The sequence below is a fragment of the Bradysia coprophila genome, unplaced genomic scaffold, assembly GCF_014529535.1.
Source record: "Bradysia coprophila strain Holo2 unplaced genomic scaffold, BU_Bcop_v1 contig_350, whole genome shotgun sequence".
Taxonomy (NCBI): domain Eukaryota; kingdom Metazoa; phylum Arthropoda; class Insecta; order Diptera; family Sciaridae; genus Bradysia; species Bradysia coprophila.
Genome location: NW_023503608.1, coordinates 8,028,757 through 8,100,845, shown reverse-complemented (window position 1 = coordinate 8,100,845; position 72,089 = coordinate 8,028,757). Strand labels below are relative to the sequence as shown.

The 72,089-nt window shown below is 34.4% G+C and overlaps 4 protein-coding genes and 2 long non-coding RNA genes across 6 annotated transcripts; 5 read left to right on the top strand and 1 right to left on the bottom strand.

Moving 5' to 3' along the window:
• The first annotated feature begins 15,097 nt into the window (after window positions 1-15,097).
• Window positions 15,098-17,128, top strand: LOC119080732 (zinc carboxypeptidase-like). The gene is made up of 8 exons (XM_037189272.1): window positions 15,098-15,116; window positions 15,191-15,481; window positions 15,557-15,746; window positions 15,809-15,997; window positions 16,063-16,150; window positions 16,445-16,650; window positions 16,703-16,787; window positions 16,845-17,128. The coding sequence occupies exons 2-8, from the start codon at window positions 15,192-15,194 to the stop codon at window positions 17,045-17,047; spliced, it is 1,251 nt and encodes a 416-aa protein (XP_037045167.1). The 5' UTR covers window positions 15,098-15,116; window position 15,191; the 3' UTR covers window positions 17,048-17,128.
• A 1,764-nt stretch (window positions 17,129-18,892) lies between these two features.
• On the top strand, window positions 18,893-19,816 carry LOC119080775 (trypsin-7-like). The gene is made up of 3 exons (XM_037189343.1): window positions 18,893-18,940; window positions 18,995-19,603; window positions 19,667-19,816. Exons 1-3 carry the CDS (start codon window positions 18,895-18,897, stop codon window positions 19,795-19,797), a joined length of 786 nt encoding a protein of 261 aa, XP_037045238.1. The 5' UTR covers window positions 18,893-18,894; the 3' UTR covers window positions 19,798-19,816.
• A 531-nt stretch (window positions 19,817-20,347) lies between these two features.
• On the top strand, window positions 20,348-21,299 carry LOC119081118 (trypsin-1-like). The gene is made up of 3 exons (XM_037189862.1): window positions 20,348-20,393; window positions 20,447-21,052; window positions 21,136-21,299. The coding sequence occupies exons 1-3, from the start codon at window positions 20,348-20,350 to the stop codon at window positions 21,264-21,266; spliced, it is 783 nt and encodes a 260-aa protein (XP_037045757.1). The 3' UTR covers window positions 21,267-21,299.
• A 1,155-nt stretch (window positions 21,300-22,454) lies between these two features.
• LOC119080740 (mannan endo-1,4-beta-mannosidase-like) lies at window positions 22,455-23,917 on the top strand. Its single transcript, XM_037189287.1, has 5 exons — window positions 22,455-22,720; window positions 22,784-23,025; window positions 23,082-23,364; window positions 23,425-23,546; window positions 23,611-23,917. Exons 1-5 carry the CDS (start codon window positions 22,489-22,491, stop codon window positions 23,857-23,859), a joined length of 1,128 nt encoding a protein of 375 aa, XP_037045182.1. The 5' UTR covers window positions 22,455-22,488; the 3' UTR covers window positions 23,860-23,917.
• Window positions 23,918-28,413: 4,496 nt separating this feature from the next.
• LOC119080826 lies at window positions 28,414-51,157 on the bottom strand. The gene is made up of 4 exons (XR_005088385.1): window positions 51,147-51,157; window positions 48,673-48,684; window positions 32,774-32,780; window positions 28,414-28,563 (listed from the first exon to the last, which is right to left on the bottom strand). It is a non-coding gene; the product is annotated as an uncharacterized LOC119080826 (long non-coding RNA).
• On the top strand, window positions 28,704-30,779 carry LOC119080813. Its single transcript, XR_005088372.1, has 3 exons — window positions 28,704-28,755; window positions 29,400-29,401; window positions 30,675-30,779. It is a non-coding gene; the product is annotated as an uncharacterized LOC119080813 (long non-coding RNA).
• Window positions 51,158-72,089: the final 20,932 nt, after the last annotated feature.

Here is a 72,089-nt window from a genome sequence, read left to right as displayed (position 1 = left end):
CGTGCTTTTCGATATTCAGCACCAACAGTCGACATAAAATTAAATTTTTAATCTATTGTAACTGGATAGTCAAACGTGTAATTGAGAGATTAAATATTTAAAAAAAAACGAAAAACCAAATGTGGAATGATGAATTTAATTAAACTAAAAATAAAATATCAGAATTAAATTAAAATTTGAAATAAATTCAATTACGGTTTAATTTTGTCAACAGCATTACAAAACTGTAAAACAAAAATTTGATTGACCGAATCCGGATGAGATAAATTCAGGGACTATTTTTGGGAAAATATTTTTCCAAGTTTTCCTACTTTTTTCAAATTATTCCCAAAACATTTTTTCTTAGAAAATTAGAAAAACATGGGAAAATTTCGGAAATTTCAAGAAAATGTTTTCCCGAAAATAGTCCATGGATAAATTCCAGATAAATCAATATTTCAATATATATCAATATATATCAAAACTTTTTTCGACTGGATTTTTGTCATCTGGATTTGGACGCTGTCTACCGATAAAAGGAAAATAACACAAAGACGAGAGCAAGGCGCAGATATTGGAAGGATCAAAAACGAACGAAGAAAAAACTAGTTTTAAAGATGTCTTCTAACGAATTCTGGTCTAGGAACGATCAATCAACCCACCCAAAAAAATGTGGATTGATTTTTCGCCTTCATTTTAACGAAAGTGTCGAATATCTAAATTAATAAATTGTTTGTCCTCCACTACAGTCATCCACATCATGTTTATTGTGACACTGTTGGAGTTCATTAACGGTTTATTCACCGAACTATGAATGGAAAATTATTATGTGTGATGTTTGTTCTATGTATAAACACACTCTCGGATTTCCACTGTACACACATAACGTTTTGATACAAATAAATGGTGTGTTATGCGCTACTCAATCTATAGTTGTACGTTATAAACATACCCACTTTTCGTTTCATATAAAATAGAGGATAGCAACGACGTGCTTTAATTAAGCTTGGCGTTGAAATTTATATGTAAATCGATTGTATAATTGCATTTTGCGAAACGGAATTAGATTTATTATTTATGTGTACATAGCACATATGTAGCTGGGATAACTGTGCATGGATGTATTATGATACACATTCGTGCAACATTCAACATCCGAGCTATTGATACCAAAAACAATATTTGAATTTGGACAAACAACCAAATAATATTGTGTGAATGCGTGTAATACCTTTCTGTCCGGCGCGACATGGGTGAATGCATTTTATTTTTGAAAAAAGACGCTTTTTAAAATGGCCCTTAAACAAGACGATATTAGGTGGGGAAAATATCAATTTTTTCACCGATGAATATGATTAATAAGTATTAAGTATGCGGTATATTTGTGTAGTGATCAGTTATCAATTGTATTAGTTATCCAGCTTCCAGTAGTAGTGATAACATTACGAACTTACAAAAATATACAGAGCATCTTCAGAAGAATTTTACTGACTATTTTCTTGCAATAGCAAAGTAACTAACTTCCAAACGCTAATCAAATTACATAAACCAACACCCCGCTTAATTTACATAAGCCAAAGATTCCGATTCGTTGACTATTTTCGATAAAATTTGAAAATTCTGTGCTGACTGAACATTCCATTTCCGAATTCTATATTCTGATTTCAATTCCATTTCGTTACACTTCTATTTCTGTTTCCATTTCCTTCCACTTCCATGCGGTCTATTTCGTCTACCGCGACCGATTCTTTGCAGTCAGTTCCTTCTATCACTTCCAATTCTCTGTGGTAATTCCTTCTACCACTTTAAATTCTCTGTGGTCAATCCTTCTACAACTTAAAATTCTTTAAGGTCACTTCCTTTCTTCCAATTCCAGTTTTGTGGTCGATTGCTTCTACCACTTCAAATTCCTGCTTTGTGGTCACTACCTCTTCAGATTACCGCGCGCTATGTGGTCAATTCCTTCTACCACTTGCGATTCCATTTTCCACATGAATGTCAGCTGGGCTATGGCTTTTATTCCGTCGAATTATTCCAATTGTCCATCAAATTCCAATTGTTTCCCAAGTTCCAATCGTGCAGATTCCTATCCAATTTACTTTCCCCTTCAGTGCTGCTCCGAAGGTGGTAAACAAACTTTCGTAATTTTACTTCCATTTCATGAACCTTCTTTTTATAACTCCATCCACTGTGTGCTCTGGGCCCATAACCTGTTATTAACAAATTTTTTTCAACGCAACAATAAATAAATGTGTGCACCAAGTCTTGCTTTGTGCGTATTTTATATTGGGCGAATCTTTGATGTTTCATCAGTCAATGAAAATTTAAAAAATACAAAGAAACATGAGTCAAGTTGTATCCCTTTAGTCCCTTTATAACTTATAACACATGTCCTGTTTGAATTGTTATTTATATGATATGCGTACACTATACGCGAATTACGTGGATCCTCGTACAAGATATCGATTCTAACAAGATGAACACTGATGTGCAATGCTGTTGGATGTTGAATAATGTACAGAATGTGCACAAAACGTACATTATCTACGGGCTACTCAATACTCAATGTGTACAATATAGGTACATGCATATTACATTGTAATATTATTACAAGCTTACCAAGAACAATATTAATACGGTACCACTGTGCCTGTAGGGCGATCCAAACAAAGGCAAAACCTTTTAAAGAACGTAACAAGAGTGAAAACTGAATTCTTTTTCATTATCGAGAAAAAACTATCCGTGACGGTCATAATATCAATATTGAACGGATTGACGAGAATAATTAAAGTTTCAGAAGGACAGATTATACGAAAATGTTGCTTGATACGATCCGGAATAGAAAATATGTTTTTTTTTCTATACTCATCACGATGTCCTTGTATCAAAGGTAAATGGTGAATGGTAGATGTATTTCTAAAAAAAATGATTTATTGAAAAATCCCTTCCTGATGTTCATTGATAATATGAAATTTGATTTAAAATCGTCCTTTTTCTCTGTGGCAAACGGCAGGAGTATACGAAAAAAAAACGAAATTCGAGAACTCCGGTGTATGAATAGGTGAATAAATTAAATTCAATAATGTACAACAAGAGACCATAATTTAAAAACGAATATTGTTATGATGGCTTTATTCGCAAAAAAGATCTAAAATATAGGAAGGATATACTAACCCACCCATATTATAACTTTTAAATCCTTGATTTTTCATCCTTTTTTATACATATACCCGTCTTATACGAGTACAAAGACTTTTTTGCCGAGCAAATCATGTTTTGTCGTCGGTTTTTATAATACAATATATATCGGCTCAAAAAGGAAAATGGTTTTATGATTTCAATTTAATTTTAAGAATTTTGCTCTCAATCAAAAACTGAAGAGGAGCCAAGGGCGCATTTTTTATGAAATTAACAACAATGTAAAGTAGTACATGGAGTGGTGTATATCAAAATGGGAACGTTAAGTTGGCTTTTAAGAAGTAGAAGAATATTTTTTTCTTTATTTTCGCTTATATACATGAAGCAATCAACAATTTGAATAATATTAATTTGCGATTATAAAATTTCAATTATGTGAGGGAGCTCATTTATAATCTTTTCGAGTTTTGAACATAAAATTTCCATCGACTCTTCAGTATAGTACTGGCTATCGACTAGGTAATATTAATTTAATGGTTCAAGTATGAAAATAGAAGTTTTCGCTTCTGACAGAAACGGTCACAATTTGTCTATACACTTCGGGCAGACAACTCGAGTGAAATTATTATTTGTTTACACAGGGACAAAAATATGAAATTTCAAGAAGAGATAAGTTCTGCGACCAGAGCGGATCGAGCGAATTTCCTATTTTGCCGTTTTTCTCCACGAAACAAAAACAATTTGTTACACATTTTTTTAAAACAAAAACAAAGGTGACAGTTTGGTGGAGAAAATATCTATTTCATACCTTGGACCCGAAAAGTGCGAATTCATCGCACTTTTTCCTCCGTCGAATATGAAAAATATTATTCGTACCACGGACTAAATAAAAAGTCCTTTCAGAAAGACTTTTAGTGCTAGGTACGAAATATACTATTTCTTCCCCAGAAGGGAGAAAGTTGACATTTTTCACCTGAAATTTTATCAGACGAAGCGTCAACAATCACACTGTACATATGAAATAGAAATTTCTTCAACAAGGGGAAAATGTAGGAAATTACAGCAAGAGCGAATCTTTGCGACCAGATTACAGTTGAAATTTCCAATTATTCCCCGATTTGAATCCCCAATTTTTACTGCGAAACGAGAAAACGATTATTTTTCTACGAATTTCGATTACAACCACCTTTATTTGAATTACAACTGAATTGATCATAGTATACGTTCTATCAGCAAACAATTCGGGATGAATAAGTCAATTATCCTAGTTACGCAGGTAAACAAAGTTATTTTACATGCTTTTGTTTTCCCTAGGGTCGAAAGTGGCTTATTACACACCCAGGAACAGGGCCTATTTTTCAAAAATGTTTGAGAAATTTGAGAAATTTTTTAGTAATTTTGGAAATTTCATACTCGTCATGATAAAGAAAATATTTACGTAATTTCAAAGGTACTTTCTAAAAAATATTTACATGCCAGGACGCGGTAACGTACACTTTACTTCATTGTGAAAATGTGCTTACAGGACGCTTACATGCAACATGACTTAATTTAAAAAAGGTATTTTACTCCCTTGCACCCCTGGGAAATGATTCATTACCTGACGACATTTGTCAGTAAAATAGCATACGTGCATCTTTCCGAATGGCTATTTTGACTAGCGTGGTTCAAATTATATGAGTCAATAGGATATAGGATAGTTAGAAGTGATGGCTTTGTATTTGGGATCGTCAGTTAGATTCGGATATGTGAATTATTTTTAGAATCTCCAGTTTTATTTCTTACAATATTTCGAGAAATTAAATTTTTGAATTTTGAATTTTGAATTTTTTTTTCCACTTACGAAATTATATTGTATGTCAGTTCGGTTAAAAATGCCACAAGTCTGGGTATTAAGCTCCATTTTAAGAAGTGATTCATACTTTTAAGCAATTTACCTATCAAATTAATTCAAGTATAAATCTAATCGCCCGCATAATACAGAGTTCTGTAGAGTACAAATATTTCTCCGACAGAAAATTTTGTCAAATATCTGCATAGTATAGGTTACTCTGGATACTGAGGTAACAATTTTGTGATAAAGCAAACTCTCAAGTGTGTTTTTGAGCAACTTGTTCTTGTAACTGTCTTTTTGACAAATGTAGAGTCTTTATATCCGAAATGAAGTCGATGTATACCTTAGAGTAATTACACCTAGAGAGGAAATTACGAACAGAATTACGTAAAATTTGTGGTCCCAACATGAAAAACGTAATATTTGATAGTGTGAGTTTTTCCCTACTAAATTGGTGGGCAAATAAGCTCCATTTTAAGAAGTGATTCATACTTTTAAGCAATTTACCTATCAAATTAATTCAAGTATAAATCTAATCGCCCGCTAATACAGAGTTCTGTAGAGTACAAATATTTCTCCGACAGAAAATTTTGTCAAATATCTGAATAGTATAGGTTACTCTGGATGCTGAGGTAACAATTTTGTGATAAAGCAAACTCTCAAGTGTGTTTTTGAGCAACTTGTTCCTGTAACTGTCTTTTTGACAAATGTAGAGTCTTTATATCCGAAATGAAGTCGATGTATTGTATACCTTAGAGTAATTACTCTAAGATGTATACATTTACACTTGTCGAAAAACATTTACCGACGCAAGTTGCTCAAAAAGCCACAAATGAGTTTGCGAGTATCACAAAGTAGTTTCCGGGTTAATGAAGTACGTAGCAGCTTCCAATGTATTCTGGTTTACTACCTGCCCCATGCGAAAGTTGATTTCCACATAGGGAAAGGGAAAGGAAAAAAATTAACCCAATAGTCCACATTTTCAAATGGAAGTAATTTTTATCTAGAATAGTGATACCCTACTGAACTTTTTCATCCTGGAGTACATAACATCTTGTTGCTAAGACATTGGTGTTCTCATCTCTTGCGCAAAACTATTCCGGTGAAGTTTCAACTGAAAATCGGTCGATTCAAATTTGTTCGATTCTACAAAATGAAAATAAAAAATCTTTCACAAATCGACCATAATCACAAAACTTTCAATTTTTAAGCACTAGTTAAGGGCTCCCCATAAATAGAGTGTGCACTATTAGAATGGTCCCTAACGAGTGCTTAAAAATGGCAAGTGGTGGAAATGAGGAAAAAGGAAATGTGGGTCTGAAAATCAACTTTTTTACCTTGCGCACTACTCCGAGGTCAAGATTTAAAAATCAATAATGACCTCTTTTTTCAAGTCAATTCCAAAAAAAGTTTGAAGACTCGTTTTTATAAGTGTTTTTGTAAGTATTTACTATTTTTTAGTGAATTTCAGGATGACAAAGTAATAAAGTATGCAAATTTAACTAATTTGACAATAAAAAATCGAAATTGACGCTTTAGATTCAGAATTTCTCAAATTTCTCAAATTTTAGAAATTTGAGAAATATTTCAGAAATTTAAGAAATTTGAGAAATTTTAGAAATGGCATTTTTGAAAAATAGGCCCTGCCTAGGGAAAACAAAATAATTGGTTTAAGTTTCAAAGGCATGTAAAATCCATTACATAACTCGGGATAAAAATAAAAATTCTCGTTTTCGTGTGTTTATTGACCTCAGCCTCACCTCGGATCAACCAAATTCACACTAGAACTCTAATTATCAACTTCTTATCTCTTCTATGTAAATAACTGTTGATCAACGGAGGCGATAATTATTTTCTCACTCCAGCGAAAACTTCGGATGCCTTTGTTGGGAAAAACGTTGTGTGTGTAAACCTCGGGAAAAGAGAGGAAAATTTCATTTTGTCAGCTCTGACACAAACAACTACCTCGAAATTAAATTTCCAACTTTTTTTCCCTAGGGTAACAAATAACTATCATTCAACGGTATGTTTCGCTCAGCAGATAAATAGGACTTTATTACATGTTATCAAAATTTGTTTTGCTTTGTTGTTGAGTAAAATTTGGTTCGATTTCGTCCATTCGCTTTTGTTGTCTTTGTTTCGAAACATGGATCGAAAATAGCTATATTCTGTACGTGTATCAATACACGACATTAACAGAAGCTTTAAGCTAATGACTGGTCTGTAGAAAAATATTTGCTGACGGTCTTTTTTTAATTAAGTTAAATCTTTCTTAAAACATGAAAAACTCCTTCATACCAATTAATCCCTTGTAGATTCAGAAAATCAAATATTTAAAGATAAAGAAAAAAAAAACTAACATGAAGCATACACCAACGTAACCATCCTAAAACAAACTTTAAATTATTAAAAACTTCAGTCATTATCCCTTAAAAAATACTTTCTCAACAAAATTAAAATAAACAACATCAAAGGACCGTAAATCTCTTTTTAGGCTATTGCTTTTACTTAATCCAAATTGGTTCCATTAATTTCAATTAAATCGTTTCATTTTCTTCTTCTTTTTTTATTTTATTTTAACATTTCCCAAAATGGTTTTTTCTCGTTCTAACGATTCTCATAAATAACACACATAAATAAATTGTGTTTGCCGTTACATTATACATATATGAAAATGTGTACATATGAGGAGGGGTTGATTTAGTTAAATTTTGAACAATTTTCAGTTCAGTTGTTGAATTTGCAGTTTAGTTTTCATATTACGAAACAATATAAAATAGAGGAAAAGTTTCAGGCGGTATTGCGGGAGACCCGTACGTACGACATATAAAAACAGGTTTTCTATTCTAGAAGCGTTGCGCATTTGGCCACACTCAAAACGTTTTCCAGTCACACTCATGGCTACATGGTTTTACTCACTAACCCCCGGAAAATGAGTCATTACTTCATTGACAAGAGCGTTAAAACTCATTTCCCGAAAGCTTATTGAGTAAAATAACTTACGTAATTGAGTAGAGCTTTGGTATTTTCCTTGTGTTTGTGTATTCCTCGTCTTCAACTCGAGCTGCAAACACCACTATTGGCAAAACAAAAAGTTGTAAACAAGGACGAAATCTACTGTTATCACTGTCAAGCGCGTATTACATCCTTCTAAGAATTTGTAGGAATAAGTATCAGATGGGGTGTATGGTGTAAACCTCAGTACAAAGTTGGATGCCGCTCACTGTATTATACCAATATCTTTTTGTTAAAAACGAGGTTGAAAATGTACGCGAAAGTCATCTTTACTTAAGATCCATCATTTATTCTCTTCAATTTGTCAAAGAAAGGATTTCAAGATTGTTAGCTTTAAATATCGAAAGATGACCGTGGCATGACGAATTTAAAATTTAACCCTTAATTAGACCAAATTCGTACTGAGGACTTGTAGTCGGGTGCGAGTTGTCTAAAAAAGCCGTTTCGCTCATATTGAATGTGAAAAGCGATTTTATGGTTGATTATAGTCGACCAGTAACTCGAATCGCGATGTTGGCAAGTTGGGATCGGCCTGGTTTGGTCTAGGGAGCCGACGCTGCCTAACACTTCTTCTCGCTCTACGAAATTTAGATTTTTGAAAATTTATTAAAAAATATAAAATGAAATATTTTTGACATGGTGTCTATTTTACACACTTTTTTGTATTGATGGGCGCCATCTTAAATTACAGCGCCACCTGCATACTTTTTCAATCATTTTTATTTTTCTCGTATGCAGAAAGGTTTAAAGGAACACAGGATTTTTTTCCCACTTAATTCGGATCAAAATTCAATTTTATAGAGCCGAAAGAAGTTCTAGCTAACGGCGGCTCCCAGCCCCAAACCAGGCCGATCCCAGCTTGCATTGCGATTCGAGTTCGTGGCCGACCCACCTACGATAATCAGCCATAAAATCGCTTTTGACGTTCAATATGAGCGAAACGACAACGCGCACCCGATTATTGTGTTTCGTTTAAGAAATTGGTTGCGTGACAAAGCTGTTTATCTGGACGACCAAAAGAAGTGGCTATGATTCAGAGGCCAAATCCTTTATACCACGAAATGCAGTGCAATAAAATCGAAAATATTTTCAGACACTCTAATCAATAAAAAATAAACTTCTGATGATCGTTTTCGAACGAATCTTAAAACCAGACATATTTTTATGACTTAAACCTAATGATGAAAAACAGTTAAAGCAATAATGGAACCGAAAACTCGTAAACTGAACTCAATTAAGAAACCCTTCAATAACATATTATATTCTCTGGGAAAATCTATTTTCTATATGACAATTTTACTTTGTTGAAATTTCGTTCATGACACAAACTTTACAGCATAATACAAAAATATATATAAATACACACCATCCACCATCTCAATACATAAAATATCCTCAGTCATAAGAGACTATAATATTCCAACCCAAGTCTTCCACTTAAACTATACTCAAGTCTCAAACTATGTTGTTGTGTAAGCCTTTGGGGAGTTTTGAAGAGTGTATACGGCTTATGTATGAGTTGTAACAGCAGTGGCTTGTCTATGTTATGTTGTTCATAAAAGAGGATATCTTATAGGTCGGAGTTTATCATTAAGATGATAAGGCCGATGTTAAGTGGATCAAGGGAATTATTGTATGAAACATCACGCTAATGATTTATTAGATTATCAGTGTTATCATCCACCAAGATTCTTAACCTTTTATTTCAGATAAAACTATATATACAAGTTGAGGTGTAGTTACACATGTATATGCCGGGTATAATGGCAACCACTATATTTGGCCGCCGAGAAAATCTGCTGTGTAATAATGAAATTCGTCATATAACTTTCGAAATAAATGATTATCATTACGTGTAGGCACAAGAAAAAAGAATAAGAAGAAATAAACAGGAAAAGGATACACGATGGAAGGAAAGTTTATGAAAGGTGAACTATTTTCTGTTGTCCGTATAGTACTAAACCTATTTTTGTCAGTGTATCTGTTGGCTTGCTTTCATGTTGTTCTTGTGTAATACGAGCCATGAAAATGATTAATTGGAATTATGGATTGTCGATATTTGAGATAACCGACTAATTGAATATTTTCCCAGCTTGAAGGTTATGGTAACCCGAAAAGGTTCATGACCGAACCGGATTATGTTCGGTTTAGATGAGAAAATAAATGAATTTGAATTTTGTATTACTTACTCGTAGTATTCGGTCTGTGTAATCCGTTCCCCGAGTTGTTGATTGAAAGCTAAAACGAGCAGACTACAGACAGGCCACATTATTAATCATGATCTTCCGTCAAATATAGTATTTCAAGGCCAATTCATTTTAAGTGCTTTAGGGGTTAAAAATAGTACATTACTGTCTCGCTGGGATATTTGTTGTTGAGACGTGTGGGAAGTTTGTGCTTCAAGCGGAAGACGAGGATTAAATCCCACACGTCTCAACAGCAAAGATCCCAGCGAGACAGTACGGTGCTTTGTTTGCTTGCGGCCCGAAAATGCGAAAAACGGAACTTGGACGATACAGCAATAAAACGTTCTCTAGCCGCAAGCAAACAAAAGAATTATCGAATCAGGAAATTAGCTGTGAAAGATACAAAGCAAATGACGGAAGAGCATTGACTAGAAAGTTTGGTATTTCTTTTTCCTACCATTAGTTGATCAAAGGCGAGGTTGAGGTTTGTGTTACAGTGGTTTTCGGGCTAAAGTCGAAATGTGAAATAGGTATTTAGCTAAAAACGCATTTAGCACTGAGTTGCATACAACGTTTTTCTCAAAAAACAACAGAAGTTTCACTTTTCATCACTGAGTTGAGAAAATAGGTATTTATACCTCCGAGTGGCAATAGTTATTTTCACAACTCAGTGACGAAAAGTAGGAATTTCAGTGCTAGAGCGCAGGTCAATAAGAAAAGCATTTTTTTGTCAATGTAATGGCATAGTGACGAAAAGCAAAATCTTCGTTGAATTTTTTTTGTGAAATGTTTTTTAGACACACGATGTGTATTTTCACACTTGGCCTACGGCCACCCATCTAGTGCATATGTTCACTCTGTGGTATATATAGCTATTATCTCATACCGATATAGTCTTATAAAACGACTACAGAAAACGTGTGTTAGCAATGACTACTCCAACGCGTCAATGCATACGCTCCCACATAAGAAAAAGATCTTAAGATAATTGCAAATCTCTTTCAATTTCCTAGATGAGAATTGTTAATTCTGCAAACAGAAATTTGTTCACAGTAAATGCCTCCCATGGCGCTATTTAGAATATGCTAGACAATTCATTGTACATGTCTACGTGTGTATAGAAGTACCTATTACACAACAGCATCAAGTACATTTATACGGAGAGAAGATAAGTGAAACGAATATTATTTGGACCTTCGTGACTTACCACATGTTTTACAATTGTAAATTACATTTATATGGCCATACACAATCATTAAAATGGAATGTGGGACCTGTTGAATAGTACAATTCACCAGGTGCGCAAAGCCGTACATGTGTTTGTGCCGAATGAGAAACATCTATCTGTGGGTGTTGAAAAATTGATTGCTTTCATTGTCACTTTTCATTAGAATTTTGTACATAAGGATGTACATATAGGTATGTACTTACAGATCTACCAATGGCATCGCTGTAACCGTAAAGTTAGACAATAACAAATATCTCAGAATCCATTTGACAAGTTCTAAATGCTCTATAGGTTTTTTAGGCACAGAATTAAAAACAGATGGCGTTGCTTCCGCGGTTGGAAACAAGGCCATCTGTTATTACCTCTTTGCTTCTACTGTTTTCTTCTATCAGTTATACGAAAGTCTACTTTAGAGGCAGTTTCTAAAGACGATAGTATTAGGTCTAAAGTTCTATTTAAAGTTCACCAGAATCACCAGACCAGATATGTCTTCTCAACCTTCACTAACCACTTGGGGATTGACTGATTTCTCAACATATTTACATTTTCCTATAAAGTAAGCCAGATGACTCGACCACCTAACGTACCAACAGTTTTTTAAACCTGATAGCGCTAGAAAACTTGTTGTGACATAAACGACATACAGGTAAGTAAAAGAAACGTAAAATTTTGATTGTTTCTTTATTATCGTGAAAATCGTGAAAATCGATAGTCATAACGCGACATCGAATTCTAATGACAACAATAATGATGAAGAAGACTAACATCACTGACAGAACTCGAAACTAATTCAATCAATCGAAATTTCTCTTTCACACACAGCGTAAAAGAATCTTTTAAAAGTAATGTAAGTAACAATACACATTAGGTAGGTACCTTCAAGCGAACATTTTCATGTACATGCTGTCGATTCAATCTTCGCAATATAAACTTATTGATCTCATTTAATTAAATTTACTAGTGGCTTTTGTATTCACGGTGAATTTAACATTCTGTTGCCATTTTATAGAAATTGCGATTGGAATGGATAATGGGATCGTTGCTGTGTATACATATATAGCACAGAACTACCTTTCGTTTTTGCTCAAAGCTCTATACCTTAAATTCCTATACACCTTTCATTCCAATAAAACCCTATCTCCATCTATGTATAGGGTTCTTATAAACCATAAAATATAAAGAAGATTTTCGCATTTCCATTGTATAACACACATTGCAAAACATACAAAAACGTATGAATGGAGCAAAATTACAGTCGGTAAATAACAAATTGGCTTATATGAGATTTACCACCCAATAAATCTTTTTCGGGGAAAATTTACATTAAAACAAAAGATTAGTCGTTCGTTTCTTATTGCATGCATTGCTATATAGATGGGTGTTCAAAAAAAAAATTGTTTTCAAAATGAAAACCGAAATATTGAGGTGTTAAACCAGTTGTTGTGAATATGAAATTGCTAATTAAATTTAAGGATTATTTATGGTTGTTAATTTGCGGTCGAAAATCAATTTATCAGAACGACGTGTGTTCTTGAGGGAATGTGCGATAATATCAATAATAATAATTCAATAACTTTGTAAGAGGATTTCGATTGTATCACAGTCACAAAGATTGATTGGTAATTTGTTTGGTGAGCATTTCTATTGTCTCTGGAAAATGATAATTTTAAGAAGGATGCCGGCACAAGAACTAAACTCAAGCTTAAATTAAGACAATGGCTAAAGCTTCTGTAACTTGAAATGTCTCGAGATTTGTGGATGCTTATACTTGTATCCTGTTTACTCTAATGAAATTGAATTATGGTTGTCCCGTCCAACTCTAATTTATGGTAATTTAAAGGGTACTGAGTGAAGTAAGTATGAAAGATTACGCTTCCACTTAAAATTGTAGCGACTTCCTCATTATCGTCAGCAACGAAAAGAATAAGCGAGGAAATTGAAATATTGAAGTAATAGATTTTGAATCAAACAGCAGAAAAAGTACATAACTTTAACCAGTTCCACTACTTTGACCGTATTCTTTCCTTCTATCTGAACAGACAAAGAAGGTAATTCTGTCAAAGTGGTGTAGCTAGCCAAAGATCATTACTATACTAACTTTCTTAAACCAAAACAACGCAATTTGACACACCTTTACCATAACTTGTTTTCTAAAATAAAAGTATTTTTCGTTGTCTTAACTATAGATTAGATCCCAATTTTCAATAGATTACATGTTAAAAAGCTTCAGTCTATATAAAAATTGTGTTTCATTGTTGAAATCGATAGACTCAATATTATAGTGCTAATCAGTATTTTCTCCATTTCAGGGTCGGAAATATCTGTAGAGTCGAAGAGCGGTGGGTATTTCACGTCGTTGCGCCAATCTAGGTTACCGCCTTCTCTTGGAAAGGCTGACATTTGGGGTAAATGAAAATGTCAGGATACACATTTTTTGGAGTTTTATACACGAAAAATTTAATCATCAATTAATTATGATCAGATTCAGATCAGATCAGATCAGATTTAATTACTAAACACTCATGCATACTAGAAGATCTGACGAAGAAAGGAAGAAAACACAATACTACAACACAGATATAATCATCTGTTATCGATAGATGAAATAGTACATTGAATGACAAGGGGCGAAAGTAAAAAAATTCAACCGTGTGCGAGAGTTACTTTTGCCCCGAGTCGTTCATACTATTTTTTTTGATACCAACATTGAAAATTGATACGTATCGCAAACATCGCAACAAAATGTTGAAATAAAAAGGCATTTAGCCAGAAAATGCGGGGGTCCAGGGGGCGGCAGCCCCCTGGTATATGAAAAATGTAATAATTTAGCTATCACAACAATAACACACACAAAAATTAAGATATAACTAACAAATCATTCAGTAACAAAAAGTATCAACTTTGTATGCTAATTTCAATAAGAACACTGGCGCACAGTGTTTTACAATTTTGATCAAAGTATTCTGCATAATATGAGCGGATTTTGTTGACAACTCGACTCATTTCTCTCATTTTCTGTGACGTCAGTCACTTTCGCTGTTCGTTCAGTTGCGTTCGCTCTTCGTTAAGTACTTTCTCCCCGTGGGATGCATTTTTTTACTTTCGCCCTTCATATGCGGGGCGAAAGTATCATTTTTCAATGTTGGTATCAAAAAAAAAAAAAACTATGAGGGAGGTCTGACCATGGTTATCTTACTCTTATATAGAAAAATACAGTTAAACTAAAGAAGTACTAGATTTAATGATCGTAGCGAGGAAATATTTTCTTAATTTACAGTGCATTTTCTTGTCGATCTCGAACTTTTCTTGCATTTGTCGTGCGGCCGTATGTAAGATAAAGGTAAATTGATTTTTCTATCTCGTACGAAAGAATTTTAATAACAACAACTCTGTAGAAGAACATCTTTTTGACGTTGAGGAAATACAATAGCAAAATGTTGGCTAGGGATGGAAGGCAATCGTCAGACTTATTTTACAGTAGAGTTTTTCTCGAAATTCGAAATGTTTTCTAATTCTAAAATTTGAAAGATCCAAGTGTTTTATCTGCATTGACTAAAAATCCGAGTCCAAATACCTCCAAGACTTGACGATAATCAACCTACCTACCTACAAAAAGTAGATTTCGTAAATATTGGTAGATAATTTTTATCAAAACGATTATATAAGCTTGTTGAATAACAATAAATCACATACTCGCTATTTGACCATCAATTGATGTAAGTTCACTGTTATTACCGTAAATATATTTTTTTTTCTGTTGAATCTATTGCCTTTACATCATCAAATACAGCATCGGATTTCTATTTATAGAATGAAACTGTTAAGTGGTCTCGTCTTATTACTCGTGGCAGTCGTAATCTCTGCCGAAAAAATGAGATTCGACCATCACAAAGTCTACAAATTGAATGTTCAAAATAAGGACCAAATGAATGTTCTACGACAACTTGAAGAAACACCGAACGGCGATTACAAATTCTGGAATTCACCAACAGCCGGTCAATCCGTTGAAGTAGTTGTGCCTCCACAAAAACTGTATGAATTCCATGGTATAATGAACAGTTTCAATATTAACCACGAACTGCAGATAGATAATCTTCAAACGTAGGACGACTGATATTTTTGCCGTTTGCACAATGAGTTGGTTGTTGACTTTCTTTCTATTAATTTTTCCTAAAGTTTAATCGATGCTGAAAGTCCAGTAGTACAACCCAGTGCTTTTGGCTGGACGGCCTACAATAATTACACGGAGATATACAATTGGTTGGATGAATTGTTGGTAGCGTATCCAGACGTTTTGTCAGACTATGTAATTGGTTACACCTACGAAGGTCGACCGATTCGTGGTGTTAAAATATCTCATAATGAGGTAGGAGAACTTTTCTCAGAATACGAAATATTCGACTAAGCCAAGGAACACAATTGTTTAAGGACAATCCAACCATATTCATCGAATCGAATATACATGCTAGAGAATGGATTACATCGGCAACAGCGACTTGGTTTATCAACGAACTTTTGACCTCGACCGAACCGGAAATGCAGGACCTTGCACAAAATGTAACTTGGTACATCATTCCAGTGTTTAACATAGATGGGTTCCATTACACACATACAACAGTAAATATTTTGAAATCTGCGTACGACTGAACGACAGTCTAATCTATTTTCATGATATTTTTAAGAATCGATTGTGGCGCAAAACTCGCCAGAATCACGCCACTATTTGTTTCGGAACCGATGCCAATCGAAATTTCGATTTTCAATGGCTGGGTGAGTGTCCAGATCAAGTACAAACTTGTTTGATTCTGAGTAACATGGGAACTTTATGAAGGTTCTGTTCGGCCTGTTGTTCTATCGCACAAGATACTTAACCAGAAGTTTAGACTTCGATTGTTGCCACTGACAAGTCACTGAACATCGACCTAGAAAAGGACAGTTCTAGACCTGATTAAGCGTCTTGTGCAGTTCGCGTTCCCATGTCCTAATACTACAATCGACAATCCATACCTATATTGTTACCGATATAATATAACGAATCAACATTTTTCCGTTAAACTTGTTTAGTAAACAACGGTGCATCATCCAATCCCTGCTCAGAAACCTTTGCCGGTCCAACACCATTTTCTGAGCCAGAAACGATTGCTCTATATGAATTCCTCGAACCAATAGCCAGTAGAATCAACATGTATTTATCATTCCATTCACAAGGCCAATATGTCCTGTTTCCCTATGGTCATACTTATGAGCCGTCCAATTACCACGACCTGTTGGTATGTATTTTTTCACCACCATGTGAATGACATTTCTAACTTTCGCTTTTAGACTGAAGTTGGAAATGCTGGAGGCGCAGGATTTGCTAACCGCAATGGGACCATTTATAGAGTCGGTCCAACATCAACCACCTTATGTACGAAGATTTTTTGTTTAATTGTCGTTATCACACCTTGAACCACTAACTTTACAGATATTGCATCGGGAACAAGTGTCGACTGGGCATTCGACAAATACGACATTCCGCTAGCCTATACATTTGAGTTTATTGGATTGGGTTACGGTTTTGTTTTACCGCCTGAACATATTCTTCGCAATTGCTACGAAACCAGAGACGCTATTGTTGCTATGGTCGCAAAAGCCCGTGAATTGGATTACATGAATGTTAAAACATAGAATCAAAATTCTGAAAATGTAAAGTTTTATTTGGTCTTCCATTCAAATGATTAAATGGAAATGTGAAGTACGATCTTTCGTCAATTCTGTTTTAATCAATTGTGCATCTGTGGCCCAAGATTTTGACTACGATCATGTATCATCAAGAAATTCGTTCATAAATCGATTGTGAATCGATCTATCAACATAACGACACTGATTGTTCAGTTATATTTAATTTTGTTTTACTTTTCGTTAATTTTTTTCTTCGATTTCCAATCGAAATTTTCCTTGTAATAAGTGCCTGGCGTGTTGTTTCATATTAGAGAACGTCTGATTTTTTGAACGCTGAATGCTAGACACAAACGCTAAATCCGTACGGTAATTGGCAAATTTAATCGCTAAAGGCTATTTGAACAGTAAAGGCAAAATGAATCGTTATTTGATTTCTATGACCGAAAATTATACATCAGAAAACAACAGCCACCGACGGTTGAAATTTCAAAAACTATGCCATCGATGATATTCTGTGGCAAGCGTAAATAACTACGACAGAATATTTTCATGTGCTAAGGTGTTGGTTTTGTCGAATAACAAAACAAACCTCACACACTTAGGCCACTGAGAACACACCTTCATGGATTCATGTTAAGCGAATCATGAAAAAAATGTAACTCATTTTTATATAGAATATTTTCAGAGAAAACATGTAATAAAGTACGTTGCACGGAGTTGCATAACAACGTTTTATGCTACAGATGCATCTAAACTTTGCAAATTTTGCATATTGTGTGTTGAGTGGCTTGACCTGTCACGCCTGTCACATACGGCAAGCATATTAACAGTTTTACTATGTGATCTATTACTTCGTTTGATCGAAGATTTTGAGAGATTGATTTAAAAAATCTTTTACTTCATTTGTTTTGAACATGCGCTTTGCTATATAAAACTTCATTAGTCAGATGGTCGTCTCCCACCCGTGCACCAATTTTTCATTTCAAATTACAAGTCCACGAGCACACTACAATACATTACACTGACTCATTTGGTACTTTGATGATCTGTTGCAAGTACCGCAACGTTAAAAATGTAACGTACAGCCAGGTACCAATGACAAAGACGGCTAGCCGTCTGTAACAGGTTAAACACTTTCTTCTTATTGATTATGTCATGATTTCAAAGTCTTATCGCTCAGTAGATATACGTCTGACTGAAAAACTAATTACTTTACCGGAGTCCTGAAATCAACCGCTTCACGCAGGCAATACGTATTATCAAAATCCGTCAGGTAAATTTTTTTAGATGACAGTCCCACTCTCTCTATGGACATTCCTCCATTCATACATTTAACGTTAGTATTACCGTCTTTGCATTTGAAGGAAAAAAAAACTGGACAAGCACCCGAAATTTGCTCCTATTTTTTAGATTTGTTCCTGATAACGTCAGATATTTTGAGATCGCAGTGAATGTTTTAAATCGCTTACGGAGTAGTTTTGGGTTCGGGGTTTTTTATCAGTGGTTTTTTGTGAGTGGACATTTAAAACAATCGTGGGCATGAAATGACATGGTTAAAAAAATTATCTATTAAGCGGACCGGTTTGCGGGCGAAGAAATTGCCCAATCATCTCCACGGGGCGGGGGAAGTTAAAAAAATCCCGATCGATCACCTCCTGTAAAATTTATAAGTTATTCTACCTGTGAAGGAAGTTATTTATTGCAAACTTTTTCGTGAATTCCCAATAAATATTTGAGATTAAATAGATATGGAGGTACGGCTTAAAAATATTTGTTTAGAATTTGAAGTATTACAATTGAGTTATATATAAATATAGTTCGCACGCTAGACACAAAATAGGGCAGTTTCAAATATGAAGTCATTACTGATTCTCGTTGCAGTCGCATTTAACGTCGTCGGTAAATTTCAATTGTCTTACCGTTAAAAGCTTAAATCTCAAACGTTTTTTTAAGAGTTCGCCTTGTCGTCTAGCAGCAATGTAACATTTATCACTAAACAAACAGACTCTCGTATTGTCGGTGGCTATCCAATTCCAATTGAGAGAGCTCCATGGATTGTGCAACTCAATTATAGGAACAACTACATTTGTGCTGGAAGTATAATTTCTAGTACGAAAATTTTGTCAGCAGCGCACTGTACAACTCTCCACAATGCAAACTTGTTTACGGTACGAGCTGGAACCACTTTATATAACGAGGGTGGCCAAGTTCGAAGCGTATGGAAAACAATTGAACATCCAGAATACAGTCGCAATAATGTGGCAAACGACATTTCCATATTGTTCCTGGAAGCGCCTTTACAATTGTCATCTAGAATTGCTATAATTGATATCAACGAAAACCCTTCAGTTTTATCTCATGGAACCGAAGTAACAAGCAGCGGATGGGGTTTACTATGTGAAAACTGCAGTAGTCCATCTAAAAATCTGCAAGAAGTTAAATTGCCTACAGTTGACAACGAACAATGCCGTCAAATCTACAAAGAGAATGCTAATATTTTACCTTCAATGTTCTGTTGTGGATTAAAAAGTGGCGGCAAGGATGCATGTAAAGGTGACTCAGGTGAGTCTTATTTTAGTCCCGTTGCATGCGATTCCGTAATTTACCGTACATTTATCGACACAGGTGGTCCGATCACGTTGGGTAACAGTCTGGTTGGTATAGTTTCATTTGGTATGGGTTGCGCCAGACCAAATGTGCCTGGTGTCTATACAAGAGTTTCTTATTTCTCGAATTGGATAAAAACTTATTTGTGAATGTTCTCTTTAGACCGTAAAACAGAATATCTTAGCTTTTTAGTAAATATAACTAAAGAGAAAATTCTCTTGTTTAAAATTTATTTCGTTTATGATTCACCAGAGATATACATGTACAAAGGTACGACCAAGAGGTTGGGTTTTTCCCTAGCACTGTCACCTGTTTTCGAGTTTGATTGGAAAATTCAGAGTATCGAGAATATCTCCAATATCGAAGGAGTTTACCCGAGGGGGACACTAGTTTATAAACGTTGGTCGTCTTTTTTACGAACATAATTTGATAACCATAACAGAAAAACATTTGATAATTACAATTCTCAATAATTAGCTATTCATTTAAATAAACTACTGTGTAACACGGTTAGGCACCTGTGGTAAAGATAAAATTTGTATAAACCTTCCAAAGTTATTCCAATGCTTTTTCAATGTCCCAATAAATATTTGCAGATTGATTAATGGGCGAACAAATATGTGTTAAGAATTGCAAGCAGTGCAATTGAATTTAAATAAATAGTTGAGACGTTAGTCACCACATGCATCAGTTTCAAATATGAATTCATCACTGATTCTCGTCGCAGTTTTGATTAACGTCTTAGGTTAGTATGAGTTGTTTTAAAGTTAAATCGAAATCTTAAATTTCCTTTTGAAGAGTTCACTGGGTCGTCACCAAGCAAAATAAGGTTTTTGAGTGACAAATCAAATCATCGTATTGTTGGTGGACATAAAGTATCTATTAAGAAAGCTCCATGGATTGTGCAAGTTATTTATAATAAAGACGGATTATGTGGAGGCAGCATAATTTCTCGAACGAAAATTTTGTCAGCAGCTCACTGTACAGTAGGTCGTACTCGAAAGCTATTTGTAATACGCGCTGGAACCGCTAAATTGTTGGTGGGGGGTCAAACTCGAAGAACATCGAAAATCATTGAGCATCCGCTATACAAACCCTATTCGCATCAAAACGACATTTCCATACTGTTTCTGAGAAAACGTTTGAATTTGTCATCCAGAATTTCTATGATTGGCATTAACAAAAGTCCCTCAGTTTTACATAAAGGATCCAAAGTTACAGTCAACGGATGGGGTCTCATATGCGAAACGTGTGGCGTATCTAACACTCTTCGAGCAGTTAAAGTCACTGCAATGAACAACGATCGATGCAAAAAAATTTACGGACCGCAAATTAAAATTTTACCGTCGATGTTTTGTTGCGGATTAGAATCTGGCGGCAAGGATTCATGTAAAGGTGACTCAGGTGAGTTTTGCTTTGGTCTCGTATGTATGCGTTTCGCCCGTTGAGAAGACAGACGGTAATCTGTCTTACATGTTTCAACACAGGCGGTCCGGTCACACTGGGTAAAAAACTGGTTGGTATTGTTTCATTTGGAACAGGCTGTGCCAGACCGAACGTACCTGGCGTCTATACAAGAGTTTCATATTTTGCATCATGGATAGAACGCTACTTGTGACTGTCGTATACCATAAAATAAATAGTAAATTTTGTGACAGCATCTTCATTTGATACAACTTTCCTCATAGCGATCCTCTATGCTTTCCTTTTTCCAAAAACAAACTGAAGGCTACGCTCGTTACAGGTGTAGTTCCTCCAGTCTGTTACGATTGGCTAAGATCTGTTATCGATAACTAATTCAGGAATGAGCGACAAACTCTAATAACGGTTTTATATTCCAAGAAGCGTGTTCAACAAATTGAAGTAATAGTATATTACTTCCAAGGTTCCAAGTTGTGTATTTGATAAGTGGGGTGTTACAGCCCGACCCTAATGGGAGGGCTGTATTTCCCACTTGTCAAATACACAACTTGGAACCTCGTAAGTACAATGCTTTACGTGATTATGCAATGTAAATGAAAATGAAACATGCCGTAACACGTAAAATAGTTGAAATCAACCAATTGAAAATATTGAGATAAATTGAAGTAATAGATCCGATGGTAAAAATTCAGAAACGTTTTCCGTCTGTAGACGGTTAATAGAACCAACAACCACAATCAGCTCCTAAATTTGTTTACGCTGGGCGTTAGTTTTTTCAAATTTCTATGTCATGCAACTATTGTAAAATTGTTAAAATTTTCAAAAGTTCTATTTGAAGGCGGGACTGCCAATCTGTCACCAGATCCTGACCATAATGTGTTATTACAGTCGTTATATAAAATGTAATTTTCCTTACATCGCATGCAGAGAGATGCTAATATGACGGCTGGGACGCCGTTTCGACGGCCGTTATCTTAGCATCTCTCTGATCGCATGTAAACATTGCGATAGTAAACCGCTTTAACATGGCCTTAAAACATTTTTGTCTGCAAGTGACTATTAATTACAGAGAATGTATAAATACCTGTAATGCACCTTGCCGACTCACACGTTAACCAAAATATTTCAATAGATAATAAGCACGCAGACAAATGATGCGCACTTGGAAGAGATAGTCTTGATGCACAGAAATGGTTTTCCAAACTCTGATTTGAGTATCAAAGACAAAGATTAACCATCAACTTGATACGATTTTAAGTATCATACCATAGTGGGTCTCTGGTCTCCGTATTATTTTCCATTTTATCAGCGGATTGCTTTCAAGATGTACTCTCGAACGTATTCGGATAACGATAAATATATAAATACGAGTTTGAACACTCATCATATCTCAGTTGTTTTTTTCGTGACACAGTAAAATGCTTCTAAGACTACTTTTGCTAGCCGTTTGCGTACACTACGCAACAAGTAATTTCTTGAGTGTGCAGGGAAGAAATTTCATGTTTGCTGGTCAACACGTCCACTTATCGGGACCGAATTTAGCTTGGTATCGCTATGCTTGGGATTTCGGGAATAATGAGTATTCGGTTAGTGGACCTGTACTTGAGCAATGGGTTAGAGAAATTAGCGCAGCTGGTGGAAACTGTTTGAGTATGTATTTTAATCGGAACCCTTTGAGAGAATTGACGGTGTAACGCCTGTTCGGTTTATTAGGAGTGTGGATTCACATCGAGGCAGAGCACACACCTGAATTCAATGCTAATGGTTTCGTTATTGCGCCCGATCGACTTGGAACTATAATCAATGACATGTCCAGATTTTTGGATATCGCTGCCGCTAATAATGTGTTCGTTATTCCCGTTTTGTGGAATGGGGCTCTAATGAGAAACCAGAGATATCGCGATTTATTGTTGGATGATGCCAGACTTCAGAGCTTCATTGACAACTCTCTGATTGTAAGTTTGAGCAGTGCAGGTAACAGCGTAAAATATTAAATTCCTAATTTTTTCAGCCTATGGTTAGGGCATTGAGCACAAAAAGAGCACTAGCCTCATGGGAAATCATGAATGAACCAGAGGGCTCAGTCTTGATCGCACCTGATGCAAACCCATGTTTCTCAACAACTATTCTTACCGGTACAGGAGCTGGTTGGACTGGTGTTGGTATCCCAATGTTCAGATTCTTACGTTTCATTAACAGACAGGCAGGAGCAATTAAAAGAACGGACACCAAGGCGCTTGTATCTACCGGTTCATGGTCAGAACTTTCTAGAACCGATGCTTTTGGCAATACGCGTGAGTGTATTTGTTATCATGGTATCAATAGACAGTTCTCATTATTGGTTTCATTTTCAGACAACTACTACAAAGACACTTGCTTGATTCAAGCTGGAGGTGATCCCTTGGGAACGCTTAGCTTTGACCAGATTCACACATATTCTTGGGAAGGACGATGGAACAATGCTTCACCTTTCAGAGTAAATTTCAAATATCAAAATTTGCGATCCAATATTTCAATGACAAGTGAAATGTACTCAACAGCAACACGCGAATAACTTCCAACTTAACAAACCCCTTGTGATCGGAGAATTCAGTTCGGCCTGTTCTGAAAACGAAGGAGTTGATGCTTTGTGGAATCATTCCTACAACAATGGATATGCAGGCACTTGGTCGTGGCAATACAACGCAGGTGGTCATTGCAGTGATAACCAGGCACAACAGCGACAGGGAATGACGAGAATAAGAAACTATACCCATAATGGACGTATTGCAGTTAATATCAATGCTTGATTTTGTGCACACCATCTACGGTTGACCGAAATAAAGTATTAAAATTGAAGGATAAAAATAAGGAATATTTTAACCCGTAGCGTTAAACTCTAGAGATGGAATGGTGGTGCTGTCTTTTATAAATATGTCTGGGTGTGGGTCCATGTAATATCAGCGCCACCATGTCGCCTTTCGAGTAAAGCTCTGTATTTTAAAAGATCGTGATAGTGTTCTAACTTTATAGGAATTAGCCCGATCCATCAAAACACAGGCCTAGAATCATGCAATCTCGGACGTTCCTTCAGTCCTGCCCTGTCACTCTGGCGACTGCATCTCAAGCATAATATCTCATTTTCTTGGTTGTTGACCTTGACTTAAGATCGGTACCTTGTTGTCTTCTACAATTGTTTATTGTCGTGTTCATTAGTGTGATAGCTTTGTGCTGTTTGGAGTTTGCATGAACTTGGCGAAGTTCGAGTGGCTACAACAGTATACGAATTCAAGTTTCTCCTTAAGTGTTCTTGTAACCTTCGGGTGGCAGGTAAAAAATTATTTTGTCGAATTCGCTTTCTATGTAACACTTACTCATAGATATTCTCATGTCTTTAGCTCCTTTATTTTCTTGGAATAAATGCTAATATCTCTAGAGTATGACTCAAAGCTTGTACTTTCCATTTGCTATCTCACTGTCCATTAACGTAAATAGGATTTTGCATTTATCTTGCTGTTTCACAAAAAAAAATTGTTTTTCGAAAAGTGGAAAGTTTTATCATCGCAGATAGGTCTCACGCGAGATAAAATTGTCGCCTGCGAAGCAGCTAAATCTTATTCGAATGGGCTGCCGTTTGTAGCATTGTGAATTCGAATCACAGTGTGTGGGAATATTTGTGGATACCGCGAGATACGGAGAAACAGTGTCCATTATCAGATACGGAGATAATTTCAGTACATTTTGATAATGGTTGCTGGACAGTGGATAATTGTAGATCTAAAAGTTCGAAAATGAGCGGAAGCGGTCACATGTTCTTCAGACATGAAAGAATTTTATTCTGAGGTTGTTTGCTGCTATCTTATTTGAAAAACAAAATTTCAATAGATTCCAAATCTGTTCACTCATTTCTATTACACCACATAATCTTTACGTCCGATTTATTCCTTGTCATCATTCATTATCAATCTTATTCAATCGTCAGCGGTGCAACAATCGGTCGAATGATCTAAATTATTTCGCAGAGTTATAAAATGATTAACAGTGATTCAGAACGATTTCTAGCGTAAAATGTTTATGGTGATAACCTTTTTTCGTAGCGACTAACTTTCCATAAAATGTTCACGGCTCATCAACTCTTCAGAACGACTTTCAACACGGTTCAATGGCATACACCTCTTATTACAATTTATCCAACTGACCCCAGCAAATTGTCATCGAGATACAAAATACATGCACACATACACAAGAATTTCAATCCGAAATCCGAGAAGCATTGTAAGCATCATCAAAATTGTGTCTACCTTTAACGAAACACCAGCTGCCTTTTAAGTAAATCGATTTCTCCGTGGAAGGAAACAAAACCTATCAAATGAATTGAAATCCATTAATCAATGTGACACTTTCAACAATAAATAGATGCTGGGATACGAACGGAATATGTGTATAGATATGGCTGGCCAGACAGACAGACATATTGAGTGCAAATGCGGTTCCAACAAAAGGATGCTAGAGAAGTTACTTAAGTTTTAGGCAAACATTATCTTTGGATACAATATAATGCAATATGGAATTTCGGATGAAAATTAATGCTTATAGTTTGGATGAGGCCGTAATATATCAAAATGATGTCTTGTATATATCGCATGTGAGAGAGCGCACACACATATGATGGTGTAATTGTATATATATATTCCCTGGCATTAATTAAATTGATGCACTAAAGCACAGCATGTTTAATGTTTATTTGTACAATTTGAGCACACACATATTCCATGCACCGAGTTATACCATGCTTAGTATATATACACTACACACACTATCTGCTATAGTGTAGGTACTTGCTCGAATCTCCATCTATCAACTTCTTCATGATATTCGAGGTACAAGTAATATATATGATGATAGCAGCACAAAGGCACAAGAAATATTACCTGTTTGCAGGCAAAGTCACGTTTCAAATGGTTTTACACGATGTAGACAAATACATGTTCAAAATGAATGGAATGCTTTTTCGGTAATTAGTTAATTAAACTGTTCCTGTTCAAAAGAAGTTCGAATGAATGTTATGTATACCCGACTGTCTCTCTATCTTTCTTCGTCTCTCTCTCTCTCTCTCTCTCTCTCTCTCTCTGGGTAGGAAAATGTGGATTATTACGAAATACCCAATGCCGTTCACTTCTATCAACAGTGTGGGTATTTTGAAATGGGAATCAATGAGTTATTGTTGAAATACTTCTGCTTGCATCTGATTTATAAGCTTGTTATTATCAAACGATTGAAATAAGAATTTTGAACATTTTTGTTATACTGTAGATTACCGATAAGCACAAGTATGTATATTGGGTGTGGAATTAAGAATAGGTCAGTGGAAGAAGCAACAGATCATTTGTTTTAACAATTTGCTGTCGCTCTGAATAACAGATGATATATTCGGATCCGGCAGAAAAGGTGATGATTCTTACATGAGAGCGAAAAGACAAGAAAAAAAAATACGACGACAAATGAGCACTACAACTCTAACCGTAAGACTATATACATCGGGATGCAGATGAACATAGTGATGCACCAGGTGTACCATTTCAAGAAAATCCCTTCAACAATAGTCATTTAAATTACCAGAGTCGAAAAATGATAATTAAAAATTCGAGGTGTATTTGTGAGTTTGGAGACTAAGAAATATCAAACGGAGAAATGATACTGAGGCCGCTGACTACTCAAAGTTCACTCATTAAAAACTTCAACTCGACTGGTCGGGAGTTTTGGTCGTTCATCTCCAAAACTATCCACCCAACTACTTTCATTGAAAAATAGTACCGTAACGTAATGTAAGTAATGTTCCTAAAAACATATTTTTATGATCCGAAAGTGGAATGTCTCAATTTATATAAACCTCTATTAAACGTGGCATATTTCATTACTATATGAGTCTACGTGCCATTGTTAGTATGACTTATATGACCGATGTAATAAAATTCAATAACAATTGTTAAAAGAACTTACCACCATGGTACTGCAAGGCGAAAGGCGACGAGGCGATATATCTTTTTTTAATGGGCATTTGTTGCCATAAAAATATGTGAATCGTGTATGTGTAGCTCAGAATTCAATGCGATTACGTGATTAACGAAAAATGTATTTTGAGAAGTAGTAGAAACCACCGTACAAACATTTTGAATTCGAATAGAATTTACCGACACGGTGGATGTAATTGAAAAGCCGAAAATGCAATAAATGTAGTAAATTTGTGAAGGAAACGGATAAATGATTTTCTTTCTTTTTTTGGACCTGTACGAACGTTTCGGACATGTACTCTGCTATTACAGCATATCCATGAAACTATTCGGAATTCATTTTAATGCGATAGATGGATAGAGTACAATGCGGGCATTAAAAGGACTGATTGGCCTAACATTAATATCAATGGTACTTCCTTGTTTACCCAATTATCGTTGCATGGCTTCTGCAAAGAAAACAACGCTTTAATGCAAAAAGTTAAGGAGTAAATTGAAAATCTTGGTTCGAGGATAAACGAAAAGACAGGAGATTATAATTATTACTTCAACACACGAGTATTTCCAAAGCACACGCTTACATTCTTTACATTGGTGAATTTTAGATTTGCTCATACCAACAACGTACGGACTATTATAATAGAAGAAGTAAAACTATTTCCCGCGTGCAATAAATGTTTCAATTTTATTAAAAATCGATTTCCCAATCGCGACAGTTTTCTTCTTCTTCAGTTATTTTATATAACACCAACGCAACCCGAATGTATGTACACTATTCTAAGGCAATATGATCAACGATGGTTTAATCGTCCATATACGGTAAAAGAAGCGAGCAGAAGAGGAAGAAAGAGGAAAAGAAAATTTATTGTTCTCAATTGTTTTGAAATGCTTACCAAAAGCCAGCATTTCGGAAAAGTTTTAAGTTAAACACTAATTGAAAAAGACATGCCACATCCTATTTAAGACACATGTATACCCTTTGTGCAAACACCTAAAGCAAAAAAGAAATGTGAATTTTCTCTATTTGTTGATGAAAAAACCAGGAAAATTTATTGCCTACAATATTGGTTCTGATATGAATGTAGTGCTCTCTGCGAATAACTAAAGCTTAGCACTGACAGGATAGGACTATAATGAAGAATAACTGGAATCGCTTGATGTAAATGTTTGTTGTTGGCTTTTTTTTGTTGAGATGAAAATCATTTTGGATAAATCTGGGGGATTGGTACGACTATAAAAGGGCTTGAGTAATAAAATTTATTCGGTGAGAATGGTTGAATGCATGAACTGTTATTATAACTGATGTTGAGAAAAGTGTAGTAATAATAACACCGACGAAATACCTTCTTAGTCTGGTGCGAGTTGTCCTTTCGCTCATATTGAATGTAAAAAGCGATTTTATGGTTGATTATCGTATGTGGGTCGGCCACGAACTCGAATCGCAATGTTGCCAAGCTGGAATCGACCTGGTTTGGGCCAGGGAGCCGCCGTCAGCTAAAACTTCTGTCGGCTCTATAAAATTGAATTTTGATCCGAATTGAGTGGGGAAAAAATCTTGTCTTCCTTAAACCTATCTGCATACGAGAAAAATATAAGTGCTTGAAAAAGTATGCAGGTATCGCTGTAATTCAAGTTGGCACCCATCAATACAAAAAAATGTGTAAATCTGGAAAATCCGGTAAATGCTTTTTTAAAGTAATTAATTATTTTTATTTTAAGATAAGCGAAAAAAAGACTGCTCAAATTGCACAGCCAGTAAAAAATCGATCTTTTCAAAAAACAGAAATTACAATAAATAAAAATCGTCCACTCTATTCCTTCCCAACGTTCCAAGAATACATGCTGCATTTCCTCTTTGAATAGCAATTGAAATTCTTTGCAATAAATAATCTGTTGAACGCTTTTCCCCTGATGCTCTTTTCATCAAAGATCCTAATTTCGTGACAAATTTCTTTGTTTCTGGGCCCATGCAACCTAAAGATTCAAAAGCAAGCGGGGTGAATAAATATTTTTCTTTAAGTTTTCTATAATGATTATGCTTTAATCTCTCCGCTTTCTCTGCAACTGAGCGTGCTTTTTTAGAAGTTTCACCAATGTATGAAGGAGCCAACGTATCACGCACTGTCACATCCCATAAAAGAGATTTACCATGACTCCACGGAATTAGAGTCATACCATCAGGTCTTTTACCGTTATGGGAAACTATTTATTTGATTTTAAAAGAAAAATTGTATTTTGCCAAGAGTTTATAGAGCTCTGTTAGGTCAAAGAATTTTTCTTGGGAGCAGTAGAATAAACTATTTGTTTGTACTGACTGATGACTGTGAACGGTTGTTCAGATGTCGGGGTCACCAATTTATGGGAAACTATTTATTAAATCAAGATAATTGTTTGTAGTTTGAGTCCATAAGATTGAATGATTTTATTGACAAGAAATCCCTGTATTTAAGCAGAAATGTATAAAAAGCAAAGCATATTTGATCGGTCTTAAATTAAAATATTTCATTTCTTGAGACATCTTTCTGAGTGGATTCACTTGTTGCCATACCGTCATCTCTAGAAATTCCTGGTGGCTGTAACAGAGTTGGAAAATCTGCAGCAGAAAAAGCATGAGAAAACTCTCTGTTTACAGAATCATGTCGCGGCGTTATGCCTGTCTTAAGCTTGCATGATAATCCATGCAAACCTCGCATAATTGGGATCCTAAACGCAGACCAACAGCAATTCTCGCAGCATTGTTATCTAATAACAAACCTAGCTGACTCGACGGGACAACTTGCAGCCACTTTGAAGATTCTTTAGTAGATGACGCAAGCAGTCTCGCACGATCAACAGATTCACCAGATTCAAACATCCCACTAAACTTGCTATTAACCAACGGAGAGTCCCAATTCCTCTGTACCTTCCTCTCATCATCACTACCTGGAACAAATTCACTAGGAATCGAACTTACTAATCCCAAAATACTATCATCGACCACCTTAATATTAAACCTACTCAAAATCTCATCAGACAGACTGGACGTCGAATATACAGACGACAGATACGCAGGAAGCGCCAATTCCTCAACTTTCCGAATACCTAATCCACCGTGAGCTAACGGCAGGGTAGCCTGATCCCAAGAAAAATCTAACAGCCTAACATTAGCAATCGCCTCAAGCGTCGAACGAAAAACTTCATCTACATTCTTCAAACAAGTACTCAGAGAAAATGCCTTAGAAGTACGCAACAAATAGTTAAACCTACAGCTTCCTAAAGACTTCCTAAAAACGCACAAAGCCGGATGGACGTCCATCAACTTCAAACGTTCGCACATCACCTTTATTTATTCAATCTTAGAAGAAAACATCCTCTCTAACCCTGACTCAAAAATCGGCGAACCTAAAATCTCAAGGGAGGACATCAACTTCCTTTATCCCTCGCAACAAAGCTGATATCTCAGCATACATATTAGCCTTATCCCCTTCAGAAGCGTTAACAAAAAAAACCTCACACTTCTTCGCATTCAGTGGCAAACCTGACAATGCACAAAAGTCTAACACTTTCCTAATATCTTCCATCACTACTGAAAGAACATCACCAACTGAACCATCATCTAAATACCAACCATTAAGTAATTAATGTTTTTTATTTTTAACATAAAACTGACACCATTCGGAATAATTTCGCCCATGGAACCATGTCAAAAATATTTCATTTTATATTTTTAAATAAATTTTCAAAAATCAAAATTTTATAGAGCGAAAAGAAGTGTTAGGCAATGTCGGCCCCCTAGACCAAACCAGGAAGGTCCCAGCTTGGCAACATCGCGATTTGAGTTACTGGTCGATCCATCTACGATAATCAACCATAAAATCGCTTTTTACATTCAATATGAGCGAAACGGCTTTTTAGGACAACTCGCACTTGACTATCTATAACGTCTGTGATTTTTCTTCTATGGTTTTTTGTCTGGTTCGATTGCCGAGCTTGTTGCCGACTCGATTTGGTTGAATTCGTCAAAAATATACATGGTATTTGATGATTTTCATCGTTTTTTATGAAGGATGTGCATTCTTTTGATGTGATAAAAATATTGAAATAGATTTTGAATAAGAACCGGGACGTATTTTAAACAAATGAAGGAACAGATTTTATAATTTTTTTTGTAATATACTTGCCGTTTCTAAAGGGTTAAAACAAAAAAAATCTAAATCTAACTAGTCAAAGAGTTTACAGAGCTTTTACGTAATAAAACGTTCGCTTTTTTGTAATAAAAATTTATGCGCCTACATTTAATGTGTATCCCATTCTACAATCGTGTCCCATAGCACCGTTTTTATTATAAGATATTTTATACTCTCCAAAATTGAATGTAAAATTCGACAAAAATACCATTTTCCATTATTTTTCATTTTCATTTTGTATATATACCACAAATTTCGTCATGTACCCATAGACATCATATTACATTAAACATTACCATTCTCTTTAACACTGGATTTGTCTGTCTGCACCTCATATTTTATTTATAAGATTCTTCCAAAGCACATTGCTGCCAGCTTTTTGAATATATGTATATCCACATCTATAGAGTGAGAACGAAAACATATAACCAATTCCCATATCAATAACGACAGAATATATCGATCATGTACACAGTTAGTATACAATTTGAATTTTTTTAAAGAATATATTTAATGTTGGAGGAGTCTTTTTTATTTTATATAAACATTCGCTTTTGATACGTTTTCCGTTGCAAGACGACATTTTAAACAATGAGGCATAAAAGTAGGAACGCTCAAGGATAGTTATTGAAATTTCATATAGGACAGTATCTCGTTAAAAATTCAAAATTGTTATTCACGGAAGAATTTTTAAAAATTTGTTTTATAAAATGTAAGTCTGTAAGTCCATCAAAAATATATTTTTTTGAATTCATAGGCAGCCAAATGGTTTTGTGAAAGTAGAATCGGTATGATTGATAAGACTTTCCGACTAGCTCGTTCACGAAAACAATCTGTTCTTTGGTACCAGGTTTTCTACAAAATTCCTATTTGAGACCTCAAAAACCAAGTTCGAAAGATAACAATTTAAGATTGAAATTTTCGGTCAGTGTGGGATTACTTTCGATTTTTTATGGACAGTTAGGGATTTCAGAACGCATTTTAATCCCACTAGACGTTTGGCTATGTAACAATAGTTCGAAGGGATTAAGAAGGGAATGGCACAGTGTGAAGGTTCTCGGTAGATTCCCTACTGTCAGGTATATGAAACATTGTCTTCATACAGTTAAATTATTAAAGAAAGTGGCACATTTTTAATAAAAATTAAATCCACAACTTATTAGATCCACAAATTTTGATAATCTTGATAATGAATAGTATTTTGGATTTAGATTCGACAAAATTCAAAAAGGTCATACAATGCATTATCACAGCTGTCAGAATCTGTGAGAATATCTAGTATACGAAACGAGAAGGGCTCACTTCGGAGTCAGTAAATCAAATTAAATCACAACAATATTCTTGAATCACATTGTATATCATTTATGAGCATCTTGACGCAAATTGATACAAACGACATTTTTGATTTACCGTGATTTACTGTGATTTACTGGAGTGAGTAACCCCTCGGGTCGAAACATCTAGAAAAAAAAATTACCAGCTCGAAATATAATAAAAGTAATTCCAGTGGGATTAAATTTTAATTCCAAAAAGATGCGGTTGCTTACAGTTAATCTTTAAAGGATTAAAATCTAGGTCCACCCTTCTATCTGTGTGTGAGAGTTATATCATTGACATCCTTTAAGTCGCAACACGTAGCAAGAGTCTCGATTAACAGTGTCAGATGAGTCGCAAAAATTACTGTTTACGAGACAATGTCTAAAACAATATCGAGAGCTGTAACTATTTCTGTTTATAGTATAGAAGGATTTTTTGAATGTGGACCAGGCTCCGTCGGAGCTATTTTTTAGCGACTCTTTGTTTACATACCCAGATAACCCTTGGTCCCAATAGTCCAATGCTGCAGTCGTTCCATTTTAATATTCTTTTATTTGCTGGGGAACTTCCACTAAAAGTCAAAAAAGGGTGTTTTTTATACGTGATTTACTGCCGCTACAGGCTATAGACATATATGTGTGTGGGCTCATTGGATAGGTATTGTCAAGGAGATACGAGACAGATATCTCACATGTCCTGTACCATTGTTCGAAAACGACAAAAAAATGTTTCTGTCGAAGCGCGGAAAGTTTGATGAACTTCAAAACGTGAAATTTCGCACCTGGCGAATGTTTATCTTTAGATCAGTGGATTCCCTGACAGAAGCTTAACCTAGCTTTACAATGATATCCCACTTGCCATAGAAGTGACAGGTTCAGGTTACTTTTTTGGGTTCAAAGTGAATAGTGTTACAACACACGAAAGCAAAATATGAATTTTAGAAAAATACACGAATTATGCTGTTTTTGATGTCTGTATCCACTGATCTAACCATAAACATTCGCCAAGTGCGAAATATCACTTTTTGAACTTCATCAAAATTTACAGCCTTTGGCTGACACAATATTTATGTAATTTTTGAACAATGGTACAGAGGACATGTAAGATATCTGTCCTTGCCCCGTTTCTCCTTGACAATACATATCAAATGAGCCCACACACATGTATGTCTGTAGCCTGCAGTGGCAGTAAATCACGTATAAAAAGCACCCTTTTTCGACTTTTAGTGGAAGTTCCCCAGCCAATAAAAGAATATTAAAATGAAACGACTGCGGTTTTAGACTACTGCGGCCAAGAGCTATCTGAGCATGAAAACAAAGAGTCGCTAAAAAATAGCTCCACGGAGCCTGATCCACTTTTAAAAAAAACCTGATTAGATATTATTCTATTGATCGTATACCGTTAGTTCGACTAATGCAAGACTCTCGAAACATCGCGAACCGACTGTAGGACTGCCTAAAAACGCAAATGGAAAAAGCTAAAAAGTACTTATCCAAAAGCAAACAGATTTAAAAGATTTGAAAAAAAAATCCTAAATCAACAATTAATTCCATTTGGCACTTATTGTCAAAAGCTTTTTTTTCGATTCCTTTGCAAATACAATTATGTGTGTAGTAACGAAACGTTCTTCAGCGAGAAACGATGAATGTATGAAAATAATAACGACTACATACCCCATCATTGTACTATATACGCTTGGAAATTACGCTTTCCTAAATACGAGAAAAAAATATATCTGTACACTTTACCCACCGCACATTTATTTTACATGCTAATTTATTGACTTTAAATACAAATACAGACAGTAAAGGTAAGAGATTTTATGTTTGTTTTAAAATTATGCATGCAAACGTACGGAATATTCCATGGTTTTTCGGTTTTGGGTGTATATATGTATATGGTGTATGGAAGTGGGTATAGAGAATGGGAGGGTAGAATATGGTTCGGATGAAGATATATTTTTATTGAGCTTTTATCTCTAACTTTTCGTTTCTACTATTTTCTTTTTGCTTTTAATTTTATACTTATACGATTTTCGCGTATGTTCTCAGTGGTTCTCGTTAAGTATAATGTTTTGAGTTATCGTCTGCAGCTTATAAAAACATTGAGACTAATGTATTCAAACTGCAAAAACCTCCATCCGGTTATTTTGGTATATTTACTTGGAACGTTGAGAGTTGTCGATTTGTGACCACCAGAGGTCACGCTTTCGCGCCGCTACAGAGATTTAATGGAACTACTTTTCAAACGACTCCGCTCAATTATCTGATAAAAAATTGAAGGGTTTTTGAAGTTACTGAAGATTGAATATCTTCTGCATCATGTCCGGAGCGATAGCGGAGGACTTGACGCAGTCTAACTTCCAAAAAAAGAACGAAGAAATTTTTTTGAGACGCGGCAACTATATATAGGCGAGAATTTAAGTTTCTTTCCTTTGACCTGTATCACCACAAATCCTATTTTATCTTATTCGCGCTTCAAATACGAGCAAAACGAGCTATCACTCGACTATGTGACTTTAAAATTGCCTGAGATACATCGTTTTGAAGTTGGTCATTTTGATAGAAAATGCACCAAATTAACGTTTTCCAAACAATCAAAATCTTTCAACTTACTCTGTATGTTTCTATCTATCTGTCTATCTATCTATTTATCTGTCTATCTATCTATCTATCTGTCTATCTATCGACGGTCGATCTCGGAAACTAGTCAGCCTATCTCCATGAAATTTTGCAGGAACCTCACTTCGTTCGGGCTACAACTCGCGAAATTGCCTAAAAACAATCGTCCAAAACAGATACACAAATAACTATTATTGGCCTCGAAGTGGTTTCTGAGTGTGGTTTTCGAGGGTCGGGAACGCGTTTTCGGCTGTAGCTTAGCTGTATTGAAACCTACAGAGGCGTGCGACCCATCAAATGAAAGGTATTCGTAACACGATTCGAACAAAAAAATAATTAAAAAAATCGGGGCAGATTCGTTTCAGCTAGAGTGATTAGAGTGACCAAATTTTGAGCTACTCGAGCGTAGGATGAAAGGACTAATATTTTTTTGGGTTATGAGAGATAGAGAATTACTTTCTTCGGCAAAGTCTCAGAGTTTTACGAGTAGAACAAAGGGGCATATGTGAAAAATGACGAAAGTTGGAAATGGGTGGGTCAATTATGTTTTTAGAGGTATTTCTTGAATGGTGGCAGATAGAGAGTTACTTTCTTCGGCAAAGTCTCAGAGTTTTACGAGTAGAAAAGAAGTACATTTGTGAAAAATGTCGAAAGTTGGAAATGGGTGGGTCAATTGGGGTTTTAGAGATATTTCTTGAATGGTGGCAGATTTTCGTCAAATTTCGAATTTCGTCAAATTTTCGAATTTCGTCAAATTTTCGATTTTCGTCAAATTTTCGATTTTCGTCAAGTTTTCGATTTTCGTCAAATTTTTGATTTTCGTCAAATTTTCGATTTTCGTCAAATTTCCGAATTTCTGTTATAAACTGTTATAAAAGGCAGTGTTCTAAAACTTCTAAAACGACTGATCAACAAAAATCTCTTCGAGAAAAGTGTGACGCAGTCTTTGAAGTACAATTTCTAAAATGAATGATATCGCTAGAGTTGACGCTTTCAGCATCGTTACGCAAAAATTAAATTTTACACCCAATTTTAGTTCAAACAAGCTGGCTTAGTTTTTCTCATCATCTGCCAAATAATTTTTACCAAAAAAAATTTGACTGGAAACAACCAAAATTTTACCAAAAAATGTTCAGGAACAGACCAGCAAGAAAATTTATCTGCCACATGCGACGCAGATTTTTTTGGTAAAATTTTGGTTGTTTCCAGTCAAATTTTTTTTGGTAAAAATTATTTGGCAGATGATGAGAAAAACTAAGCCAGCTTGTTTGAACTAAAATTGGGTGTAAAATTTAATTTTTGCGTAACGATGCTGAAAGCGTCAACTCTAGCGATATCATTCATTTTAGAAATTGTACTTCAAAGACTGCGTCACACTTTTCTCGAAGAGATTTTTGTTGGGATTGGTAACAGTATAGAGTTTTGAAATCGCTCTGCTTAAGAAGTGGAAATGATGATGTGTTAGTTTTTTTTTATAATGCTATAGGAAATCACATTGGACTACTTACGTTAGGATGGATAGGATAAAATGGGCAGGCTTTCCAAGCATCTAAGCCTCAAATGGGCATGTTGTGCATACCAATATTTTAGATAGCTTTTACAATTGCAAAATCTCAAATCATATGATTGATCTACCCTATCGTTACTGACACGACGGTAAAACAAAGGTATTGTATTTTGTTGTAATTTCGTAGCCCGAGTTTTAAAATTGTCGTATAATACAAATTGTATTGAAAACCACACGTAAAGATAGGGTTCAAACGTAGGTGTCGCCAGTAGTTGACTTTTTAGAATCAAGGCTGTCACGCACAATCATGCATGAGTGGTACTCTTAATAGAGTACTGAAACTTGACAGTGTGTCATACAACTGTAAAACACTGTTAAAAACCATTTCATACAAAATAATACTTTATTTGGCAGTTGTCGACTATGACCACTTTTGCTTGAAGTGCGTTGCTGTGACTTATGTATGTGACGTTTGTTTTTCTTACAGACTTTTTCCAATACCCTCCCTAGAAAACAAACTACATTTATTAAGGTGGTAAAGACGTTTATGAAACTCTGAAACTTGTTTACGATTCGTTAGTCTGTTCACTTTAAGTCTTATGAAGAAACAGAGTTTCTCAAACTTATTTTAGACTCTAATTTGATTTTTTAAGAGAGTTTGCTTCCTAGAGAGGGTATTGCCTTTTCCGGTCGATAGAGTTGACTAATGTCAATAACAAGATAGCAATCATTTACGATAAGGAAATACCATATGTCTGACACGGGAGTGGAGCCCGTGATGTTTAGAGTGATTGACCCACCTGGACCTCCAAAATATTTGATGTGATAGCTCATTTGAAAGGTATTTTCAAGGGGAATTAAATGAAAGAAACATTGGCCAAAAAAATTTTGTCGGTATTGTGTCTGGAAGTGAAAATGTGGTTGCCTACGGTTTTCGATGAAATTTGCCAATAATGAAAGTGCAGATACAAATACATACTCTTTATTCATGATTACGTAATCAATCGTTTATTGAAAAATTTCATTATTTAATTCTTCGCTTTCCACCTTTGATTTTTTCCTCTTGTCTATGCAATTTCTACTAGGAAAAGCATTAAAAGCCAGTGAATTTTCAATGAGGTCTAATGATAACATTACAATAAAAATTTCTGTTACATGCAATGCTCACTCCGAAAATAAATCCATATTCTAAGTTCAGAAGATTTAACCGCACACAGAAATTTAATGTTTCATCATCGCGTTTCGTTATCACAAAAAGTCGTATAAAAAAAATACGAAATACATAAAATCCCATTAGGATGACGAGTTTTTCTCGTTGCTTTTTATAACCAGTGTGTTTTTTTCCTCCTCTCTTCTCAATGTCCCATCAAGATATGATTCACTACCCATATAATACTTTGACATAAATACTTTGAGTATATTAAAAAGATATAAAAAAAACAAGGAACCACCATTGTTTGTCAAACAAAATAACGATAATATCAATTTTTTATGTATTTTCCTTTCGACTAGATCTATGTACATAGTTGGTGTACTCTTTTCGCATAATACTTTTTTCTTCGTTTCTTCTTTTTTTGGTGTTGGTGTCGTCTCCTTTCATTTTATAACAAAAACAATATTCCATAAAAAGTTTTAAGTCAGATTTAATGATAAGATGGGCAAAAGTATGGTACATTGAGAGAATTTTACGATCCCATAATAATTTCACAGAAATATATCGCCTCAACCATATATTATATGATCGGCATACAATCCATTTTCTCCTCGCTTACATTACAATATTGACGAAAAGAAAAAGTAAAAATGAAAATTGTGTAATGAAAACTGAAGCGCTTGTTTGCTTCCAAGTCGCCTTAAAACCTTCCATCCACCCAAACCAGCTAGTGTATGTGTAATATAATAAAAATTGACGGAAATTTATTACATGATAACTCATACATACGCATACACTGGCATCTATATAGGGAAAATTACGAGAAATTAAATTTAAAAGCAAAACGAAACAACCCAACACATCCACTTACACACACATACACCATTTTCCCAAGCGTATTTTTAAAGACTTTAAGACTAAAACGCTGTGCATCCGACTAAAAACAGCAACAGGCAATTTCAAATGCCAATGCCACGCTGGCATATTCAGCAAAAAGAAGGAAATAAAAAAGAATTATTAAGAGAACGGTTCGTTCCCCTTTGACATTGAGGGGTAAATAACCCCATATTGCTCGTTAACAGTGACGTATCGAATGGAGAATGTTTCATGTTTTTTAGGGGGTTAATAGTTCGTTGAAGTACATTCGATTCGATGTATGCCTCATTTTCATAATGCATAGGATGAATAACACAAATTTTATAGTGATTTGGATTTCCTTCCAATGGGCGGTATTGCCCAATGAAAAGACACATGCTCCAGGCAGAATGTGTATTATACATTACATTACATTACCATGTATGTTATTAGTAAATGTATAAAATATATAGTTTAAATTCGAATGCATCACTATTCCGTAAAATAATATAATTTCTTTATAGAAACAAAAATGTTGTGGTGATGTCATGCGCATAAATAAAATATTAGCACAAATTGAGTTTTATGTAGGGCGGATTTTGTACCCATTACACAATGTAATGCTAAATTTCTATTTTACGAATTCGGGTTAATTTTATGAAAGTGTCGACTTTGAATTAAAGAACTAAACATAATAGTACATTACTGCTATAAGGCTGTATATAAGAGACGTGTACGTATACGAGCGCTTGTGCGAGTATTAGTACGAGTCTCTTATAAACAGCCTCATATCAGTGAGGTATTTTATCGCAGTAGGCAAACATCTCTTTATCTAGTGATATAATTTTGCTTGCAAAACACAATGCACACACACCGTATGCGATAAACATTATTATCAGTAAACTATTTGACGACATAGAAGATGATAGAGACTGCAAGTGGTAAGATTTGAACCACCACTAAATATACAAAATTTTGTACAAACAACAACTGAGTCTGTTTTGTATTCTAATACGCCTCGATCGGCAAATTGCACACAAGAAGTACCATTATTTCATTCGTTATAACAAAAATGTTACTATATGAGACCACGTAGACTGAAAATTTTCGGCTGAGGCAACTTTCTCTAAAACCAATTTTTTGCGGAATCGTCACTCGACAGTCTGATATCGACAGGTGTATTCTAGTTATTTGTGTATCTGTTTTGGACGATTGTTTTTATGTTTTTGAGTGCCTAAAATCAATCGTCCAAAACAGATACTCAAAAAAAATTTCATGTAAGGGGTCGAAAACCCGATAAAAATCTCGAAACTCCCTCATTTTCGGCCCCGACACATGAAAATGATTTTTGTTGCATACTTTGGACTCTAGTGAATGAATTCAATTGAATATCAATTTATCTACGATTTTCTTAAGGGCAATTGCAATAGTTTTGTATGACCAGTTACCTCAGATCAAATTTTTAACACTTTGAGGCAATAGAGAAAGGACCAGTCTAATCAATTACGAAATCGAATTAAAAGAGAAAAAGTAGAAGAAAGTAGATGACTAAACAAATTTAGAACAGTTTAAAACGGGTTCACCGTTGACTTATATTCGTTGTAAGTTTAATTAAATATGTCACTGTGCCGAAAGTATACATTATGGTGGTGCTGCATTCGATGAACCGGCGAATTGAGCTGTATGTTCGATGATGGCGTAGGAAGGCAGAATAGGTGATGGTCGTTTTGCCGAGTAAATCGTTGTGGTACGTGAGTTGTGATACGCGATAGGTGACAATTCTTTCGTGGATGATTTTGTACAGAACCATTTCATCTAGTTCGAGACGACGGGTTTCCAGTGATTTCATTTTAAGATGTTGCAGTCTATTCGGGTAGTCAGGTTTTGTCCAGTTGAATCGGTAGTACTGTATCCTTGTAAATTTACGTTGCACCTTTTACACTTGTTCTTTGTACTTCACATAGTAGGGGTTCCAAATGGCACCGCAATACTCCAGTCTGCTTCGAACATACAACGTGTTGTAAAGCTTGATCAGGCTAGCCAGACGTTTAAAACTATGAGTACTTCTAAAGATAAATCCAATTAGTTGGTACGATTTTTTTGTGATTTCATTGTTGTGGGTAGCGGAGCTTTCTTTACTATCAAACGTAACGCCGAGTTCCATTTTAGTCGTTTTCTTTTCGATTGGCGTATCTTTTATGGAGTATTGATGGTTATCGGTTGAGGTTTGCAAGTTTTCGAACACGCCGAACACTTTTCTGGGTTGAGATTCAAATCATTGTTGTCACACCATTCCGAGAAGGATACGACGTCCGATTGTAAGCTATCTAGAACCGTCTGCCAAACTCGATTTTTTTAACCACCCTAACGTCACATGATTTTGTAAAAATAGATATTTCGTTATGTTCTAGACACAAGTGATCTGTCATTGGCACTCACATGAACCATCTGCACTTGATTGCAGCAGCACTCTTTTTATCGACTATTTACTCTGAAGCTTCTCAGAGCTTTAAGCTTATTTTCAATTACAATATAATGGAGTTCTGATTTCTAGTAGAATTTAACATAAATTCGAAGCTTTTCAAATATGACAAAAAACAAATTATTTCGTTCTTATCATTGTTGCTGGATTCATTGAAAGAAGGCAACATTCCTAGACTACAAGCTTTTCATTCTATTTATCATCCAGACAATAAAGATAGATCAAGGCCAACATCAAATTTCAACTCACTGTATTTTACGAAACGTAACATTGACATCTGTGTGTACCAGCTTCAGAAACTGAACGTATTGGGCAAAAGTACAATCTAAAAGAAAATCCAATTCATTCCCATATGTGTCACATTGAACCAGTGTTATGTGTACATAACGAATTTCATCAAGATATAGTTGCATTTCTAAAGACATTCACCCCCATTTTATATATCTACCATACGTATAGACTGCACAGCAGTACAGTACCATATGTATTGTACAATGTTAAACAGAGAGAGAGATAGAGCAGTCATGATTTTTGACCTTTTGTTTAGCTATGTGTAGCAGATAAACCATGTCGTATCGTCTTAGAGCTTTTTATTAAAATTAATCTTCCACGTAATTGCACGATATTAAATGCGATGAAAGACAGGATTGTATTATGTGAGTTATATTGTGAATTATCTTTTTCTCGTTAAAATATTTTTGTTTTTATTAAAATCACAATAACGACTTTCAGCAGCCCCGTCAGTATAGTGTATGTGGTTTTAATCAATGCTGAATGATGATATTTTAAGTCTTCCAATTGAATGCAGAGATTAGTTTATAGAATTTAATTAAATCTTAAAGTAAATTTCTGTACACGATCTCCCGTGTGTAAGCTGTGCAATGCATGTGTACATTCTTATAGACTGTTGTACGATAGATACGCTGTTCGTATGGAACTAATTGACAGAACATATTAGCTTATAATGTTATATTCCAGTCTGCACGTGTAATCAGTTCTAAACCAGCATACCTCTTGCTTGAAGAATAACTTGTTGAATAATAAGAATGTATGGCAGTTGCTCTACTAAAACAAATCAAAATCCATGAACCATTCAACATAAATAAACATATGTCTAGAAATAAAATACCGATCCCATCGAGTTATTGTAATACAGGAAATCTTGTTCCTTGTTGTTTGCGCATGCGAACATATCCTTTCCGGTTACTGAATTTGTTTAAGCCATTGCTTTTAGTTTAACGTAAAATCTTTTACTCCATTCGGGTTAACATATTACTATACTTTTCATTATAAGATCTTTTCATCTTCACGAAATTGATGCCTAATCTTTTCCTTCAATTGTTTAAACATAAATTTTGTAAATGACTGCATAAGCAAGAGCTTGTTGAAATTTGACTCATCGTTGTCTGAAACAGATGGGAAAGGGTACATTGATAAGATGGCATGTCAGTGAGTACCGAATAGGATCTTAGTCGTGGTCTCTCACAATTTCAACGATCTGCTACCAATATCAACACATAATAAACAGCAAATAATTTTTCCAATAATGTTTTTATTATCATTTATCATCTTCACAATGAACAATTCAACTGAGACGATCCCAATACGTAATCCTTTATGGTGTTATTCAGTTCAATAGGCTTGCAAAACTACTCGCACATTGTATGTATGCAAACATTTGCATTTGAATAATAGAGATAACAGCCGAAACAAGGAAATTTGTAGTTGTAAAACCGTCATGTTCTTATGTTATCTTAATTAGGTGTGTTTAGATTTCATTAGCATTTCACTTGCATTATGTTGCTAATATTGTACATCTCCGTGAATTTGTGGTGTTGGAATAATTTATTGTTTTCGGTTACTTCTTTAGGAACGGTTTGTCTGTTATCTTTTATCGACAGCGTCGACAAAAATAGTGGATGAATTAATGTTACACTAAAACTAAAAGAGTACAAGATTACCATTCAAACACATAGCCCCACCCGGACACTTGATCTAGATACTGCAGATTGCAGCTCTCACATTCATACTTATGTTAAAGTTGAAGCTCTCTTTAATCCTAGTTGCTTATAGTGAACGCAATGCTCTAGATAGTTTGAAGGTTGTTTACGAATTGCCATTACATATGCAATTCGACCTCTTGTAAAAATAAAGCTCAACAGCTTCTGAAACCTCAGTTTTCAATTACGTTTATCCCTGACTTTACTCAATTTTTAACTGCCTGTAATTACCCTAATGTTTCTGTGCTTTTGACATATGATCTCAGAAAGTTTCATTATGATAATTTCATTCGCATTATGGTTGGAGAGACTTACTTGAATTATGCGAAGCTTATAAAAAGCATGCCATCATTCATTGAACCTAGTAGAATCGATTGGCGGTTTTTTGTTAATGCTCGTTGGTTGACTAATTTTTTCTATATATTCTATAATCATCCATCTTACCATGGCAGACGGCTAGACATTTCTTCCATTGTATTCAAAATTCATTAATCAACCCCCTCCAGAAAGCTTTGCACTTTCCTTGACAGTTATCAATTGATGATTTTAAATGAAAGCAAACAACTATCGGCGACTATAATACGTTCCATTGTTAAAGAATTTCCTTGTTAGTGTGAACATGAATTTCCTTACAGTCTTCTTTTTTCGGTCTGACCATAAGAAATAGGTTGATTTTTCCATTACTTGCACATTCAAAGTGCTTATTCATTTCGTTTTCGTATTGAATGTTGTAACAAATAAGAATTTGTAACGATAAAAACAAACTGTTCGAGTCGAAGAGGACTTGCAACCATCCGATATTCAATTATCCCACGGATTGTAATGGTTTTTGTCGGACCGAACTCAATCTGTTTTATCACGAAGCAACTATATAAAAGAACGAAAATTGTTGCTTTCACCATAAATTAAACGCTTCTTGTTATATTTCAATTCATTTTTTCCCTCGCACCATTCACCAACAATATACACGACAACATAGCCATTATTTTGTGTAGAATATTTTGCTAGCAAAACCACCCAAAAAAAGAGAGGAAAATCTCCCGAAAATGCACTATTCATGTTGCTATAATGGCGTTCAGATTGTTACCACAAAATTGAATATTTAGTCGCTGTCTGATGAAAGTTGTTACTTGGCTTCGGCTGAAATATACGGTTACGTATACACGAAAAGACGCTTTTGGCAATATGCCAGTTTCGTATTTAATGGAAGAATATTTTTTAGCCTTTTTATCGAAGTTGCTATATCTCCATACAAATACTATGATAGATGCCTGCTTGTAACATGATCGTTTTGAATGCACACTATATCCTAATGCCATTTTAAATGAAAAATTTGCTTATAAGTTTTTTCCTTTTTCTTGAGTTATGGTAGAATAATAAACGGGAAACATATATTTTCCATTGTCGGAAAATCATGAGGCTATAATATGTGCAACTACCGAGTAATATTTGCTGTAACTGCCAGTTTTTGTGTTGAATACAAGAAAGAGTTTGAAGAAAATTGAAGGAGCTACTTCGATAAATTTGTAGAGCCGTCCAAAGTAGATAATCGACCAGGATGGGGTGGCTCGAAAATTTCCAATCGATAAACAAAGGCTTTAAAAGAAAATTAGATCAAAAATTCGCTTCCATGTTCAAACGACAGTATTGTATGGACCAGGCATGACAGCCGTCAGTAGAAAGGTCAATGAAACTTTTAAAATATGTTTCCTCCAATTAATATCAATAGGTTGCTGAAGTCACTTCAGCTCCACATCAACATAAACACCCTAAGGTGAGACTCAAGTCGTTTTCAAAAAATCACCCGGCTATCATTCCTGGTCATCGACAATGATGACAAAATTAAACGACGAACTGTGACTGATAGTGATCTTCTTGTAAGGTCCCTGACCGTGATTTGCGGACGCGAAAACCTGACAATGATTTGCTTATGTAAATTTACATGTAAAGTAAATTATACCGTAAATCTCGATTCTCTTGGATCTTGATTTGCGGTATGATTTGTATAACCTTTTGGAATACCTCCAAATATCGGTCTCTATTGAACTTCATATAAAATATGACAAATCACGGACACCATAACGCAAACATATGCAATTAAAATATTAAAGTTAATTTAAGTTTTTCAATTAATTATGAAGCCAAATGTTCAATCTTCACAATAAAGTTAGCAACTATTCTTGGATATCAATGGATTCCAAGGAAATGACGCACAAAGTTAAAAATTGTCACAATACCACAAATCACGGCCAGGGACCTTACAGTAAAATGCACGTTAAAATAAATGAAGTAAAAGATTTCGCATTAATTACCGTCCGCTAAAGGTAGCTAAGTGGAACTTCATTGAGTAGTCAGGTGTGTCATCGTGACGGTACGGCCGTATCATGCGGATGGCAGTATGTCTCGTATATCTCAGGATACACTTTCGTTCAGAATATACGGAAGCATCCATAAAGGATTTTATATTTTGTATGAAGATAGGGGGGTAGGTACTTCGAAAATTTCTAAAAAAACGCAGATGTCCTTTATGGATGGTCTCTAACGACAAAATAGAAACATTTTTGGGTTATTCATTGAGTTTTAAGTTAAAACTTTTAACCGAAAACGTATACAATAGCGTGTTCGTGTCGTTTACACCTCTGCTCCTACCATTATAAATGGTTACTCTCATTTTCCGTATTTCACTGAAAGCTACAATTTACCACACTAAAAAAGTTACTTTCAAGATCATAGTTACTTGAAGCTTTAAAGTTTTGAAAGTTCGAATCTTCGACTATGTTCGAAAGTTTGTAGTTGCGCATTATTTCAATAGTTTGGAAACTATTCACAAGAACAACATATTTAAGCATAAATTTTGCAATAATCTTAACGTTTTTGTTAAAATTCGTCTAACTACAAAAGATACTTAATTATCCATTTAGTGTTTCCGAGACATTGATGTATTTACTGCTTATCACAGGGACAATCATTGTAAAGCAAAAAAAAAAGAGAAAGGAGAAAAAAAATCAAATTTCTCAATAAACTTAATATTGAACAAAAAATTTAACTTTTCAGGAAAAATAAATGATTGATTACAGAATGATGACGTTAGCAAGAACAAAATCTCAATAACGAAGCGAACATATAATCCACTTCAATATAAATAATAAAATATTTTTCGAAATATTTTTTTTTTCGGGTAAGTAAACTGCTTGGTGTACACAATTTTTTTTTTCTTCGACTTCTTCTTCGTCTTGCTTGTTCTTTGGCACATTATATAACGTTTGTATAGCTGAAGTCAATTAAGTTAAATATGATGTGTCAGATGAGTTTATCGCATATTGAGATCTAATAATGACGATAGGATAATTGTATTGAGTTAATTGAATTGTTAAGTAAAGACGATTTTATCTATTATTATGGGGAGGATGGGCGAATTTCTTTGCAGCGTTTGACATGAAAAACCTTTTTGCTTTGTTAGTTAATTTTAAAATATTACTAAATGAAAACAAAATCAAGATCCTTCAATATGCAGCACAGAGACACAAACATTAGTGACTTTAATCGTTACTATTTGATGTCTTACCTTTATGACCATATTTCAAGACTGAAACCCACCCATCGTTCTCTTAAATGACTACTGAACTTTTGAATTTAGTTTTATTTTTTCTACTGGGCAAAACCTTGTCAATGTAAAATTGAATTTACCATTAAAACAAACGGCTTTCAAATGCTTTAACATTGTTGAAAATCTGTTGGTTATCTGATGAAGTGTCGGATGAAGTACAGAGTTACATTTCTGTTTTCCACGATAGAAAAAGCGCTTTTTGTGAACTCGATTACATCAGCAAAGCATTGAAAATCATTTTTTTCTTTGTATAATGTTAAAAGATGTGGGCTATCACATTCTACTAAGCTGTGTGTTCCAGCTTTTTGGTGCACACGATAAAATAAAAGGTCATTCAAGAAGTTAAAACTAAAGTTATACGAGCATTCAACCTTCTGACGCATCAGTGACCTGGCCTGTGTATATATATAGAGTATCGTTGGCGAAATTGGTTGTGCGCTAAGAACATAAATTATAAAGTTAACGACTTTCCGATGCGGTGTTACTTGACGGTTGTCATTAGAAGTTTAAAACTAGTAATTTATCCAAAGTCTCAAATAAGTATTTTATGCCACAATGTGATTGAGGTATGGATTTTCTACGGATTTTCTTGGTACACTGATTCCTACAATTTTGTATTTGCTAGTCGAGATCAATCAAATCGATTTTGAAAAGAACATAATATTTTGTCCAGAGCACAGAGCAAAACTCAAAACATAAATTAAACAGCTTTTAGTGAAACGGATTTAACCTTATACAAGCGGCAAGCATAAGCAAACAGCCTATTTTTATCATTAAGTCTATAACAATATTTGTTTAAAGGATTGGCTAAAGGATTTATACAAAATCTTTTACTTCGATAGTTTGAACACATTTAGCGATGTTTCATAATTTGGATTGTGTTGAGTTTTTCATGACTTCGTCCAAAAGGAATCAGGAAGCATTACAGAATTTCTTATCATCACGCTTTCATAGCTCTAAATTCTAGTCTTTCTGAGAAGTCCGTTGATCCGACGTCATGTCGGGGTCAATAAATATACGAACCCGCGAGTATCCGGGGGAATGCGAAGATATTGACATAGTAAGGGCGTCGAAAAAATGTTTTTTTTTTATTAAAAGTATTTTTTTTTCAACGCAAATATCATCTGTAAAAGATGACAGTTTAACCGAACGAATACTGCTGGTAGGTTCGTAACGATTGGGTTAAACGCGGAAGTCTTTTTTCTTTCGCCAGAAAAACTGGTATAACGCCACTGAACTTTAACGATATTACCCACGAAATATTGGAATCGAAATAATAATTTTGTAGAACTTCTAACAATAAAAAAGGGAAATAAAAATAAATTTTCTTTTTCACAACCGTTTTCCGGCTCACAGATTTATAGGCAAAGAATATGCACAATAAAATGTACTTAAAACCGAAACCATACATAACATTTTGTGTATTTATGCGATATATAACATCCATTAATGGTATGTTATGGTTAGCGCTTTATTATGTTTTTGAACTGTTTGTGTATGTTTCGTGTAGATGGGTATGTGTACATAATGTCAATTGTATGATATTCTCCTTTCTGGCAAAGACAGCTAAGTACCCACCGACATTTTACGACTTGACATTTTCAAACCGTAATTTCAAAGATTATCCTTCACCATATATATACGATGCATGTAAATAAAGTATTTTAGGGTAGATCCTTTGTATACGATAATTGAGTGCAATACAATTACGTAAAATATTTTAGAAAATAAAAGGTTTATCGTTGTTTCCATTCTCAGTAAAAACAATATGAGTTGTATTGTTCAACGAAAATCCACAGTGAGGGGCTGATCACCAGTAGTATCAGAATGACTTCCTAGTCATTATCCTTTTTGTGGGTAGTTTAGTGGGGTCTTTGTTTTAGTGGATGTTTTTACTTTTCCACAAATTTACTGACCTTTTACAAAGAGTAAGGGTATAACAATTCAATCTATTACGCCTTACTCAGTAGTATTAATTCGCCAAAGTCCGCCATCTTCTACTACTTCGCTCAGTGTTTGGTATAAAATATTTTACTTACTTATCCATCTTCGGTTCAGTTGACTGCTTTATACGGTGTTTAAGTAAAGCGAGATGGAAAATAAACTCGGGGCCTGCTGTCATCGATAATACAAAAGAATCTGACAGCATAGACCCCGAGATGGAACAATAGGTTGTCGTTTCGCCATATCTCTCACTTAAACGCTTAATATCAGTCTTTTTTTTTCGATTAACGAACATTCGTGTCTTCTTATCGCTAGCACTCTCGGTTCAAAAATTTATGAAATGGAGGAAGATTTTAAGATGTCAGGAGATTTCAGTTATAATTCAAAAATGGAACAAAAATTATTGAATAGCAAATACTCTTTACGACCAAATTATTTGAATTCATTACCGTTTAAATTCTTGGTGACAGACCATCGTTACACTTCCAACATAACAATATAACATTTTGCTAAACTTCAACCACATAAAAGTTGTTTTGTTCTTTCCGCACCGAATAAATTTAATCGGAAAAAGCTTTAAAACAGTAAAATCGTCAATATACTTACTACCCAGTTGAAATAAATTTTTCATTTAGTGAGCACACCCATTCAGAATAGTATGTAAACTCGCAAGCATTGCAAGTACGAATGGAGCTATCACATGTCCGTTGTTAGCGAAACATCTTTGATATTTAGTTGATGCAGAATTCTTTATTTTTGAAACGGTAATTTAACAAAACGATTGAAAAATGTTGACATGTATGAGCCATCTGTCAGATATTTTTCAGGCTTGATGTGAACCTGATGTGAACGCTTACGTTTCATGCATTTTGCACGGTCACACTAACTGTGTACTAGCCTTTACTAATAATAATCGATTGAAAGACAGCAAAATTTTTGAATTTCAATTTTAGGATTTTTTAAAAATAGTTTTGGAATGTGCGGGACATAAAATCGGTCAAACCATCCAAGGTTTTTCTCCTTTTGAACGAAAATATTTGTCTGAATGACTTTCATTTTGTCGTGCGAGTCCAAATCATCTTAACACTGACAAACCGGTCTAATAGTTATGTGATTATGTATTTGTTCTTTTATCTGGCACTACCCAGTAATCCAATTGCTCGCAATCCAGCACCGACTTTTTATTACATCAAATGTTATAAACCCTTCGAATATAACAAAATATGAAATAAATGGGTAACAATAAAAAATCTCTTTCAGATAATACCCCATATCCCAAACTATTACACACCGTATATAAACGAAGCCACATCTCGTACCAAACGTTTGAATTATAAATCACCGTATTTACAGTGCAATAATACGAAATATACTGTGTGGTTTTGCGATGCATGAAGTTAAGATAGGAGAGTATGGTGCTGAGAGCATGATGTCTAATGTGAAATGATTTTTTATGCTTAAATGAAATGCCATATCACCCAAAGTGAATAAAAATTTATAAAAAAAAGTTAAGTTGAAAGAAAACGAAATTTCAAAAATTAAAGGAAACGTTGGAATATGTAGGACAGAAATGAATAGAACAGACAGAACTCAACACGGCAACTTAGTTCTGAAGATACTAGCAGTAATAATGATTTGAAAGGTGATAAAATGGGAATGCTAGTGGTTATTCTGTATACCTATTGCATGACTTCATGACTTTGCAACCTAAATTAGACATGAATAAGCCAACGTTAAAAAATTGATAGTCTCTGTCTAAGCCTGATTAGTCGGTGCATAACTTTGAAGTATCGTCCGAATCTATACCGAATTCCACAGTTACGACATGGTAAGCGTAGACATCTTTTAACCCTTCAGAATCGGCTATTTGCCGGTTTTCAATTACAATGTCAATAACAGGTGGTGAGGTCTTATATAGAAAAATGAATAATATTTTTAAAAAATGAAGTAAAAGATTTTTTCATATCTTGGGCATAAATTACGGAATTTTTCTCGTAAATTAGGCCATCAGCATGAAAAGATGTGTACGCATTTGTTGTGGACGGTATATTTTAGGCAATTTCGCGAGTTGTAGCCTGAACGAAGTAAGTAAATAACTATTGTGACAGATTTAATCATTGTGAGCATGCTGTTTACAAAAGCTTGTTTTTCAAGGTTAACATTTTTGTAAGACTTGAATTTCACAATGATTTTTTCAAAATTCTGAATGCAAAGAAGTCTCCTGACCTCAAAATTATTAATTGGGCAAATAAATTGCAAAATTCGGAATGATCAAGAATCGTGATCTGGTCTTGATGATCAACCGTTCCATTTACGTTTCGTTCACTATCCGTTTTTTTCGACAGAAACACTTACATTAACGCCGCTGTAGACAATCAACCTTTTCACAAAAGGAGAATTCTGTGTTTCCAAAAAAACATCGTTTGAATTGTACACTAAAAATTGTACCTGCAAGCAAGTATCTTAAGAACTATATAGCGTCAGCGACAAAACCCAAGTTTATGCGCTCATATACACCAATCCATAATATTATATTGCGGACTGAGAGTTGGTACATGTCGTCTTTTTCTGTGTGGAAATAAGAACGAAACGTAATATAAAATAAAAAGTCCAAAGGGATTTCCAATGCCGCACCACCAACCTATGTACATAATTGTAACTTCAAAGTCTATAGAAATAAGTAAATGAAATTTGCAGTTCGTTTTCAATGAATAAAAGATTGGTAAAAGCATTCAACAAGATAGATATCGTATATGAGTAGATCCATATGGTGATGTTGATACATTATAGTCGACGAGTGAAGACAGAGAGTGTAGAAATTCAAAATGTTCCTGATTTCTTTTTTTTTACTTTATTTATTCCACTCTGCATTTTACCTAAAGGTACACCATGAATCGATTTAGTTCTATTCAATTACTTTGCATTTTATTTACATAATTTTATTACTTCGCTCATTTGAATAAATTTTTTCGATTGAAAGACATTGGCATAAAGTTCCATAGCTATAAATGGAATAGTATTTTGTTTTAGAGCATCTTGTGTTCGTATATATTTTAATTTAAAGCACTTTATGCATCCTGTGCAGTCTATTGCTACATCACTTGTATGTTTTGTCCTGAATGGTGGAAACATTTTGTGCGAAGAGTGCGGAAGGAATGGCAGAACTAAAGGATTTTTTTTAAATGGAATTACTTTTAAATTGAAGTAATTCTACGGTGGATTATATGGCATTTATGCTTATGTTAAATGATTACATTTTGTATGGAAGCGGCTTCCATTGGAAGCCAGACTAATTGTACAGGAATGCATATTACAGGTAAAAATACTTTCAACGATATAGTACAAGCACACTCTGTATATTCGACAAAGACCTGTGACACAGTATTTATGATTTTGGCAAAATTAATTCCTTCCTCTTGCGTTCTTTGTCAGATCAAAAGACACAATTTACTTGCGAAATCAAGTTATGTAATGTGAGCAACGTGCTGCGGTATTCATTGGGTTACGTATCGTTTCCACAAATTGGATTGCGTAATGAAAATTTGAGAATGATTCAACGATTGCGAACATTAATTGATAACTATTATTTATACGTGCAATTTTGAGGAAAGAAAACTGTTATACACATTAACAGACGACAAGCATACACGGAGAAAAAAAGCTGAAACGGACTTCTTAAAAAAACGTTTTTCTTTTGTGAAAAAAGATTTTAGTTTACCGCAAAAAAATCTCTTTTGTATGTAGCAGAGGAAAATCATTTCTCACAAAAATGTTCTCTTTGGACTAGTTGGCCATTTTCTTTTGGAAAAACCGCGAATTAACGTTTCTCACAAAACGATTACGTTTGATACAAATGTTGAAGGGATTTTTCCACGGTTTACAGTCGTTTTTTTTAGCTCTGAACATATTTGAGATTTGAGTACGACAATATTTGAGAAATAATATTTAGCATTTTATAAAGAGAATCTTGCGCTATAGCCTCAAATTTAAGTTGAATTCCCTTGAAGCGAGAAAGACCTTTCGTTTTACGTACAACTAATGAGTTTAACTTTCAGGGTAAGTTGAATTCCCAAGTTTCAAAAATGAAATTCGGGTCGAATATCAAAATGCTACTTCTCTTTATTCTGAACTAAAGGCATCATTGGTATAGTTCCTAGTCAATCTTTACGACAACAATTAGTTTCAGTTTAACGATTGTCACAAAAGATTTAGTTTTGTAACAAAATAAATATTTTTGTACCAAAGGTTCCGAATAAGCTTATTTGTATGACTGAACAGCAAAATTATTAAGATCGTGAACTGCAGATCATGAGGTCGGGGGTTTAAAACCGTTTCAAGGAAAAAAAAATTAAATAAAAAGCCAATTATTCCACTAAATACAACACATTAATCCGATAAATTGAAAAAAAAAAATGGGAAGAAGCAACGCACTGATTAGGAATTAGTGGCTTTACCACTTTGTTAGTTTTCACAATATTTTTGCAACAGCCAAAGATGACTGTCTGGTTTCGCTTAACCACGTGTCCGTATGTGCAGACGGGTTTAGTGATGAAGCAGTTTGAAAGAAATTTCATTCTGCTTATGATTCGCTTTTACATGCGAAAAGGTATGACTACCTCTAGAGGTTCGTCTCTTTTTGCCACTGTCGCCATGGCCTGATGGGATGTGGTATTTTTAACATCACTATTAAGTGTCCATTTGGTGCGGTATAAATCATTTCATCAGATCAAAACAGTGGCAGAAACCCTTTGTTGTTGATTTAGCATAAGTCGGCTTAGTGTTAAGCATGGTTTGGCCTGTTGGAGGAGGTTGGATGCTTAGCATCTCTGTTTTCAATATCGAATTATTGACGTAATCAATAGATTGGAAAACCGAACCAACAACATAGAACCAAGCGCACATTTACTTATGTGAATGCGTGAAGCATTTGCTCAAGCATATACTTCACATACTCATCCAAGCACTTGTTTATGTGTTTTTTGGAGGTTAAATTAGACTTGATTTCCTCACAAGTAATTCAAATGTCCTTGCAGATTGATGAATAAAAAAATCCTAAAATTCTTAAGTCCTGAGTTCCACTTACGCACTCCGTTTACTCTTTACATAATAGAAAAGAGGCGTGGTTAAGGTTAACGGATGCAAAAAGGAGTGTTTTTTTTGCGTAGAAACAATACTTAATAATTCCTAAAAATTTCTAAAAATTCTTACAAAATTCTTGAAAAAATTCCGAATGGTAGATGGCTGCTCTCAAAAATGCAAATCTTAGCGCATGCCTTCTTCTAACATCTGATTTACATATTGTAAAAGTAGAAATCCTATGATGTTGTTCAAGATGTCTCTGGCCTCTTCAAAGATCTTTGAAGAGGCTATTATGGGTTTCAACGACCATAAAGTCACAAAAGCAACATTTCTGGATATAGAAAAGGCCTTTGACACGATGTGGGTCGAAGGACTTATTTATAAACTGATAAAGATGAAGCTTTCCTATTTCCTCATTAAGACTGTCTTTTCCTACCTCAAAGATCGACATTTCAAAGTTAAGTTGGGAAACCAGCTGTCAGATCTGGGATTGGTTAATGATGGGGTCCCACAAGGTTCAATGCTGGGGCCTTTGCTCTTTATTATATTTTTGATAGACCTTCCAACTCATTTGAACACGACTCTAACGGTCTTCGCAGACGACACGAGCACCTTCTCGACCAGATTATCGCAAAGTAGAGCAAAGTCTAATGTGCAAAGCCACCTCTACAGGTTGCAGCGCTACTACCATAAGTGGAAAATTAGAGTGAACGTGGAAAAGTCTGAAGCACTCCTTATTCAGAGGTCAAATCTCAAAAGTGCTATCAATAATGATTTTTGCTCTCTTCAAATGAATGACTCAAAGATTCCATACAGAAAGAGCGTTCGCTTTCTCGGTTACTACGTCCAACCGAATCTGAAACACAATGAACATGTGAATGTGAATAGGATGTTACTCAAAGTGCAACACAAGCTATATCCTATTATGAATACTAACAATGGTATTTCTCAAGGGAGAATTACAAATTTATCTCTACTGAGAAATTGCACGAAGCTACGAAAGTCCCGAGGCTTAACGTGCACTTTCACGGTCTAGCTGTAAGAGCGCTTAGCAAGACCTATTTACACGATAACTCTGTTATTTGCAAATTTGGTAACTTTTCATATGAGCGGATTGCCAATTGTTTTTACAAACCCCCGCACTCGTTGTTGAGGGGTCTCGATTCCAAACAATTGTCATTATACTTCATTTTTAGGACCCCTCTCGATATGGAAATACACCAAAATCAACTTGGTATAGAGAAACACACGTTTAAAATTTTGGGTGCTTCTAGAAATGAAAACAAGATACTTCAATTTAATTCTATCCTTTGCATCATGTTGTCCCGGTCAAGCCGGAGAAAATCGTTTGCACAATATTTGCATAAACATAAACAAACAGGCTTCACAATTTGAAATACCTGTAAACCATCGATAGGTAAGTACTTTGTAAACAAAATAATCTCCTTACGGGGCCAGAATCTTGCGAATAAAGGTAATCGGTTTTGTATTTAATAAAGTGTTGGAACATACAGTTTACGATATTCTTTGTAAATATGAAAAGGATTTGCCGATATTCTTTGTATCAAAACAAAATATTTACAAAAGAAATGAATTTTTTTGGTTTAATAGAAACGAAAAGAATTTATTGCGAGTACTTTGTGAATCAACAATGATCCAAGGAGGAAACGATAATAGAAAGCTTAACTTTCGTCGTGTGAAGTAACACAACCAGCTATCTTTTCGTTTGATGATCAATGATTTAACCTGTGTATATTTTGTGTAGCAAAAAAAAACGATTCACCAACCAAGTGTAGATCCCCTAAGATATGTCCATTTAATTAAAATTTGTCCAACCATTCAATTTCCGTACGTCTATAGAATGTTCTGTTTTATACGTACACATAAAGCCGAATATATTCATTAAACCATTATTACATTTTGCGGTTACGAAATTACATGACAACCTCTCATGAACAAAAGTGAATATGACAACATAAATTAAACATTTTCACGTTTATGTTCGATAATATGTATGCACTTAGGCTGTTCCATATGTAAAGGCGACCAGATACACCGTATTTTAACACCATTGTAGTTAAAATCAATTTGGTTATGGAAATTATAATGAAGTTATGGTGCACGCAACACATTAACCAGGGACAGACTACTGAAAATCGTTGAATTTTTTAATGATTTCGACCGCTAAAGATTGCAGGGTTGAGTTAGTTTTAGCTTTATAAATATATAAGGACAAAACTAAGCTCGACACGCATTTTTTTAACATAAAGGGAGTCGCAGCTGAAACTTGAGGTCATCGTGGTCAATTATTACTGAAAAAACAATTTTTTAGAACCTCAGCCATAGTCTTGCCACAGAAGTCTATACCGAAGTCTATTCATGCCGAAAGTTGATCACTCATTTAGGTCTTACAGTGACAATTAATTTTAGTTTAACCTGTTACAGGCGGAAAGCATATGACCAGTATTATTATCGGGTCTATTACTTCCATCGATCAAAGTATTTTTAATCTGTTGATTTCAAATCTTGTACTTCAATTTTTTAACAAGCATTTTAATATATAAAGGACCATTTTACGCAGAGCTTGTTATTAATAAGGGAGTGACGGATCGATTTTTTTCGCGATTTTTTGTCACAACAGTAGAAACACGAAAAATAAGAAACTGGTACATCGGGCATTCTCAAAATATTGTCTCATTTAAAAGATTTTACAAAAAGAAAATCGATGAAAATAGCACTTCCCACTCAATTTCACACCCAAATCACATCCACTCTGAACTTAGTCAAATATGGCTTAACGAAGAAAATCGTCGTCAAAGTCGTTAATCTTAACATGAGTATTGTTTTTGAAACGTCAAATCACCAACACAAAAATTTAGTGTCGACTGTGAAAATTGTATAATTTCGGTGATTTCGATGTTATTTAATTCAGATTTTGTGCGGAAATGTGCTTCTTGTGTTTTTTTAACAGTGCAATCAACGGTTGACTTAAAATATTCGTCAAAACCACCGAAATTACGAAAAATTTACATTGACCAATCATGTAAACAAACGACAATATTGTCGTTTGGTGTGATATGAAGTTCAAAAGAAATGACCCAGTAGAAATAAAATGTCGGCGGTAATCTTAAAAATTGCGTTTTAGCGGAAACGCTTTAGTTTAAATGTGTATACGTTTCCGGTAAAATAAATTAGTGCAAAAGCAATCACTTTTGAGGAAATTTACGATAACACCTTTAGTTAGGGGTAGGTCACATCCCTCATTCTGTCGTCCTTATCGATAATAACAGATCAGTATCGTCATATACTTTATGTGTGCTTATTGCTTTTCTTAAAACTTCTTCAAAATGTATAACAGTCAATAATACTCAACCCGTCGGCGACATTGTTACTAAAAAACAATTACTAAGATTTTTCGATTGGGAATTAATTCAAACAGTCTTTTGCATGATGTGCTTCTTTTGAACTCCGATTTACAAAGAAATAGTTTTACTTTGTGAGCTGTGTATATTGATCCGTTAAACTTAATCTTCTGTATTAAACTTTGAAGTAAATGAAACAAACCATTGATTGTGTGCACCCCAGTAAAATGTAGTCAAAGATTTAACCAACACCGCACACATTGTAATAACCAATGTTTTGGTTTTCATATGGTTCACCGAACACAATTTCCTTTATCTTGGTTTCGGTGTTCGTACAGACAATATACATAACAAATAACATAGTGTAATGAATCCTTTACGACAATGGAGAAAATCTAAGGATGTATGCAATTTGCATTCTAATAGAAAGACTAATTAAAAGTGCTTTTCGTATGCACATTATATTATACAATATTGCCAGCGCCCAGAGGATATAATCACAGAGTTAAATGGAGTTAAGTTTTGAATTGATTTTCTTTTCAATTTCAATATGCTACGTACATAGAGGGTAATTCACGATAACGAATTCATAGTGGTGGTGATGGCATATTTGGCAAATGGTTAGATGATTTCCGATTGATAGATGGGCGGCCAATATTTATTGCTTATTACTATATTCATTGACTTTGTACATTTTCCTGATATCTAGGACAACATATACTTTTCTTTCACAGACGGCAAGGATTTAATTAGTTTAACTATTAAATCTGTTACACAGTTGGAAACAAACTCTTTTACTTCATTCGTTAACATAAATTTAGCTGAAAAGCCCCCAGTCAAAAGTCCAGTCCTTTGAAGGAAAGAGGGGTATAACAAAAGTGGGACATCCGTGTTATAAAATAGTAAAATAGATGATGATGGACATGATTTAATGATTATACCATAAAACGCTTGCCGTTCGTAAAATGATAGGACTGGTCAAACTTTCAATCCTTTCCATAAAAATGTTTGTTGACTTGTTAAAATCGCCATTCCATTTCTTTTATGAAATAATATGAATTCTGCAACAAACAATTTTCACAGTTCACAACTTTTCTTCGCTTTTATTCGAATAAACAGCTGAACTTTTCGAAAAGAAATGGAGATGGCAAAGATGGTGTCTCCTCAGCTATAAAAAAAAATGGAAAAAGAAGAAACAAAATTTCGATATTTTTCATAATGATGAGCTATCGCAAAAGTTTTTTTTATTGATATTAGACGGAGTATATCAAAACACACATAGCATCAACGGATGCCCTATTTTGCCGAACCTCGTTCATGTTACGGTTTTTTTTTCTGTTCGTCTACACATTTTTTTCGCTTCAAACATCTACACACACTCCAGCAAAATAAATATCGCAAAACTTTTACAATCTGTACAAAAATGCCAATTTACAACGGCTTTCTTGTAAGAAAACTGTTTCCATGAAAAGTATTTTCTCCTTGAATTTTTTTTTTTCGTTCAGTAATGTGTGTATGATGGAGCATAAGTTTAAATTATGTAAGTTATTTGAAACAATATGACACTTTGTAATATAACGCTGCGAACGTATGGTGAATATATCCTATATGTTGTCTTGTACCGACATTGCACGGAACTCGACTCTTTATAAAATTATATTCAAACAACCAAACCTTAACAGGTATAAGGCAATTTAGTTGCATTTTTCTTGACTTTCCCTTAGTTGGTTTTTTATGGTGTTTCTAAATTTATGTAACCTTTCACAGAGGACCTTCAGTCTCGGAATTAGAAGTAACAATTTGAATCAAATCGACGCATTCCACATGCATTACCAATGTCACAGCAATTAAGTATGCATATGTATTAGACAGTTTGCACAAATGACGTACAATTTAAAAGTCTACTTTAAGCTCAAAATTTTAAGTAACCTTCCATAGCTTCTTGCGTGAAGGTTTGACTTATAATTTTCAAATTATAAATTATATGTCATTAGCGCAAACTGTCTTTTATAACGTGTAAATCAGATGTGGAATGAATAACGTCGATTGATTTGTAATGGTTAAAAAAGTCACTTCCTACATTTCTTCCACCCATTAAATTACTTATCGAATCGGTTACTTGATTTTATCTTAGTATTTCCAACATATTGTAAAAATAAATCTTCTACTTCATTTGTTATTACAGGCATTTTGCCATATAGTTCGACTTTACCTAGAGATCAGAAAAATAAACGTCGGACTATCGGATTTGGTTCTTTACATTCTCTTACTGATATTGAAAAACAAAATCAACAATATCGGAAGTACTGGCTACTGGCGAACGAAATTACTATCAATGACCATTTGCTCCAAATTTTACACAGTTACAAGAGACTGAATGTGAAACTCTTGTTTTGAAAACCCTAATAAATTTGACTGAGTTGAATTTCGTGTTGTTAACGATGAGAATTCTCTGTTGCCGTGAAACCTTTGACTAGAAAGCGTTAAGAACCTGTCTGCAAATGCAAAGTCATTAAAAACCAATAATTCACAACTTTAAAGAATATTCTTGTGCCAGTTTATAGAACTTTCACCTTTGTTTCGTGAATGTATACGTACCCCCCTACAGTTATAGTAATTTACTCAAATAAGACATCCCGTAACATCCACAAAATAATGATGAATGGCCAAAGTTTGACAGCTGTAATAATTTAACCTGAGCGCAACCATCACTAGACAATGTGTAAGCATATCTGTTCTAATATGAAAACGTCTACGTCGTACATATGATGTATATGTATCGTCTCTAACTAACACCATAAATTCTAAGCTTTTATCCACCCTGTCTTTGGATCTATATCTACAAAGCAAAGTGTTGTATTTACGATGAAGCTTGGAAACTCGTCAATAAAAAGGGTCAGCGCACTCGGACCACTCGTGCTGCCTCTTAGTAGGGTCTTTCGACATTAGCACTACAAGGTTTTTTTTTCAACAATCATAAATATCTTGTTTTATTTTTATTATAAAATACGACGTTATTTATTTCAAATTGACACCAGTGCTATAATGAATTTATTAGCGGTGTTTTCGCAACTAAAGTAAATAAAGTAAATAAAATGTCGTTGAATATTAACAATGTTCATAAATATCGTTGCTAGGTGTCGTTGAGTAGGTTTGTTACTATCAGACTCCGACTTTAATCAATTGAAGTGTACTCTATAGGTATAGTCTAATGTCAAAATTTGTATGGAGCGGAGGAAATAACGATTTCATTTTAAAAAAACTCACCTCTCAATGAAGAAATCGCGATTTCCTCCGGTTTGTATGTACAGACCAAACCTGGTTGGTACTTTCATTGACTTTAACAACTCGGCCGTCTTTTTTGAAAATAGCACTTCTTTTTTGTCCTTTGAATGTAATGGAGTATATACTATTTGCTTACTTCCGACCGATGTAAAATTTTAACTGAGAAAAGACACTCGCTTGTCACATCATTTTTCAAGTATTCGTTAGAATAATTGTTGCAATGAAGTCAATTCTTTGAGCTGAACAGCATCTGATTGAATATCATATTTTTCGTGCCAGTTTTGATCTTCCTGATTTTGTAGTGCTACCAATTAAAAATTTATTCGAGTTTATTTTAAATAAAAAATTCGAATTAACTAACACAATTAAAAATTCAGATCGATATTTTCATCTTAAGGAATGTCTAAAAAAAAGTTTTACGCCAATTATTGCTAGTATAATTTGACGTATCTCCTCTGATTTCGTACCTTTTTGTCTTGTACGTTTCTTTCATATTGAAAAGTTTTCGTCGCCATGACAATGTAACTTTTCAGTATGCTGTAATGGAAATCTTAGAGAGAAAACTTCATTTCTGATTTTACTATTTATATTTTAAAGTTTTGTATTCAATGGCAGCAAACATTTACAGCTCTGATCAAGCATCAAGAATAGTAATTTAAACAAAAATGGAGTAGTAAGTAGTAAGTCACGACAGTTTACCATTTAAATTCATCTTTTTACACTTTTTCAATGTCATGCGGTTAGAGTAAAAACTACTCTATTTGACGAAGGCAATATTCTAAATCTGTGCTAGTATAGGTGCTTTGCTCTGATGAAAAATTTCGCAATGATCCAAATAACCCAAAAGACGTTTACTTCAGTAAACGTAATAAGAAGTCATTACTAATCGGTTTTTATTACATGGACAATGTATGATTTGTATCAAAGTTTATCAAACGGAACATGACCAAAACAATCGACGCAGTAATGTCCTTGTTTTCAACATATTATATTTATTGTCATTATTATTGGTTTACAGCATCGACAGGTTATCGACAACTAAATTGAATACTGAGCTCTCGCGTAATATTATGTAGGAACATGCCAGTGACACCAAGAAGTGAAAGATCTGATTTTAAAATGTGGATAACCCTTAGATCAAATAAAGTACTAGATTCCATATTTACAAACATTATGCTGGCTAACTGAGAAACGTTAAATCTAAAAACCGATTTTGGCATTGAACTATCATTTATCATTTATCCCAGCCAAAGATCATTCAAGAAACGATTCATTCCTTTTATCACGAATCATTCCAGTAAATTTTTCCGGTACGAAAAAGATGAATATATATGAATGACATAATACGCTGCTGGTGAAATTAATTCAAATTCTCATAAATTCATTCCGTGCCTCATATAATTAAATTCGTTATTATTATTCATAATACAATATTTGCTCCCTTTTGTTCCGTAAATCCCGTGCACTTGCAAGTTACACCTATTCACACATCATCCGAGAAAACTTAACAGACAAAACTTAAAAAGTGTTAGAAGGATATGGAGTTTCAACTGTACAAGGTAAAATGCATGTATATGACATTGTCACAAGTCACAGGAAATAACTCGCTGTAATAATTTCCTTTTTCGCTTGCACTTAGAAAAGCAGGAAAACTTTGCGAACTCTTGGCACTTTCAAATTACCCCTTCGCTTAAAATGGAAAAAGGAAATACGTCTATACATGAAATGGAACAAAAACTTATAAAGTCGGTGTACATGCTCGGTTACGGGAGCAAGAAAATGTTGTTTTGTGTGAGAAATTTAGAGATGAATGAGGTGAAACGTTTTATATTTATAGATATAATACCAGGTGAACGTACGTATATTAGAGATGTGCGGGCCGCCCGAATTTTCGAGCAAACCGACTTTTAAACCCGACCCGAACTGGTTCTGGTCTGGCAGGTCTGTAATTAACTGGTCGGGTTTCAAGTAAAAACGTCTGGCTGACCCGAAAGAAATAAATGACTATTGCAAAATATAAAAGAAACGCGCGAAACTATTTTCCGGTAGATGGGATATAACAAGGTAAATATATGGGCAAATTTTAAAATGGTTGACTAAGATTTAATTGTGTTTCACAAAATGGTGTGCCTATCACAAAACAGATGGCCCAGGTTTCTAAGCAATTTTGTTATTTTAAAGACAGTGATAGATGGCGTTTCTAGCAAACTTTCGTGCCACTGCACCTCTGATTCGGTTGTATATGGCATTACCTCCTCACTATATTTACCTTGGGATATAATATCGCATTCAATGTTTTTCTGCATCACGCAAACACAATGTCATGATTATTTTGTGATGCAACGAAAAATATGTTGATGCTTCTAATTCCGTCTAATTTCTAATTCATTTATGAGCCAATTTGAGTTTTTTTAATTTTTTTCGGGTTTCTGGTTTCGGGCGGGTTTCTTGTCGTTTCGGGTCGAAAAATGACGGGTTTTGAAAGTCTGCATTTGAGCGGGCTCGGGTCTGGCGGTTTTCCGAAAAAGGCAGACCCGCACATCTCTAACATATAATATGCACCAATCGTATACGGATGTGTAATGCACTTTTCATGTTTCACAATATTTTCCATAAATTTCGTATGACTTATATATGACGCGGTGTGTATATAGATGGTACGAGCATTGTTAAGACGGAAAATGATAGGAAAAGTTGAAAGCATTTAATTTTTCCAAAAGTATTTTTCCCTTGCGGTTTTGCTTACGTTTATTTCTTTGTTAGTGGAAATATTACTGGAGAAGTTTTGTTTTCGACGGGAAATTATTATTTGAGTATGTGGTTTTTCGCAATTAAAAATATTTAATTTTGCGGTTTACTCTTTTGTTTTGATGTCATAAATTTTAACATAAATTGTACGTAAATAGAACGAACAAAATCATAATTAGCTAAAGGTTGATTTAGGAAAATATGGTTCGCGGTTTTTGTGGAAAAAAAAATGTTTTCATCGGTTTATGGCATCTGACCTAGATTGTGTACAACGAAATTCGCAAAAAGCGCGAAATGAATTCTGTATCAACTAAAACTCAAAGATCTATTGCTAACAGCAGACATATAAATGATACACATTACATTCCCGCCAATACAATTTCAACGAAATTCATTTAGGTTACGTTGTCGTTCGTCATTATCCGATGCAAAATGACTGTGTGCTTTTGTCGAAAACGTTACACAAATGACTCTTGGCTTTTACTTTTTTTTACTGACCATCGTCTATTTTAGCTAGACTAGTGAATTAGTGCGAAAAGAAAAGAATTCTTAAATTAAAGTCTGAAGAAAAGATGACTTTGCTCGAATATCCAATGATGAAGTGTTGAAGGCTTATCTGCTGTTCCGTTACACCGGTCAGATCTCGGCCAGTCGTCAAATTCAACAAGACGAAGTAATCGTTGTTGCTTGGCTGCAATGTAATTGTCGATGTCGCTGTATAATACAAATTAGCTTGCCCTTTTCTAATCTATTGAACTACCTAACACCATCGTTCAGCTGCGTCAGTGGCATACATTGCACAATCTGCAAAGGCGGTGTCTATTCCGTCTCTATTCCGCGCTAACGAATTATGGGCCTCATCCGGATTACCGTACAAGAACTGGATTACCGTACAGCGGAATGAAGTTCTTCATTGTTTCCAAATCACATAAATCACATAACAGTGATTGCTTTGGTATTCTCTGATTGTGAGAACAAAATTAACTTGATTTTTATGGTTATCCAATTTTCGTTTAATTTGTCAATTTGTTATTGTTGTCACTTCTAAATTTAGAGTTTGACCAAGTTCTTATACAAGTTTTTCAGAATTCACTCATAATTACGATCGGCCATTGCGGCTTTGCATACATCGGTACACAGCTCCACACCTATATATAAATATGATAAGCTAACAAAAAAAATTATCAATTCCATTTCATTGAAATAAACGCTCGATGGTTTACTTTTTTTTTCGTTTGCCTCTCTCCAACATTTACATTGTGTTACACTTTGCCATTTTGGAAAACAATAGAATGTTTGATTGTTGCTTTTGTGGCACCCATGACATTGACAAATGATTCTATATTATGTATGGATTCTGTTAGTGGGAATCACAAAAACTACAACAGAATGACTGTAAAAGGTTCTTTTTTGGCAAAATGCCATTTAAAAGTTTCGTTTTATAAAAGCTGTGGGATTACCCTGCTTATGAAAATCAATGGCGAAGGAGGAATGATATTATGACTTCAGCAAATTCTTCGAAATTATTTTAGGGAGGCAATAATCTGCTACAGACGGCTATCATCTGTTATCGATAACCACTTCAGGAATAAACTTTAAACTCAGACACATGTGATCTTATATAGCAAAAAGCATTTTCAAAGAAGTCAAGTAAAAGATTGGTAATCTGAAATAACTGACGTCAAACGAAGTCATAGATGCAATCAACGCACTTTAAGCAAAAGTGCTTCTAGTGACACCTGCCAAGTAAAGTACTATTTTGTAAGTAAATTGTTTCCAGATTTTTTTACAGTGCAAAAATTTGTTTGATACATTGTCCCGTTTCAGTACTCTATTTAGAGTACTACTCATGCTTGGAGTGCGTTGATCCAATAGTAAAACTGCTGTGTAAAAGGTTTTTGTCTCAGCTAAAATCGAAAAGCTTGGAATAATATCTTTCTTTCTGTCAGGATCTACTAAAGAGAATTCTTATTAAACTCCCATAATCTTTCACAGAAGACAGCCATGTTAACAGTAATTGTCATGGCCTATTTTTGAAACTTAGTTCTTAAAGTTCCGAAAAGTTCCTAAAGTTCTTAAAGTTCCAAAAAGTTCTTAAAGTTCTTAAAATTCTTAAAAGTTCCTAAAAGTTCTCAAATTTTTGGATCGAAATCGTAAACCCATGCCACAAACCTACAAATTCGTACAAATTATATATTGCCTATATTTCGTACAAATCGTATGAAAAACTTTTAAGAGACTTATTCGCGAAATCTTCGACTGGTTTATATGGAGTCAATCCTGATTCCTGATCGAAAATTTCGCGAATTGACTCTTAAGATTAATTTATTATATTTTCTCAATCTGATTTACATAACTCTTAAGATGGTATGTACATCACTCATATTGTGTGGCACAGGCACAAGGATTCAATTATCGATTTGAATTTCAGTTCAGCGTTAGAATTCGTAAAGAGGCAGATTTGCGCCTCTCTTCTAAGAAAAAGTAAAATGATCACATCATTGCATAGGGAACTTATAATTGACAATAGGAATTTTCTTACTTTAACTCGTAGCCGCCAGTATGTCTCGCAAGAAGTACAAACGCGTCTCGAATTCTACCACTAATTTGAGAACTTTTTAGAACTTTAAGAACTTTTGAGAACTTTAAGAAATTCAGGAACTTTTCGGAACTTTAAGAACTTTTCCGAACTTTAAAAACTTTTAGGAACTTTAAGAACTAATTTTTTCAAAATTAGTACTGATGACCCAATACTCAAAAAAGTTCTTAAAAAGTTCTTAAAAGTTCATAAAGTTCCTGAAGTTTCTAAAGTTCTTAAAAGTTCCTTAAAAAGTTCGCAAAAATAGGCCCTGGTAATTGTATCGAATCTATTACTTCTGTTGATTTAAGTAATTTTAAGAGATCGATGGTAAGTCTTTTACTTGATTCTTTGAACAATATGAGGAGGAGGTCATAACGAAGGGAGTCGTTGTTGGGGATTCTACAGAATGAAACTATTTGATTGGGGATTTTGTCCCCGAACTTATCGTTCAACAAAGGCTTTTATTTATCTCCAAGTTACAATTGTCACTGACTTTTCTTCTTGTTTTCTAAGATTGATTCTGTTCATTTAGCCTCCTCGATTATTGACAATATTCAAGTGATTGACGAGTGGTTGACCGATACAATTCCCAACAGTCGTAGTGTATATCTGAGCCGTTTGTTTCACATAGCAAGAATTCCATTTTGGTGTTAAAATAAATGGAATTGATGTCATTCACATATTGTTTGAAATTTACGTACCTACAGGTATCGTGTAAGGCATGACAGACATACATTTCAATAAATATCATAATTCTGAATTTCATTTTTCATTGGCGAAATTGCCAAAAATCAATCGTCCAGTTCCGTAAACATTTCTTCTTTACGACCTTATGGCTTGGCTCATGCACAGTTAGTGAGACCAACCATGCAAAATGCATGAAAAGTGTCTTCAGGTTTACATAATGCAAGAAAAAAAAAATTTTCAGATGGTTCACACATTTTCTGTCAACATTTTTCAATTATTTTACATTGGGTTATTTTCACGTACTTGCGAGTATCAACATGGCGTAGGTTCTTTTATAAATGTACATGGGGTCTCGTCCTATTTCGTTTTGTCTAAAATTTGATTCTCAATGAGAATTTCAACCACAAATTACATGTAATGGCTCATTTTCCTTGTGGTGGTTCCGTAATCTTCTTATGAACCCAATACGAAACATTTAGGGAAATTTTTGAGAAAAAATAAATAAATAAAGCGGAAATGACATGTATGAAAATAAAGACTTATTTCCTCAACAATAACGACGATAAAACGAAAATATTCAGCCAATTAAATTTGAAAATATATTTCCATGGAATTTCTTTTTATTTTACTGACAAAAAACGAGAGGAGACATGAATTTGTCGTTCCATCAATAAACTATGTCATCGCAAGTTGTTATGCTTATTAAATAAAGTCTAAGAAACATGCTTCAATAGCCAGCTTTTACGTTGGATATCGTATCATAAGCAAATTGCATTGCTGAACGTTGCTACCTTTATTGAATTCTTGAATAGGGTTTATACTTGCTTCTCTTGTGCATCAAATAAAATGATGATATTTTGTTTTGTTGGAGCGTCGGGAAGAAACGATTTTCTTTTTCTATTTTGTTTACCGAAAAAAGAAAACTCAACCATCATAACAATCAAATGGAAACGAAGAAAAATTGTGAAACCTTTTCGAATAATAACAACAACGGCACAACTACTCACTCCCAGAGAACCATTTAATTTAGCCCTAGAAAATATTATTTCCAATTTAGTCTTGTGTAGCCAAGCAACAGATTGCGTTTCCATGGATATCGGGAGACTTTGCTTTTGTGAAACGTTATAATTTGCTACTCTTACGTGTATGTGATGCAAAACAAGTTTAGTCAAAGGTAATTTCTATTTTAATCTCGTCTGTTGAATAATATTTCTCTGGTATAAATGTAAATCATGCACGAATCTCTTTTATTTTTCCAACATTCAATGTTGGATGTTGTTGTTCGGGAATTAACTTGCGAAATTGGAAAACAACGTATCTTCAGTCATAGCGCGGAATACGAAGCCTTATGAAACCGTCTCGTATTCTATAGAAAATGTTTTTTTTCCTTTTTGATTAAACTGAACTTTTGCTGTCTGATTTTCGATAGTTTGTTAAAGTTAAAGATACACTGAGAAAAATCTGAGATTGACACATATTTTCCTCAGTGAGCTTTGTTTTTCAGTTTTGTATAACTGATGATTTGCAGAGATCTTTTATTTACTCAAAGCTCGGAAATCTGTTTTAACAAAAGATTGATGATAGATGATAACAGTGATGTTGACTTATCAATTTTATATGACCATACCGTTAGTTAGAGTCTAATCCTGTAGTCGAAGTATGTAAGGGATCATTCAAAATAAATTTGTCACTTCGTGCAGACGTGTTTTTATCTCTAAATTATTATTTCGTTGCACTTCGTATACAACTCGCGAAAATAGCATAAAAACATCGTTCAAACCAAGTACACAAATAACTAATTAAAGACAGCTTGATTAAGCATACAGTGAAGATAGGCATTTTCAATGCTCGCAATGGTGGATAAGGATCAATAGATCTGTTTTTAATTCACATTTTTCCAAAGATTCTATTTTGTATTTTCAACGGACCAATATAATCATGTTGTAGTAAAAAAAATGTTGTTGGGCACTGAGACAAATTTTCATCTAACAAACATATCCACTTCAATTATTCAAGTCACTCATCTATTCATATTACGGGAAAGAAAAAAAAAAAAATCATACAGACAGGAACCATAAATCACGACATGTCCGTTCTGCTTCTCTTTCATATACATTTTGGAAGAAGATTATAAATAAGTAATAAATGTGTCAGCTCTCACTGGACTGGAAGTGTGATGTGACCCGTTAACTTTCACAGAAAGCATAATCTTGAAATATATATACAAAAAAAAAAATTGCGTATCTCAAAACTTCATGGATATGTATAAGGGACGGTTAACGGCTGGCAAACAATACCGAACCTAAGATGCATGCATAGGTATAAAACATAACATAAATATGGGAGGATATTTTCGTCGGTCCATATATATTAAGCAGTGAAAGCGTGCCCTATGCTTGTGTATAACATTTTCCCTGTTAAGTAACAAAACCCACAAATCACTTAGGAGTAAATATATAGGCTACTAAATCTTTAGTTCAGAAGACCATCTTACCTAGCCCAATTTATACCCGCACCTCTACATACAAAAAACATCCATAAAAAAAGAAAAATTCATGAGCTTTGGCTTACATTTTATTAAACTGAATAGGGAATTAATGTAAGACAGGTAAAGTGTTTTCGTAGTACCTACGCAGAAAGATAAAGGTATGCGTAAAACTGTATTGTATATCCTAAAACTTTCTCTACCATGAGCTTAGGCTGACATTCATTAAACGAGAAATGAGCTAATATCACTGATCTAAATGAAGATTTTAATTTTTTCGAAAATCCAAAATTAGTAAATTAGTTGACAGGACAGAATATAGTTAGCCAAAGTTAGGCTTATGTACTTCCTGGTCAATGAAGGATTCCGAAATTACATTTGACTGACTGCAACTGCAAAGGTACTGAGAGAGATTCGTTTCATTAATGTTTCAATAATAAACCATTATCACTGCTGAAAACGTTAATACATTTTCCTGTAATCTATGTCGGCAAAATTGAACTATGGACAGTTCGTAAAGTATGTGACACAAAAACATGGGACAAATAATGGTACTCGATGTCTTGTCTAACCTTTTTCTGAAATACTTAAAGAACGATCCCCTGTCCCAATCACAATGTCTAATCCTCTGCGTCTAGTGCAGTATGAAATTAAATTTAAAAACTTTTTCTTTTTTTTTTGTTTCCATCATTTTACTCGTTCCACAATCCACATAACTACAGCCTATCGAGCCTATCTCTTTACATTTCTTTCATTCCACAAGTTACAAGTGAGTGGAACGACTATCTGTAGGTTTCTGCTGCTGAAAGCTCATAGAAAACTACAGAACGATTATCACGTCAAAACTTTATTTGATTTACGTTTACACAAAATGTAAATATTCCCAACAATAAATCATAAACCAAATAAGATCCACAATTTTTTCCTTCATACTCGTCAAGTTTAAAAAAAAACGTCTAGCGTACACCTCCAACGTCAATAATACATCACCGGTACATTATACCATCCTAAAGTAAAACACATGTCACATCAATGAGTGATGTATGCTATAATAAACTTCTACATCCCTAATGGACTAAAAAATGCTTTTGGCCTTTTTCATGTAATATTACCGGTTACATATCAATCTCATAACCCATGTATGAAAATATGAAATTTTTGGCAATATAACTTATAATAAGCAATATGCTTTTTGTATAGCCGAAGCCAGCGTCGATGTTTCATAAAGTGTAGATCAAAGGAAAAGTTTTAATGAAAATGGGGTGACTGGGAAAAAGTTTTTCATTTTAACATTAATAAATTGTATGGTTCGTTCTTCTTGTTTTTTTTTTCGCGTCCATATATTTATTGCCATAAGGCGGATTTAAATGTTGGTAAAATTGAAGTCATCGCTGGGGATTTTTTTTTATAAAAATTAATTGTCCGGTTTTGTTTCGCATATTTTTCTGTGATTGTGTGGGTATTTTTCATTGACTCCACTCCATTCTGATAATATTTTGTTAACGGAATTTTTAAATTGAATATTTTGTATAGATTACAAGTTAAAATCGATGCGACAAGAAAACATTGTAAATGGTACCTACTACGTATTTATGTTATAGAAAATATAACATTACTCCTGACTCTTCGATTGTTGGAAGTCAAGTGGGTTTACTTTCAATAAGTCAGTAACCTAATACGTACGTAATGCAGCATTTCGATCCAAAAATACAGCCATACTCTTTTTTCAGTGTATATACTTACAGCAGAGAAGTCACAAAGTACTTCTACGAAGTACAGATGGTACTTCGTGACGTAAAGTTGAAATTCTCAAATTGAAACACTTGATAGACGTGAGATTTACTCGTAAAATTCTAAGACTTTTGCTTTAGAAGCAGTTCCGCTATCATGCTTTAAATCAAGTTTGAAACCAGTCAGTGAAACGTAATTCTCACACATTCATTTTTTCACACAAGCTAAAAATTTTGATTGTCCATACATTTTATGTCAAAATTTCATTTCGCTGACTGGTTGCATGTTTGGCTTTACAGTGCAGTAAACCTCGGTGAAATATCCATGAAATGTCTGTGTCATAGCTGTGAAATTGGTACACAAAAAATAGAGCTCTGACATTAGTAACTTTATGACGTAATGTACGTTAATGTAATAGAATTATCCGAAAATCTATTACATTTGAGCTTTAGTTCGCAAACAGCGTTTACTATAAAGCTAACTAAATATTTGAATACAGTTCCAGAAGAGAGTCAATTTTATCATCGGATCAGATTTTATCAAAATAAGCTATGCTAACGATAAGCCTATTACGATGCGGTACATCAAATAAATCTACTACTTCTTTGATAAAAGTAAAACTTTTTGTATTTGATACGAAATCTATTAATTCATTTGGTTTAGATGTTACAGATGACAAACCGCTTTTTTATTGCATTTTATTTATCATTCCAGTAAATCTCTGTGTGGAACACAATGTAGATAATTTCATTAGTCTAAGTTTTAGTCTCAACTCATTTAGCTCGGTTTTAAAACAAATTAATTAGTCCATATTAATTCTCTTTTTCGTTCTAACCACAAATGGTAAGATAAGCATATTATCAAACACCTGTCGGCATTTCGATTAAAATAATAAAAAAAAAATCAATTAACAGATGATGCGATGGATGGGCGAACCAAATTTTATAGATAAATGCTCTGCTCCGGATTCACATCTATCAATATTGCAAAAAGCATTAAACGTACATCGACAGTCCCATGTAAGCTTGCAGAAACGTCAAATCTATCGCGCAACCTAATTTCTGATGCAAAGTAATTTACTTTATTTGTTTTACCATATATTTTACTATTTATGAAGCAATACTTGCGTCACTTATTTTTCAAGTTGTTTTCGGTAACAGATGGCTTACGAAGAAATTACTTATGAAGATAGGAAATACATCCTTCTATCCAGAACTACTATTGTCAATTATCACCTCAAAACCTAAAATTAAATTCTATTTCGATTGAATTCATTATTTTAAACCTCTGAAGCCCATACACATGTTTTCGAAGCTATACATTCAGCAAGTATCGAAAACAATGTAATATGAAAAACAATAATCATTACATCATCCCGCACTCATTCTACCAAATTTTCATTTAATCTATTCTGTGATA

Coding starts and splice junctions, on each gene's coding strand:
- LOC119080732 (XM_037189272.1), top strand. CDS start 15,192: ATGAAACTGTTAAGTGGTCTCGTCTTATTACTCGTGGCAGTCGTAATC. Junction 15,482..15,556: donor CAGATAGATAATCTTCAAAC/GTAGGACGACTG, acceptor TTTTTCCTAAAG/TTTAATCGATGCTGAAAGTC. Junction 15,998..16,062: donor TCCATTACACACATACAACA/GTAAATATTTTG, acceptor GATATTTTTAAG/AATCGATTGTGGCGCAAAAC.
- LOC119080775 (XM_037189343.1), top strand. CDS start 18,895: ATGAAGTCATTACTGATTCTCGTTGCAGTCGCATTTAACGTCGTCG. Junction 18,941..18,994: donor AGTCGCATTTAACGTCGTCG/GTAAATTTCAAT, acceptor CGTTTTTTTAAG/AGTTCGCCTTGTCGTCTAGC. Junction 19,604..19,666: donor TGCATGTAAAGGTGACTCAG/GTGAGTCTTATT, acceptor TTATCGACACAG/GTGGTCCGATCACGTTGGGT.
- LOC119081118 (XM_037189862.1), top strand. CDS start 20,348: ATGAATTCATCACTGATTCTCGTCGCAGTTTTGATTAACGTCTTAG. Junction 20,394..20,446: donor AGTTTTGATTAACGTCTTAG/GTTAGTATGAGT, acceptor TTCCTTTTGAAG/AGTTCACTGGGTCGTCACCA. Junction 21,053..21,135: donor TTCATGTAAAGGTGACTCAG/GTGAGTTTTGCT, acceptor GTTTCAACACAG/GCGGTCCGGTCACACTGGGT.
- LOC119080740 (XM_037189287.1), top strand. CDS start 22,489: ATGCTTCTAAGACTACTTTTGCTAGCCGTTTGCGTACACTACGCAACA. Junction 22,721..22,783: donor AGCTGGTGGAAACTGTTTGA/GTATGTATTTTA, acceptor TCGGTTTATTAG/GAGTGTGGATTCACATCGAG. Junction 23,365..23,424: donor CGATGCTTTTGGCAATACGC/GTGAGTGTATTT, acceptor TTTCATTTTCAG/ACAACTACTACAAAGACACT.